The following is a 72,089-nucleotide window of genomic DNA, read 5'->3' as shown; positions in this document are numbered from 1 at the left end:
TATTTTTCTGCTAAAATTGGAAAAAAAGAAATGTTCTTGCAGGTAGCTGCTTTTAAGCTTTTGCAGCAGCTGCAGATGTGCTGGGAGGAACACCCAGCCTCAGCTCCTCATTTCTCAATCCTTGGCTGAAAGCTTTCCCTGCCTTTCCCTATTCTACACAATTTTTCTTCTTTCTATCCTTTCCCTTCACTGTCCCTGACACTAGAATAGAAGCTTGATAATGACTGTACACTGTCCCTATGATCGTTTTCTGCAGGACACTCGATAGACCCTGTGGCAAACATCGCCACTTATCCAATGTCTTTCTTGTCTGTACCTCTTCCCCTCCCCCCTCAACCTCCCATCAGCCCTTGCTATTGTCTGAACCCACTTTTCCTTGTACCATAGTAATCTATGTATTGTATGTAAATGAGGCTGTTGGAGGTTTGAAACCAGGTGCGCATGCCTAGTAAAGTCAGTTGACTCCCAAACTGTGTGTCGTCCAGTCACTGGGGAAATTGTCTCTTGAATATTGACCTGTTTCTTCAGCTACAAGCGGATTTAAGTGAAGATATTGAGGGTATACCTTGAAGCTCCGCAACAATTGGTGGCAGCGGCGGGATTCAAACCGCACAGCAAAGCAGCAGTTCGTTGAAACAGCCATTCGGATATACCGGAGTTCAAGAATATGTGCAGTCATTCGAACGAACGGTGAATGGAGACGTATTATGCAACATTGAAACGAACTACGTTAAAGGAATTATTGGAAGCAAGGGGAAGAAAAGCCAGCAACAAAACCAAAGCTACTCTTGTGGCCGAACTCATGGAGGGGGACAGAGCGACCACTGCGGCAACTCCACAGGAGACAGAGCCAACAGAATTTACAAGAGAGCTGAATAGCAGGTTAGCTTTTTACCCAAACACCCCCTCCGTGGAGACACTAGAAAGACTGATAGCAGATGTACACGAGTACATTGTAGCTAAGCAAAACGCTATTCAGCGAGTTGGGGAAGGAGCCCCAGCACCCACCAGCACTACCCAGGGAAAAGCTAAGATTCCCTACCAAGCTTTTAAAAATTACACAGAAGGAGAAAGTGATATTGACGAATACCTACAGGATTTCGAAAGGTTGTGCCAGATACACGACATCAGCCCAGCCGACCAAGTACCCCTGCTGGCAGGTAGATTGTCAGGCCGCGCCGCAGAGGCATACCGAGCCGTCCCAGATGAAGATATCAAGAATTATCACAAAGTCAAACAAGCCATCCTAGCACGGTATGCCATTACCTCTGAGGCATACCGACTCAAATTCCGGGATATCAAGAAACAAACAAAAGACTCACACACTGAATGGGCACACCAACTACAACGAGCCGCCAAGGGGTGGATGGAAGCGACACGGGTCACAACTATGGAAGAGATGTTCCAGTTAATAGTAATGGAGCAGTTTTTTAATGGACTAACTACAGAACTGCAAAATTGGGTACGAGATCGCAAACCCTGTACCCTACCAGAGGCAGCCAAGCTAGCTGACGAGTTCCAGGACACCAGACGAGACCAACGCACACCACACCGGACCACGTATGGATCTACCACCCCTCTGCCAGCAGTGACTACCTTGGCTCACCCACGACCAGCCTGCGAGCCACAACCAGTACCCTCCTAGGTACAATACCCGACCACAGGTCCATACCTGTGCCCACTAAGCAGTTAGTGGTACCCTGAAAGTATAGACAAGAGTTGCTGCTCATCGCGCACGATATACCATTATCAGGACATTTAGGAATCAGCCGAACGAAACATTGGCTGACGCAGAACTTCTTCTGGCCAGGTATCTTAAAGGATATTAGACAATACTGTCAAACGGTAGGAAAGAGAGGGGATCGCTATAAAGCCAAACTCAGATCCCTGCCCATAATTAAAGAACCCTTCAGTCGAGTAGCTGTAGACATAATAGGACCCCTAGCGAAACCCAGTCCCTCCGGCAAGAAATACATCTTGACCGTAGTGGACTACGCCACTAGATACCCAGAGGCAGTGGCGTTGACCAGTGTACATGCAGAGACTATAGCCGATGCCCTTATGCAAATATTCTCCCGTATGGGATTTCCCCGGGAGATTATATCGGATAGGGGCACCCAGTTCACTGCAGAGGTCACCCACCAACTCTGGAAAGTGTGTGGGGTGAAACCGATCTTAAACTCCGCCTACCACCCCCAGTCCAACGGGTTCTGTGAACGGTTTAACGGAACACTTAAACAGATGATCCGCACGTTCATAGACACTCAAAAAGACTGGGCACGGTTTTTGCCCCACTTGCTCTTTGCCTATAGGGAATTACCCCAAGAATCCACGGGATTCTCCCCTTTTGAATTATTGTTCGGGAGGAGAGTGAGGGGTCCCTTAGACCTTATCAGAGAACACTGGGAGGGAGGGGTAACTACGAATGGTACCCCTATTGTCCCATACGTGCTGGAGTTTAGGGAACGCTTGGAGGCTCTGACCCAGGTGGTACGTACTAACCTCCAAGCGGCCCAACAACGACAGCGCAGATGGTATGATAAGGGAACCAGGGACCGCAGCTTTCAGGTCGGGCAGAAGGTGTTAATCCTACGGCCAGTCCCTAATGACAAGCTGCAGGCCTCCTGGCAGGGCCCATACAAGGTGGTGGAGCAAATCTGCGATACCACCTATGTGATCGGCCCGTGCGCTGGAGCAGGGGGCAGACGCATGCTCCATGTGAACATGCTGAAGCCCTACTATGAGCGCATAGAAGAGGTGACTGCTATTTGTGCCTCTGCCGCAGAGGACTTTGACAATTTACCTCTTCCAGACCTCCTAGAGAAAGAGGGCCAGAAAGAGGACCTGGAAGAGGTTCAGTTAGGTGAACGGCTGAGTCCCCAGGAAAGGGCGCAGGCTCATAGTCTAATAAGGGGAAAGGGAACAACTTTTTCTAATCTCCCCGGGTACACCCCGTTAGCCACCCACAGAGTAGAAACACCAGGGCAGACCCCTCTCCGCCAACCTCCTTACCGCATACCTGAATCCGTAAAGGATAATATGCGCAAGGAAATTGAAGAAATGCTACAACTAGGAGTCATAGAGCACTCTGAAAGCCCTTGGGCCTCCCCAGTAGTTCTGGTGCCGAAGCGGGATGGGACTACCAGCTTCTGCGTAGACTACCGGAGGCTTAATGATAAGACCGTATCTGATGCCTACCCTATGCCCCGGATAGACGAGCTCCTGGACAAAATGGCCAGGGGCCAATACCTCACCACAATAGATCTTTGTAAGGGGTATTGGCAGATTCCCCTAGCCAAAGACGCCATCCCTAAGTCGGCGTTTGTCACCCCGTTTGGCCTGTACCAGTTTAAGGTCATGCCATTCGGGATGAAAAACGCTCCGGCTACTTTTCAGAGGATGGTGGATCGGCTATTGGATGGGTTCCAGGAGTTCGCTTGCGCCTATCTAGATGATATAGCGATCTTCAGCTACTCCTGGACTGAACACCTGACCCACATAGGAGCCGTACTAGACAGTATTAGGGAGGCAGGATTAACTCTGAAACCCAGTAAGTGCCATATAGGGATGGCAGAAGTCCAATACCTAGGACACCGGGTAGGGAGTGGCCAACAAAAACCTGAACCGGCTAAGGTAGAGGCTGTAGCCAAATGGCCAACCCCTCGGACCAAAACTCAAGTACTGGCATTCCTAGGTACCGCAGGATACTACCGTAAATTTGTACCCAACTACAGTACCCTGGCCAAACCCCTCACCGATTTAACCCGCAAGAATCTTCCTAAGATAGTAGTCTGGACCCCAGAGTGTGAGCAGTTATTCCAGCAACTAAAAACGGCTCTTGTGAATGCACCTGTACTCGCCGCCCCTGATCCAACTAAACGCTTTCTTGTCCACACAAACGCTTCTATGTTTGGATTGGGGGCAGTACTGAGCCAAGTCGGAAAAGATGGCGGCGAGCATCCAGTGGCTTACTTAAGCAGAAAACTTTTACCCCGGGAAGTAAGCTACACCGCCATAGAAAAAGAATGCCTGGCCGTGGTGTGGGCCCTTAAAAAGCTGCAGCCCTATTTTTATGGACAACCCTTTTCCTTATTCACAGATCACAACCCGCTGGTGTGGCTGAACAGGGTGTCAGGAGACAATGCCAGGCTGCTGCGCTGGAGTTTGGCGCTGCAGCCTTTTGACTTTACCATCCACTACCGCCCTGGGAAGCAAAATGGCAACGCCGATGGGTTATCCAGACAAACTGAACTTGAAAAGTGATCTGTGAAAGCTCCTCCGGACATCCCCAAGCCGATCCGTTGGGATCAGACTGTGTATGCCGGCTTGGTTCTGGGGGAGCATTGTGGCAAACATCGCCACTTATCCAATGTCTTTCTTGTCTGTACCTCTTCCCCTCCCCCCTCAACCTCCCATCAGCCCTTGCTATTGTCTGAACCCACTTTTCCTTGTACCATAGTAATCTATGTATTGTATGTAAATGAGGCTGTTGGAGGTTTGAAACCAGGTGCGCATGCCTAGTAAAGTCAGTTGACTCCCAAACTGTGTGTCGTCCAGTCACTGGGGAAATTGTCTCTTGAATATTGACCTGTTTCAAGCGGATTTAAGTGAAGATATTGAGGGTATACCTTGAAGCTCCGCAACAGACCCATCCACCCTCATTCGCAACCCAACACAGAATGATGTACTTGTTGTTCTGCAAAGTCACCTCTCTGCCTGCTGCAGCGCTGATTGACTCATCTAGGTTGTCTGACGGCAAGCCCCCCCCCCCCCCACTTCCTCTCAGTGGGCATCTTTCTTATTTCTCCCTTGTGCTTTTTCCCAGCAACATGTGCAATAAAACGGTGCTGTGCAACATTTTACTGGATTCGTCTAAAGAGAACCTTGAAATTTTGGGAAATGATTTGCTCATCTCTTCTTTGAAACAATGTTACCCTGTTTTGGAGTTGTTTTCTTATGTAATTTATAGATATAATCATGTGCTAAATTACATGTTATAATTTACACATTTTGTAAGTACCGAAATCTTTGCATAAAACAGATGTACAGGGTGCATATACTTGCTTCCTTGTAATAAAACACATTTATCATAAGTCTAAGTAGAATCACTAGACCAAAATTCTGAGCACATACCAAATTCTATGACAATAATAAAACTGCAAAATCTCTAATTAAACTGTAATAAGTTTGATCCATGTCTTATCTTTAAATGTTAATGAGTTAATATTTCTTGAGGCACCATTCTTTTCATGAGTGATATACAGAATTAGGCCTCATGCACACGGCAGTTGCCAGGCCATGGCAGTATTGTGGCCCGCAATCCGGAGCTGCTGTGCAAACGGAGGCACGGAACCCCACGGAAGTACTACAGAGTGCTTCCATGGTGTTTCTGTCCATGCCTCCGCATCGTAAAAAAATGTTCTATTTTTTTTTGCGGCGCAGACGGATCACGGATCCATTCAAGTTCGATCCGTCCTGGCAGCCGCATGGACGTTGCCGGTGCATTGGGGACCGCAGCTTGCGGTCCCCAATGCACGGAACGGCCGCACAACGGCCGTGTGCATGAGGCCTTATCAGTCATGTGTTTTTCAAGTTTGCCTTCTGATGTGAGTAATCAGGATGGCCATTACATGGTTCAAGGATGAGTTCTTGATTTTAAATAGCTCTTCATATAATACATTGTACATACTGTAGATAGATACCGAAAGGTGCATGGATTGCTATAAAGGGGCAGAGGCAAAGTATTTAAATTATGAAACAATAAATTTACATTTCTTGTTTTTTTTTATTTTATTTTGGTAGATACCCGACTTTTGATTATATTAAAATAAATTAAATAATCACACTGGAATACCAAATGTACATTCCACACATAATATTTTATGCATTTTGTTTCCAAGTGAGGTTGAAATGCAATTTAACAGTTTTTTTAAACACTTTCTTCTTAGTCACATATTAGCAATGATCTATCTACCTATCCATTCTCTAAATTCGGACAAATCTCAAGTTCCCAAAACTTTTCTTGTGCTGCACCTCTCTGGAATACACTGCTCTTTATATGGACCACCATATATATATTTTTTTTGTGAAAGATAATTTTGACCATTGTACAAAGCAATCACCTTTTAGCTTTTGTATCATCCCTATTTGTCTTGGTTCTAGTGCCTCTTATTTGAGTTGCTAGTTTATTATTCTGTCCGATTTTTGCCTTTACATGTGCCCTCTGAATTATCAAATGCTGCAGAATATGTTGGTGCTATACAAAGATTATTATCACCAAACCTAAGTTTAATCAAAACTACAATATCTACAGCAGAAGTGCTATCTATCCATCTAGTTCTCTATTATTTTATACATACATATGTAAAGTCTTAAACTGAAAAACTTTTGTCTTGGTAGATTAAGGCTACTTTCACACTAGCGTTCGGGCGGATCCGTTCTGAACGGATCCGCTCATAATAATGCAGACGGAGGCTCCGTTCAGAACTGTGGCATCTTCAAACGGATCCGTCCCCATTGACTTACATTGTAAGTCTGGACGGATCCGCACGCCTCCGCACGGCCAGGCGGACACCCGAACGCTGCAAGCAGCGTTCAGCTGTCCGCCTGTCCGTGCGGAGGCGAGCGGAGCGGAGGCTGAACGCCGCCAGACTGATGCAGTCTGAGCGGATCCGCTCCATTCAGACTGCATCAGGGCTGGACGGCTGCGTTCGGGTCCGCTCGTGAGCCCCTTCAAACGGAGCTCACGAGCGGACACCCGAACGCTAGTGTGAAAGCAGCCTAAGAATAAAGACCTTCACTGACATGCCTAACATGTATACATTATTTCTCTACAATTAGTAAATATAAAGGCCATGTATAAATAATAAAAGCACACAAATCACAAATGTTATAGTGTGTATATAGACTCACCTAAAGAATTATTAGGAACACCATACTAATACGGTGTTGGACCCCCTTTTGCCTTCAGAACTGCCTTAATTCTACGTGGCATTGATTCAACAAGGTGCTGATAGCATTCTTTAGAAATGTTGGCCCATAATAATATGATAGCATCTTGCAGTTGATGGAGATTTGAGGGATGCACATCCAGGGCACGAAGCTCCCGTTCCACCACATCCCAAAGATTGGGTTGAGATCTGGTGACTGTGGGGGCCATTTTAGTACAGTGAACTCATTGTCATGTTCAAGAAACCAATTTGAAATGATTCGAGCTTTGTGACATGGTGCATTATCCTGCTGGAAGTAGCCATCAGAGGATGGGTACATGGTGGTCATGAAGGGATAGACATGGTCAGAAACAATGCTCAGGTAGCCCGTGGCATTTGAACGATGGCCAATTGGCACTAAGGGGCCTAAAGTGTACCCAGAAAACACCCCCCACACCATTACACCACCACCACCACCAGCCTGCACAGTGGTAACAAGGCATGATGGATACATGTTCTCATTCTGTTTACGCCAAATTCGGACTCTACCATTTGAATGTCTCAACAGAAATCAAGACTCATCAGACCAGGCAACATTTTTCCAGTCTTCAACAGTCCAATTTTGGTGAGCTCGTGCAATTTGTAGCCTCTTTTTCCTATTTGTAGTGGAGATGAGTGGTACCCGGTGGGGTCTTCTGCTGTTGTAGCCCATCCGCCTCAAGGTTGTGCGTGTTGTGGCTTCAAAAATGCTTTGCTGCATACCTCGGTTGTAACGAGTGGCTATTTCAGTCAACGTTGCTCTTCTATCAGCTTGAATCAGTCGGCCCATTCTCCTCTGACCTCTAGCATCAACAAGGCATTTTCGCCCACAGGACTGCCGCATACTAGATGTTTTTCCCTTTTCACACCATTCTTTGTAAACCCTAGAAATGGTTGTGCGTGAAAATCCCAGTAACTGAGCAGATTGTGAAATACTCAGACCGGCCCGTCTGGCACCAACAACCATGCCACGCTCAAAATTGCTTAAATCACTTTCTTTCCCATTCTGAGATTCAGTTTGGAGTTCAGGAGATTGTCTTGACCAGGACCACAACCCTAAATGCATTGAAGCAACTGCCATGTGATTGATTGACTAGATAATCGCATTAATGAGAAATAGAACAGGTGTTCCTAATAATTATTTAGGTGAGTGTATGTCGATCTATATTTGTGTCTGTGGCCACGGTCCGTAGCATGAAGGGAAGGGACCCTAACAATGGCTGATGTGTGCCTGGAGCCACGTTACGTGGGCAGGCCTAAAAGAGGACCAAAAAGACTCTGAGTAGGGAAAACACATGTCATTTAATATACATTACAAAGCCAAAGAACGGAACACTTCACGGGTTTCTGATTGCGGATCCGGAATGTACCGGGAAAAACAGGCAGATCTCCACCTACCCATATGACGTATGACGTGCGGAGGTGTCCCGTGCTTGGAGGCTGCAGATGCCGCTCCGATGCGGAAAGAATGACCGGTAATCGTTTTGGGGTCCACCCCCAACCCTGCGACCAGGGATCTGATGTGGGATACGAACTGCAGCGTGGATAGGGGTTTCCCTTGGAACGGAAGTAAAGGTGATTCGGGGTCCGGAGATAGTATGGTGTTCAAGAGATGTCGGAGTACAAGAACCGGACACCAGGCGTTCTTGGATTCAAAGAAGCGAATCTGTGTTGGGGGTCCGGTCTGATACGTCTTCGTGGAAGGAAGGCTTAAAACAAGGTGATTCTGGTTCCAGGATAGTTGTTTCCTCTTCAGGAAGGTCGCCCTTGGGGAAGTAACGGAGAACTCTCCAGGGCGCAGGAAGCCGTAGAAACTCAAATACATTGCGGCCTTGATAACCAGACTGAAGGAAGGGCCAAAAGGGTTTCCATCTAGGATTGCTGATAGCGGCCTAAAAAGTTTGCCGGAGACTGGCCGTCGGGAAGGGGTCGTGTCCCTACCGCTCTTCTCAATGCCCCTGAGTGTGGCTTTGACGGCTTGAGACGTGAACGCAGAGCGATGTTCCGGATTCTGTAGTACCAAGAAATGCTGCGCCCCGGCAAGGTACAAGCGGATGGTGTTGGGTGCCAGTTTAAGATTGACATGACAATAGGCCATGAAAGCCATGATATAGGGTGTGAATGCTGTATCCCGTTGGGGATGATCTATGGTGAATTTTGAAAAAAGATTCCATCCGGTGCGATAATTGCGGGCCGTGTTGATGGAGAGGGATCGGTGCATGAGGTCCTTGACCGTTGCCAGCAGTGACCTTAATCCAACATTAGGTCGCTGAATCTGGGAATCCGTGCCCCGGTCTGGTCGGCTTCTGGACATGCCTGAAAAAACTTGTGAAAATTGAAGTGAGATAATGCATCGGCCGCAGTGTTGCTAACACCTGAAATGTGGGAACATGAAAAATGAAAGTTGTTAATCAAGGACAGCCAGACCAGTTTGCGCAGAAGGGACATGATTTTTGAAGACTTGGCTCGACCCTTGGTAATGATGTCCACCAAGTCTTGACTGTCTGATATGAACATGACACTGGAATTGGCCCATAGGTGACCCCAGGTCGTGGCTGCTGCCACGATGGGATAAAATTCCAGAAGCAGAGACGAACTGAGGGCCTGAGGGTCAGTACTGATCTGAGGCGGCCATGGTCCAGCTAACCAGTGGGACCCTAAGATTGCTGCGAACCCCCGGGAAGCCGCGGCATCGGAAAACACCCTAGCTGAAGATTGGGTCCAGGATGGGACGAACAGGCTAACCCCGTTCCATGCTGAAAGGAAGTTGTTCCACATGCGTAAGTCTGCCATGGCTGCCCTGTCTAAATGAACAATGCTATTAGGTTCTGGGGCTGCTGGGAGGAGCGAGAGCAGACGTGAAATGAAGGCCCTACCCTGGGGCATCACTCTTAACGCGAAATTTAATCTACCCAGAAGGGACTGTAACTCTACTTTAGTCAACTGGGAAGATGCTAGAGCCCCGGAAACGACTTCGCGGATTTGGGCCAACTTGACTTCCGGTAGCCTGGCTTCCATCCTGCCGGAATCCAGGATAATGCCCAGGAAGGTGATGGAGGTGGCAGGACCAGAGGTCTTGCCCTGCGATATAGGAATGCGTAAGGAGGAAAAAAGCTCCAGGAGGGAGTGAAGCCATGACGGGTGGCATTGTGGTTGTTCTATGAGGAGAAAGTCGTCCAGGTAGTGGATGACCGATGGAGTACTGCCGTGTTGGATCAGAATCCAGTGTAATGCCTGAGCCAGTTGGTCGAACAACCATGGGCTGCTTTTTGCGCCGAAGGTCAAACGATTAGCAAAATAAAACCTGCTCTCCCGTTGTATGCGATAGAATTGCCATAAATGTGGTGCGATTGGTAGTAGCTTGAATGCGTCTGCGATGTCGATTTTAGACAACCAGGTGCCTTTCCCAGCCCTGAGGATGAGAGCAATGGCCTCATCAATGGATGCATACCTCATGGCAAACTCTTCAGATGGAATTAATGAATTGATACTAGGGATGACGGAATCATGAGGGGCTGAGAGGTCGTAGATCAAGCGTTTTTTATTGGATTCTTTTTTTGATACAATTCCTATGGGGCTGATCCACCAACGAGAAAATGGAATCAGGTTGAATGGGCCCAGAAGGAACCCTTTCTCAACTTCCGAATTCAGGAGCTCCTGAACAGCGACGGGATCCGACCTGGCCAACTGAAGATTGTCGCACACCCAGTTAGAGTGGGGGAGCGCCACCATCCCAGTGTCAAAGCCAAAGCAGAGGTCGGAAATCAAGGAGTCCACAAATCCCGGAACCGGATGTTCCGGCAAAAAAAAAAGCCAGGAGATCAATATTACAGTCGGCTAGTCATGGCTGTTTGGAAAACCTCTTCGGACACGTAGACCTGGGATGAGCCCTGAAGCAAATGGTGCAGATGTGCAGGGCCCTGCAGCCACTGAAGAGACAAGTGCCAAAGTTGAAATTATTACAGACTTGGCTGTTGCCAAGATAGACAATGGGTCTACTTAACTTGTCTGTGGAGGAGGGGCTGCGGGAGACCCCGGAGGGGCCGGGGGTGACCCTATCTGGTTGAGCCATGGCTGCTTGGGGACACCACTCCGTGGAATGGAAGATCGACTGGCAAGTCGAACAGGAGGGAGCCCGGAGGCCGGCGAAATGCCGGCAGAACAACTGCATATCAAGAGTAGCCCAGTTAACAGAAAACTGAAATTGTGTCAGCGCAGCGGCGGCCTTAGCTGAGAAGGAGCGGTGGTAATCATAGAAGGCCGTACCGCCGTACTTGTGCCCAAGATCAGTGACTCTGTATAGATACGTATCCAGCTCCTCCCTCCGTGATGGGTAGGCAGAGCAGATCACGTCTCTATATAGGCTAAAGGCCAAAACGAACTCCGGGACGGAGAGCTTGCGGTTAAGACGGGCATCCTTGGCCCTAAGAACAACCGAGATTTCCCCGCAATCAAAGGTCTTGTTGTCAGCAGCATCCTGGGATGCTATAAGAATGGAAGCCAGGTTTACATCCTTTCCTGCCAAGATGTCTTTTTTGATATTGTCCGGCACGAAGTGTGCTGGTGCGACCACTGGAACTGCTGGAGCCGTACCTGGTGACGGTAGCTGATACGAAGAGGGGTCGGTGAGTGAGACCACCGCCTGGGATGTCGAGAGGGTTCTGGATTCCAAGTCCACCACCCTGGCCCTGATGTCAGCCACGGAAGAGGCGAGAGAATACATGGTGGCCTGCAACTGCACCAGAGATTGCTGAATGAATGGGGACGAATCTTCCCCTTCTGAAGGACCGGGTTCCGACATTAACAGCCTGTATAGTTCGGCTTTTCTTGCTGACGCTGGATGCCTGATGCCCCTTCTGTTCAATTCCGCGACGAGCCTTGGTACGGTCCATCTCCTGAGGGATTCTGGGCCGCCTTGACCAGAGACCGAAGTACCCAGGAGGGACAATGCGTCGTCCACGTCCGACACCTGAGACATGGCTCGGAAGACCTTGAAGTGACCTTACGTAGGACCTGAAATTAAAGACAAAACATGGCAGCTGGAGAGGCCACGAGGACCGTGTTCCGTAATTCCTAAGCCCATGAGCAATCGCAATTGAGAACGTACCTGTGTCTATGGACCCGATACCCTTGCCTTACAGCTTGAGGCTTGACGGATGAGACCCGAGTCGCCCTGGGGACTGGAAAAGTTAGGAACCGACGTGAGTGAGTTATGCGGGGCAGGATATAACAACCAGTTGTGGCGTTGACGGACGAGAGGATGGACGCACCGACGTGCTGGTTTGACATGAGAAGCAGAGTGACGTTGGATGAGTAAGGCAGGAAACCCAGAAGAGGCTGCCGTGAGCCGAGCGGACACACAGCTAGGGAGGAAAGTAAGGTGCAGAAGGGTGTCTAGGGTGCCAGGAAGAGGAGTCATGGTTACAGCGGTGAGAATGAGACCTGGACATTTCAGGCCGAGTAGAGAGGTTTGACCTGAACGCTTCAGGTTGAGGAGATGAGTCATGTTACCTGAACGCTTCAGGCTAAAAGATAGAAATGTCGCCTGAACGCTTCAGGCTAAGAAGGACAGGGAAGACACCTGAACGCTTCAGGCTAAAAGATAGCAACATCGTCTGAACGCTTCAGGCTAAGAAGGACAGGGAAGACACCTGAATGCTTCAGGCTAAGATGGACAGGGAAGACACCTGAACGCTTCAGGCTAAGATGGACAGGGAAGACACCTGAACGCTTCAGGCTAAGATGGACAGGGAAGACACCTGAACGCTTCAGGCTAAGATGGACAGGGAAGACACCTGAACGCTTCAGGCTAAGATGGACAGGGAAGACACCTGAACGCTTCAGGTTAAGACGGACAGAAACATCACCTGAACGCCTCAGGTAAGGGAGACCACAGTGCGACCTGAATGCTTCAGGCCAAGAACCACAGGAACCTGACTGCCCTGAGCATTGAGGAAAGGTGTATTTATTTATTTTTGTAATAGAGGCCAGGCCCGTGGGCAACAGAGCAGTAGCGAAAGAAAGACGTGCAAAGGACCAATAGGCTTCGATGGTGGTGGATAGCCCGCACCCAGGACCCTGGTGTAGCGGGTGGAACTGCAGAAATGCGGAGTGCAGCACTAGAATACCTACCTGAGAAGACACTCAGGCCTAAGAAATCCACTAGGTTGACCCGCAGGAACCCTTAGAAGTGCCTGTTGGAAAAATATGTGTTTCTTTTTTATTTTTATTAGCAATAGGCGTACGAAACCAATCCCAATACCTAAACCTGAGATGTCGGGAGGTCAAGAACATGACACGACAGAAGCCACGAACGCTAAAGGAACCTGAGAAAAAGACACAATTGTGAGGTATTAACTTAACTGGGACCGGGGGCTCGCCGGACGAGGCCAAATATGGAGCCTGGTGGCGAAGTATGATCGCTGGGAACAAGCAGGAAGGGTGTGCGTTGCAGAATGCAGCATGGCCCGGTACCAGCTGCACTAAACCAGGACCGACAGGCCACAGGATTGCGCCAGAATGAGTGACTGGCAGGAACAGAGATGGCCTCCAGGACCCACTGGACAGTGTCTGAGTGGAAACAGAAAACCGTGGATACCTGTACATTCCCTTTTTTTTTTTTTTTTTGCGAAAATAACAGACATAACAACATACTGAAAATGACATTCATATAATGTATGCAGGTAGACTACAAATACACACTTAACTGTCTGCACGGTTTATGTTTTAGCCGTTATTTATGTTTTCTCTCAGTTCAATCCATAGCACTGTAACTAAATCAATTTAATTTCATGGCTGATCAATTGGGTTCTTCACTAGTCTCTGTTAGCATTTTGTGTTTCACTGAATAAAAGACCCTATTTTAACACACATAGTAAAATACATTAAAAGTATTGGAGCATGTCTGGCCCTTCACCCCGTGACAGTATGAGGCGTGTAGATATCATGCTCCATGCACGGGGGGGGGGGGGGGACTGAGTCAGCAGGGCACGCTCGTAGTGTGGGGCAACCCCCCCTCTCCCAAGTAAAGGAGGGCGCCAAGCTCAGGAGCGAGGGCGGTGAACATGTGAACGTCCTCTCACGAGAGGACGGACGCGCAGTAGTGGCTGCAGATGACCGACCGGAGATGGAGGGAGCGCGAGTCCTCGGGGAACCATGAGAGGGAGGGTGAGCCGGACGAGGGAGAGAACGAGGGGAGGAATGCTCGGGCGCTTAGGATGCCGTGCGCCACAACTTACTTGGACCGCGCGCTTACCGGAAGTGACGTAGGCCGCTGGGGAAGAGGTAGAAACGGCGTACGTGGCGAGGAGAGCCCAGGAGCGGGGTTTAAAAGGGGTGACCTGGCCCCGCCCACAAATACAGGCTGCACGCAGCCTTAACTACATATATACTTTTCTTCATATGTCTTAATTTAGAGATAGAAGCATTTAAACTAAAGTATTTTTAATGATACTAAGGCCTCTTGCACACGACCGTATGTATTTTACTGTGTTTTGCGGTCCGTTTTTCACAGATCCGTTGTTCCATTTTTGTGTTTCTGTTGTGATTCCGTTTCATAGTTCCGCAAAAAATCTCTTTATGGTTTATGGGATCGCAAATGGAAACATAAAATTTGTAACCATTACTGTAATGTAAAGTAATGTTTTTAAACAGTAAACAAATGGGCAAAGTGGGCATGGATCCGCAAAAACAGATTACATACAGATGTGTTTCGTATGCATTCCGTATTTTTTACGGACCAGTTGACTTGAATGGAGCCACGGAACGCTATTTGCGGACAATAATAGGACAAGTTATATCTTTTAGCGGAATGGATATACGGAAATACGGAAACGGAATGCATACGGAGTACATTCCATTTTTTTTGTGGAACCATTGAAATTAATTGTTCCGCATATGGACCACGAACGGAACCCGCTAAAATGGAAAGGAAACGGAAAAAAAAAAGGCAAGAGGCCTAATTCTGATGTTCTATAGGAATGTTTCTTCCAAATAGCCTTGACATTGAAAGGCAATGAAAAGGTACAGGGATGCCCATAATTATTCATAACCCTGGCAAATTTTTACTTAACGTTACTTTTATTCAACCAGCAAGTCATTTTTTGACGGGAAGTGACATAGGTGTCTCCCAAAAGATAATAAGAAAACGTACAAGAGGCATTATTGTGGAAAAAAAAATTCTCAGCTTTTATTTACATTTGAGCAAAAAGTGTCCAGTCCAAAATTATTCATGCCCTTCACAAACTGTCACTGTCTGTGGGAAAATCTAAAGTTCTATACCATTCCAAATAGTACAAGCTGTTCTAAAGCATCCTAATTACCCTGATCAATTGGGAACAGCTGTTTTAATCAACTCAACAGGTGAAAAACAGCAGCTCTTTGCAGTTGGTTTGTGGACAGTCATGGCTAAGACAAAGGAGCTCAGTGAGGACCTGGAGCTGCGCATTGTTGCTGCTCACAAGTCAGGAAAGGGCTACAAGGCCATTTCTAAATGTTTTCAAGTTCCAGTGGCTACAGTGCAAAGTATTATAAAAAAAATACAAGATGGAAAATCTCAGAGGACGTGGTCGGAAGCCAAAAGTGACACCTGTGCTGGCCAGGAGGATAGTTAGAGAGGTGAAAAAGAATCCAAGGATCACCACCAAGGCCATCCTGGTGAATCTAGGCTCTGCTGGTGGCAATGTCTCAAGGCAGACAATCCAATGGACACTGCACACTGCTGGGTTCCACAGATACAGATCAAGGAGGACGCCACTTCTCCAGATAAGGCGCACAAAAGCTTGCTTGGCCTTTGCAAAAGCTCATCTGGACAAAGAAGAAGACTTCTGGTCTTCTGTGTTATGGTCAGATGAAATAAAAATTGAATTGTTTGGTCACAATGATGTTTCCTTCATTTGGCGTAAAAAAGGAGAAGCCTTCAACCCAAAGAACACCATCCCCACTGTCAAACATGGTGGTGGGAACCTAATGCTTTGTTTTGTTTTTTCAGCCAATGGACCAGGGAACCTAATCACAGTAAATGGCACCATGAAAAAAGAGCAATACATGAGGATTCTCAACGACAACATAAGGCAGTCTGCAGAGAAACTTGGCCTTGGGCACCAGTGGACATTTCAGCATGACAATGACCCAAATCACACAGCAAAAGTGGTAATAAAATGGTTAGCAGACAACAAAATTAAAGTTTTGGAGTGGCCCACCCAGAGTCCAGACTTGAATCCAATTGAGAATCTGTGGAGGGAGCTAAAGATCAGGATAATGGCAAGAAGACCCTCCAACCTGAAAGATTTGGAGCTCATTGCTAAAGATGAATGGGCAAAAATACCTGTGGAGACATGCAAAAAGCTGGTCTGCAATTATGGGATGCGTTTGCTGTAATAGCCAATAAAGGCTTTTCTATTGATTATTGAGAAGGGTATGAATAATTTTGGACTGGACACTTTTTGTTCAAATGTAAATAAAAGCTGAGAAATGTATTTTTTCCACAATAATGCCTCTTGTACATCGTCTTATTGTCTTTTGGGAGACACCTATGTCACTGGCCATCAAAAAATTACTTGCTGGTTGAATAAAAGTAACGTTAAGTAAAAATTTGCCAGGGTTATGAATAATTATGGGCATCCCTGTACCTTTTCATTACCTTTCAATGTCAAGGCTATTTGGAAGAAACATTCCTAGAGAACATCAGAATTAGGCCTCTTGCCTCTTTTTTTTTTTCGTTTCCTTTCCATTTTTGCGGGTTCCATTCATGGTCAGTATGCGGAACCATTCATTTCAATGGTTCCACAAAAAAAATGGAATGTACTCCGTATGCATTCCGTTTCCATATTTCCGTATAAAAGTAACTTTAAGTCGAAATTTGCCAAGGGTATGAATAATTATGGGCAGCACTGTAGCTATGACTGACAAATTTCCTGGTGTTAGTAAAAAAAAAATCATGAAGAGGGCATCTATTAGCTTATTTGCTGTTACAATGCAAAAACCATACTGCAAAAATGTATACAAAGGGCTGTAAGCCTACTTTTACACTTCAGCCTGCTGAATGCAGATGGAATGTCCGCCAGACCCATTAACCCTGTCACTGCCGAGCCACTTTTCACCTTAAATCCCTGGCCAATTTTTGCAAATCTGACACTGCGTCACTTTATGTGCTAATAACTTTGGAACGCTTTTTACTTATCCAACCCATTCTGACATTGTTTTCTTGTGACATATTGTACTTCATGACACATGATAAAATTGAGTCGATATATTTCACCTTTATTTATAAACTAATCCAATAATGGAAACCACCCTTAAATGACCCCATTTTAGAAACTACACCCCTCAAATTATTCCAAACGGATGTTACTTTGTAAACCCTTGAGGTGTTCCACAAGAATTAAAGCAAAATGGAGGTGAAATTTCAAAATTAAATTTTTTTGTAAATTTTTCATGTTAATCAATTTTTTTCTTGCAACACAGCTAGGGTTAACAGCAAAATAAACCTCAATATACAGAAATACCCCATATGTGGTGGTAAACTCATACCTGTGCAAGTGCCGGGGCCCACAGCTCCTGAGGGGGCCCACTGCACAGCTGCCAGAAGCAATGAGCGCTTCCATCAATACAGATGGAAGCGCTCATTGCTGGAGCACTGCGAGCTGTGGTCCTGTCACTCACTGCTCAGCTCCCTGCGCTCCTCCCCTCCTTCAGACCGGTGGCGCTCTGAATGGTGAAGAAGGAAGACTTCCCCCTGCTCCACCATTGAGCCTCAGGCACGGATCGCTCTGCCGGCCTGTGTGGGTATAGCCTGCAGCCCGATAATCTGCATAAGCTCTGCCCACACAGTGCTGCAGAGCGATCTGTGCCTGCATCGAAAAGAGGACTGTGAGCTTTAGGAACGGGATAAGGTGAGTAGTTACTATGTTTTTCGTTTTTTTTATTATGGAGCGGGAACAGAGGACTTTATTACTATGGGGGGGGGGGGCAAAGAGGACTTTATTACTATGGAGGGGGCACAGAGGACTTTATTATTATGGAGCGGGCACAGAGGTCTTTATTACTATGGAGGGGGAACAGAGGTATTTATTACTATAGAGGGGGCACAGAGGACTGTATTACTATGGAGGACACACAGAGGGCATTACTACTCTGGAGGGGGACAGAGGACATTAATAATGTAAAGGAGGCACAATGGGCATTTCTACTATGGAGAGGGCACAGAGCCAGAGGGCATTACTAAAATGAAGGGGGACACAGTGGACATTATTACTGTGAAGGGGGCATAATGGGGATTTCTACTATGAAGGGGGCACAATGGGGATTATTACTATGAAGGGGGGAAAATGGTGATTATTGCTATGAAGGGGGCACAATGGGGATTATTACTGTGAAAGGGGCACAGATATAGCATTACAACTGTGAAAGGGGCACAGAGAGGGCATAACTACTGTGAGGGGGCACACATCTGTACAAAACTACTGTGAAGGTTGTACAATGAGGGCAATACTACTCAGAGGGGGTACAATTTTTTTTTAAGTATTGAGATGGGGGTCCGGGAAAGGACCCACCCCGGGTGCCAAACACCAGAGGCACGCCACTGAAGCATGGAACTCCACAGCAGCAGCAGCACACTGTCCTCACACATCGTACTGATGATCTGTGTAGGAGGATCGGGGCAGGCTGGGAATCAGGCTCTGCTCCTCCTACACAGCAGCGTGATGTGTCACAGTATCTTGCTGCTGCTGATAGGGAGCGCAGATCATGGGAGGAGCCGGGTGATTGAGGCAAGGAGTATTTATTTATTTTTTATTTTCACTTCCTGTGTAGGGACACTGGGCACATATCTTGGCATATCCACCGTAATAGGGCACATACCTTGGCATATCTACTGTGAAGGGGGCACACATCGTGGCATAACTACTGTGAAGGGGCACTGGGCACATATCTTGGCATATCCACCATAAAAGGGCACATATCTTGGCATATCTACTGTGAAGGGGGCACACATATTGGCATATCAACTGTGAGGGGCACATATTTTGGGATATCTACTGTGAAGGAGGCACATATTTTGGCATATGTACTGTGAGGGGGCACATTCTTGGCATATCTACTGAGAGGGGGCACATTTCTTGGCATATCTACTGTGAGGGGGCACATATCTTAGCATATCAACTGTGAGGGGGCACATATTTTTAGATATCTACTGTGAAGGGGCACATATCTTGGCATATCTACTGTGAGGGGGCACATATCTTGGCATATCTACTATGAAAGGGGCATATCTTGGCATGTCTACTGTGAAGGGACACATATCTGTGAGTAGACCTGAGTGACTGAAACACTGAATAAAAAATAAAAGTAGGCACATAAGTACTGATTCACATATATCCACTCTGCAGCATGCTCTGCGTAAGGTATTTAATCTATAATACATGCAGTTTCATTGCTGTAAGCGCTGTGCAAAATGCCACAAGGGGCCCACTGAGACTTTATCGCCCAAGGGCCCACATGAACCTAGAGCCGGCCGTGGGTAAACTGCTCTATGGGAATGTGGCAGTGGTCAGAAGGAAACGAGTGCCATATGATTTTTGGAGGCAGATTTTGCTAGAATGGTTTTTGGGCACCATTTTGTATTTGAAGAGACCCTGACGTACCTACAGTGGAAGTGACCCCATTTTGGAGACTACACCCCTCAAAGAATATATTAAGGGATGTACTGAGCACTTTGACCCCCTAAGCGCTTTACAGAATTTGGAAACACTTGTCTGTGAAAATGAAAAGTTTCATTTCTTCTACATGAAAATGAAAAGTTTCATTTCTTCTACATTCTAACCATGGCCTGCAGGGGGCAATGTTTTTACTGTACATACATTTTTACCATGAACATCCTGCATGGCAGTGTTATATTTCAGGTTCATATTGACAACTGACACCTGTAAGGAATGTTTCCCAAATATCTCTGGCACATTACTAGGCAGTTCACCAGTCAACTAGATCACATCCATCATTGCACAAACCTTACAAATTTTATCGTCCAGGCTAGGCTTGAGTGAATCGAGCTTCGGATCACATATTCAAAGTTAATTTGTTCAAATACCTCAGCTTTAATGCTGTCTGAGACCTGTCTCCTTACAGCATTAAAATGTATTGCCTACGTGTAGGCAAAATTATTTTCACCCAGTATTTATTTCTGCATCTTTAAAAAGATTTAAAATGAGAAATCCGAAGTGGGGTTTGGGGCCGGTTGGTACCTTGGTACCAAACCCAACTTTGGATTCCTAACTTTTAAAGATACAGAAATGAATACCTAATTTATTCACTAAAGTCTTGTGCAACTTCAGGTGAAACAAAGTTTGACTCCACGGAGCCAATGCATTTTAATGCTGTATGGAGACAGCATTAAAATCATTGTTTGGCCGAATCGACTTCGGATCGACAATCTGAAGCTGGATCCACTCAAAACTAGTCCAGACACTCATGTGTTATCTTGGGTTACAGTCACACCAGTATGGTCATCCATACACCCCAATATATCAATGCTTGACACAACTGGCTCACAGACTTGATGTTCATCTCCTCAGGTACCATGTTGTTACCTCTAGGTACAGCCGATTCCTGGTTGCCACTTGCAACCACTTAAGGTTTCGCAGGAAACTGACATGGCAGTATCACTCTCTGAGTTGCTATCAGTCACAGCACATACATCGCATGTACCACTCTTGTCATTATCAGCCCTGACCTGTAGGGGCACACATGAGCTAATCTCCTCAGGGACATTTTCTCTGTAAACACATCTGCTTCAGATTTTGGGTTCTATGGGTTTGCATAGGAACGCTGAGTTTAGCTTTCCCAAAGTTACTTCTGGTGACTCACAATTCAGGGGGAGCAGTGAATTTCTTAACATCTCCTGCCGAAACTGGTGAGGGAGATATCTGAGCTGCTTTACCTGCCAATTCACATACTGCTTTTACCTGATTAAGTTTTGTGTCTATTTCATGAAAAAAAAGGCAAGCTAGGCATAGTACACAACATTACACTAATGTCATCACATCAGAAACCTTTGCATTTAACCCTTTCTTGTCCTTTAGTCCATTAGATATTTTAGGTCCACGATGCACAGTCTCAACAGAAACTAGCATGGTTTCACCACACCCAGGTCTCTTTTACAGCAGCTTCTCCTGTTGCACTTTTGTCTGGTCACAATTCAGACGATCAGACAGTGAGCCTTCACCCACCATCACCCCAAGGACATTTGGCTGAAAGTCCTCTGGCTGTTCCCTTTTAGGCAGCTAAACAGCACCCTCTGCATGAGATTTTTTTTTCAGGAATTGCCATTAGAACGATTTGGTATATTTTCTCTGCTCCAGAACTGCCAGAAATATGGGAGGCCTCTGCCAAGCACAAACTCCACATCAAGGTTTTTACTAGGCTTGTTCAAATCAAGCTTTGAATCATAGATCCAAAGTAAATTTATTCAAACACTTTGTTTTAATGCTGTCTGGAGTACTGTCTCTGTACAGCATTAAAATGTATTGCCTCTGTGGAGGCAAAATTAGTTTCACGTGAAGTTGTTTGAGACTTGAATGAATTGAGTAATGAATTGAAATTATTGAGCATTCATTTCTACATCTTTAAAAACATAAAAAATTTGGAATCTGAAGTTGGGTTTGGTACCGGCTGGTATCTCGGTAACAAACCCAACTTCGGATTGCTAAAGAAAAGTTTTGGAAAGTTGCTTAATTTTGTATATAAGGAACAAATGAACAGAAAAGTATCAATGCAATGATGTCCATAGCCTTTAAATCTAAATAAGTCCAAAGTTTGTGTGAATGTATTTTACAGGTCTTCAAGTCACCGTTTTCACACAGCCAACTCTAAAGAGGTCTATTTTATCAAGAAAGTACACTGTCCATATGCCCTAATAACGAATATGGAAGTTAAAGGGGGGATAATCTCTGGGCTATTTTCACTGAGCAATGGCAGTAGGGGCATACATAAAAATCATTGGGCCCATAGCAAGAATCTGAATGGGGCCCACATGCTCTGTTCTTATCCCCTCACACTAACTGCCCTTGGCCCCTCCTACTACTTTCCAAGGCTCCTCCCCTTTGCCACCATCTATATATAGTAGTATGCAATAATTTGGGCACCCATGGTCAAAATTACTGTTACTGTGAACAGTTAAAGGGCTTTTACAACCAGAAATACAACCAGAAATCCTGTGCCTGCACCGTTCACTTCTGTCTTCGGCACAGGCGAAGTGAGTGAAGGCTTCTCTCCTGATGCCGGCTTCCTCACGTCGGCGCAGGAGCAGTGAGGAATCTGGCTCCAGGAGCGCATCGTTCGCTCACTGCGCCTGCGCCAAATACAGAAGTGGACGGCGCAGGCACGGGATTTCGTCAACGATGCGGTGGACCGTGGCATCAATCAAGAGGAACTGGGCGGGCAGAACAGGGGACCTGGGCCGGATAAAGCCTCTAGGTGCTGATTTTTTGACCACATAGCACCTAGAGGCTCATTAGCATATTTTAAAAGTGCTTATTTTACAAAAACAGCTGCAGGGACAAATGTTAGAAACATACTGTTATGTAGTGCTGAAATTAGCGCATCGCTAATGTCAATGAGCTACATAACAGTATTTCTGGTGGTAGAAACCCTTTAAGCATGTTGAAGATAAAATGATCTTTAAAAGGCATAGTTAAAGATGAAACATACTTTCCAACATTTAAAAAAATATCAGTTAATTTTTTGGGTTTTGTACAAGTTTTGAGTGAAAAAGAATGGGAACCCAAGGAGATTTGAATGCTCAGATAACTTTGATCGAGGTCTTAGACCTTAAATAGCCTATTAGAGTTAAGGCTTGTTCACAATAATCGTTAGGAAAGGCCATATTATGCGAATTTCAACACTTTATAATTACCCAGACTCATCTAAGGATGGGTTCACACTAGTGTTATGGAGTCCGTTATGGATTCCTGTTATAACAGGGTTATAATGGAAAATAACGGAATCCATAAGACGGAAGGATGGATCCGTTTTGCTGCCCATAGACTTGCATTATGACGGAATGCAAAACGGATGCCTTTAAAAGGCATTCCGTTTGCTCTCAGTCCTAATAGAAGTCTATGGGAATCAAATGGATCCGTCTGGTTCACGTTATGCAAGATGGAAAACAAAGTCCTGTCGACAGGACTTTGTTTCCCGTCTTGTATAACGGGACCCAGATGGATCCGTTATATTTTCCCATAGACTTCTATTAGGACGTAGCAAAACAGAATGCCTCTTAAAGGCTTCCGTTTTGCATTCCATCCTATGGATTCCATTATGTTCCATTATAACCCTATTATAACGGAAAGCCATAACGGACTCCATAACGCTAATGTGAACCCACCCTAACCGTGTCCCAAAAAACAACAGCTATGGGTTCTTCTAAGCAGCTACCTAACACTCTGAAAATGAAAATGGTTAAGGCCCACAAAGCAGGAGAAGGCTATAAGAAGATAGCAAAGCATTTTCAGGTGGTTATTTCCTCAGTTCGAAATGTAATTAAGAAATGGCAGCTAACAGGAACAGTGAAGGTCAAGAGAAGGTCTGGAAGACCGAGAAAAATTTCAGAGACAGCTGCTCGTAGGATTTCTAGAAAGACAAATCAGAACCCTTGCTTGACTGCAAAAGACTTTTAGGAAGATTTAGCAGACTCTACAGTTGTGTTACATTGTTCTACTGTTCAGAGACATCTGCACAAATATGACCTTCATGGAAGAGTCATTAGACAAAAACCACTCATCAGCATCAGAAGTTGTATTTTGGAAACAAGTTATGTGGACCAGTGAGGTTAAAATAGAACTCTTTGGCCACAATGAGCAAAGATACAGTGCCTTGCAAAAGTATTCACCCTGTTGACTTTTTTTGTGTTTTGGTGACATACAACCTGGAATTAACATGGATTGTTTGAGGATTTGCATCATTTCATTTACAGAACATGCCCACAACTTTTAATATGTTTTTTTTTTTATTGTGAAGCAAACAACAAATAGGACAAATTAACAGAAAAGTCAATGTGCATAACATTCACCCCTCTAAAGTCAATACTTTGTAGAGCCACCTTTTGCGGCAATCACAGCTCCAAGTCGCTTTGGATAAGTCTCTATGAGCTTGCCACATCTTACCCCTGGGATTTTTGCCCATTCCTCCTTGCAAAACTGCTCCAGCTCCTTCAAGTTGGATGGTGTGTGCTTGTGAACAGCAATCTTTAAGTCTGAACAGTATTTTCTGGCCACTCTGCCATAAAGTTCAACTCTATGGAACGTACAGCTTATTGTCGTCCAATGTACAAATACTCCAGTCTCTGCTGTAGAACACTACAGCTCCTCTAGGGTTACCTTAGGTCTCTGTGCTGCCTCTCTGATTAATGCCCTTCTTGCCCGGTCCGTGAATTTTGGTGGGCAGCCGTCTCTTGGCAGGTTTCCATTTGGTTATGATAGATTTGATAGTTCTCCTGGGGATCATCAAAGATTTGGATATTTTTTTATAACCTAACCCTGACTTGTACTTCTCAACAACATTGTCCCTTACTTGTTTGGAGAGTTCCTTGGTCTTCATGGCAGTGTTTAGTTAGTGATGCCTCTTGCTTAGGTGTTGCAGCCTCTGGGGCCTTTCAAAAAATGTGTGTATATGTAATGACAGATCATGTGACACTTAGATTGCACATAGATGGACATGATTTCGACAATTATGTGACTTCTGAAGGTAATTGGTTGCACCAGAGCTTTTTATGGGCTTCCTAACAAAGGGGGTGATTTGTGAATACATACGCACATGCTAATTTTCTGTTTTCTATTTCTAAACAATAGTTTTATTTTTTCTCATTTCACTTCACCAATTTAGACTATTGTGTTCTGATCCATCACATATAATTCAGATTAACAAAACATTGGACTTATAGGCTGTAATGTAACAAAACATGAAAAAAGTCAATGGGGTGAATACTTTTGCAAGGCATTGTATGTTTTTATAGAAAAAGAGCACAGAATTACATGAAAAGAACACCTCTCCAACCATTAACCATGGGGGTGGATCAATCATGCTTTGGGGTTGTGTTACAGTCAGTGGCACAGGAAACATTTCACAGTTAGAAGAAAGAATTGATTCAAATTCCAGCAAATTCTGGAAGCAAAGATAACACTAACTATAAAAAAGTTGAAGTTGAAAAGTGGATGGCTTCTACAAATGGATAATGATCCGAAACACACCTTACGTCAAAAGGCATAAGCTGAATGTATTACCATGGCCCTTTCAGTCCCATGATCTGAACATCATTAAAAATCTATGGATAGACCTCAAAATAGCAGTGCATGCAAGACAGCCCAGGAATCTCACAGAACTGGAAGACTTTTTTAAGTAAAAATGTATGAAAATCCCTCAAACAAGAATGGAAAGACTCTTGGCTGGCTACAAAAATAATTTACAAGCTGTGATATTTTGAAAAAAGGTGGTGATACTAGGTTCTAACCATGCAGGGTGCCCAAAAGTTTTGCTTAGGTCCCTTTTCCTTTTTTGTTATTTTAAAAATGTAAAAGATGAAGACATTTTTTATTTTTTTTTGTATAAAATACAAAGGAAATCTTTACCTTAATGCCTTTTGGAGATCATTTAATCTTCAACTTGCTTAACTGTTCATAGAAACATTAATTTTAACCAGGGGTGCCCAAACTTTTGAATGCCACTGCCATCTTTATGGCCAGTGGTGACCTCAATGCTGTATAACTGTATAACAGTTGTAATTGGTTGATACATCTCAAGATTATGTGTACAATATATATGGTTACCTTAAAACTAAGCTGGATGTATGTTGCCTGTCATAGGATTATGTATTATAGGATATGTTTCTCCAGGATCTTTCTACCATAGTGGTGATCTTGTCCAATTGTCAGCAGGCTTTGGTCATCCATTTGTTCCCTATCATCTTGTATTATTGGAATACTGCTTTAAAAATGCGACTCCACTTGACCACTGGGCAATAGCAGGCTTTGGTCATCCATTTGTTCCCTATCATCTTGTATTATTGGAATACTGCTTTAAAAATGCAACTCCACTTGACCACTGAGCAATAGGCCACTAGATCTTCCACTTTCCCTGAGTGCACTACATACAGATAGGCAGTGTACGGCATCTCAACCAGCCTATGTTTGTGCAAACAATAATTGGGTATATTGTTTTACAAACTTCTCAGTTTATAATTATAGATGCAATGGTATGCTCACATGTCTTCTAGGTACAGAGGCAGGGCAGTCAGTATTCTTGTTCACCAGGGACCTCCTGTATTGAAGTGACTTCATGGACCCTGTGGGGTTTCGCTTTGGAAGACAGGATTAGCGGACGCAGTATAAAGGCAACAACAAGTTCTTTGGATCAAACAGTTCAGTGTTTTATTCACACTTTAGGCAAATGACAAAACAAGCAGTCATAATCAAACAAAAAGTCACCTTACGGTGTTGGTGGTAATTCACACCATGCGGCAATTCTGCCTCAAAGAGTCCTTGACCATAGCAGCACCAACATGTTTTCACTCTAATCAGGTAGCAAGTATTCATCCAGACACAAGGCTCCCAGATCCCAACACAGAGACATCGCTTCTGAGCCCAGCTGCCTAGTTAAGGACAACAAGGTGCTGCCAAAACCCAGATTGGCACTTAAAATCCGGTCCGGTATTTGACCTCACCTGGCTGTAAATCAGCCCAGCAGCACATGCTGGGAGGAAAATACCTGTTTTCCCAGACAAAACATCTCACTGTGTCACATACCCCCTCCCTTTTGTTAAACCCTGAGGGGGTGAACACACGCAAGACAGTGTATCCGGGACAGGGCATCCGCGTTTCCCTGTAACCAGCCTACCAATTTTGTAGGGAGAGAAACCATAGTGTTGACCAGGGCATTTCTGTCCTTGGCCTGGCTCATCCACTTGAGAGGGGAGTAGTCAGTCACCAGGAGGAATTTTCTCCCTAATAAATAATAGCGGAGAGATTCTAGTGCCCACTTGATAGCCAGGCACTCTCTCTCCACTATACTATATCGGGTCTCGGCTGGGGTGAGCTTACGGCTGAGGAAAACAGCGGGATGCTCCTCCTTGTTAACTTCCTTAGACAGTACAGCACCGAGGCCTACTTCGGAGGCATTGGTCTATACTATAAACTCCCTTTTGAAGTCGGGCGTCACCAAAACTGGGGACCCGCACAGGGCCGACTTCAAAGCGGAGAAAGCCTCTTCCGCCCGATCATCCCAGCGAACCATCATTTACTTGTTTCCCTTCAAGAGTCCTGGCTAGAGTAGCAAAGTGGGGAACAAACCTCATGTACTAGCCCACCATTCCCAGGAATGACTTTATTTGCTAGGTGGTGACAGGTCGGGGCCAATTCTGTATCGCCTCTATTTTGTTCACTTGGGGTTTGAAGACTCCGCGCCCAATGACATACCCCAGGGTACTTAGTCTCTTCTAACCCTATTACACATTTTTTGGGGTTAGCGGTTAGGCCAGCTTTCCGAAGGGAGTCCACTACAGCCTGCAATTTGGGTAGGTCACTTTCCCAGTCGGTACTGTGGATGCCTAAAAAAAGACATTTGTCCATCCAGTTCGGCCTGTTATCCTGTAAGTTGATCCAGAGGAAGGCAAAAAAAAAAAAACTGTGAGGTAGAAGCCAATTTTCCCCACTTAAGGGGGGAAAAAATTCCTTCCCGACTCCAATAGTCTGTAATATTATTACACTCCAGAAATTCATCCTAGCCTCTCTTGAATTCTTTTATTGTACTCACCATCACCACCTCCTCAGGCAGAGAGTTCCATAGTCTCACTGCTCTTACCGTAAAGAATCCTTTTCTATGTTTGTGTATAAACCTTCTTTCCTCCAGACGCAGAGGGTGTCCCCTCGTCACAGTCACAGTCCTGGGGATAAATAGATGATGGGAGAGATCTCTGTACTGTTCCCTGATATATTTATACATAGTAATTAGAGCTCCCCTCAGTCGTCTTTTTTTCTAAAGTGAAAAACCCTAATTTTGATAATCTTTCAGGGTACTGTAATTCCCCAGTCCAGTTATAACTTTTGTTGCCCTCCTCTGAACCCTCTCCAGCCCTGCTATGTCTGCCTTGTTCACAGGAGCCCAGAACTGTACACAGTACTCCATTGTGTGGTCTGACTAGTGATTTGTAAAGTGGTAGGACTATGTTCTCATCAAGGGCATCTATGCCCCTTTTGATGCAACCCATTATCTTACTGGCTTTGGCAGCAGCTGCCTGACACTGGTTTTTACTGCTTAGTTTGCTGTTTATAAAAATTCCTAGGTCCTTTTCCATGTCAGTGTTACCGAGTGTTTTACCATTTAGTATGTACGGGTGATTTGCATTATTCCTTCCCATATGCATAACCTTACATTTGTCAGTGTTAAACCTCATCTGCCACTTCTCTGCCCAAGCTTCTAATCTATCCAGATTGATCTGTAGCAGTATATTGTCCTCTTCAGTGTTAATTACTTTACACAATTTAGTGTCATCTGCAAAAATGTATATTTTACTGTGCAAGCCTTCTACAAGATCATTAATAAATATATTGAAGAGAATAGGGCCCAATACTGACCCCTGAGGTACTCCACTAGTGACAGTGACCCAATCTGAGTGTGCACCATTAATAACTACCCTCTGTTTTCTAACACTGAGCCAGTTACTTACCCACATACAGACATTTTCTCCCAGTCCGAGCATTCTCATTTTATATACTAACCACTATACTATGCGATACGTATATACTAAATGCTTTGGAGAATTCCAGATATACGACATCCATTGATTCACCACTGTCAAGTCTAGAACTCACCTTCTCATAGAAACTGATTAAATTAGTTTGACATGACCGATCCCTCATGAAGCCATGCTGATATGGTGTTATTTGCTTATTTTCATTGAGATCCTCCAAGATAGAATCTCTTAGAAACCCCTAAAACAGTTTACCCACAACAGATGTTAAACTTACCAGCCTATAGTTTTCGTGCTCTGTTTTTGCACCCTTTTTGAATATTGGCACCACAGTTGCTATGCGCCAATCCTATGGAACACTTCCTGTCAGTATAGAGTCTGTAAATATCAAAAATAAGGGTCTGGCTATGACATTACTTAATTCTCTTAGGATACGGGGGTGTATGCCATCTGGTCCTGGCGATTTGTCTATTTTAATCCTTTTAAGTCGCTGTTGTACTTCTTCTTGGGTCAGACAGGACACTTTTAATGGGGAATTTACTTTTACATTCTGCATTTCATCTGACTCAGTGAATACAGTGGAGGAAAAATATTTAATAGCTTTGCTTTCTCCTCGTCGCTCTCTGCAACTTTCCCCTCATTGCTCTGTAGAGGGCCGACACCTTCAGATTTATACTTTTTACCATTTATATAATTGAAGAACATTTTAGGGTTAGTTTTGCTCTCTTTGGCAATTAATCTCTCGGTCTCTAGTTTGGCGGCTTTTATTTGTTTTTTTACATATTCTATTTTTTCCTTATAGTTTTTCAGTGCTTTCTGGCTTCCCTCCTGTTTTAGGGATTTAAATGCTTTATTTTTGTCATTTAATACTTTCTTTACAGTTCAATTTATCCACATTGGTTTCTTCTTGTTCCTTAACCCTTTATTACTAAAAGATATGTACCTGAAGGTACAGATGTAGTAGGGTTAGCACTCCAGCTCTTAACTCAAATTTCTTAACTCATCGCGTTATCTTGAGACAAAAGCCATTGAAAAGCAATTGAAGGTGTTTGCTTAGATTAGATAACACAACTCTCAGAAAACAGGAGTGTTAACTCTACTCCATCCGTATGTACCTCCAATTTTCTCGAGTACCTCGTAGAGCCCCTGCCACCTAGCCAGGAACTTACTGTTGACGGTAAGCCGAAGAGTACCAACATGTGGACGAAGCACGATGTCCATTAGTCGCTGAAAAGTTTCGGGGGCCCCATGCAGACCAAAGGGTAAGACCTTATATTAGTACAGCACCTCAGGGTGATGAAGGCAGTTTTCTCTTTTGCAGCCTCAGTTAAGGGCACCTGCCAGTACCTTTCATGAGGTCCAAAACAGAAAAATACCAGGCTTGTCCTAGCCTCTCGATGAGCTCATCCACCCGGGGCATGGGATACTCATCGAATTTGGAAACCTCATTAAGTTTTCGAAAGTTGTTACAAAACCACAAAGTCCCATCCGGCTTGGGTATCAATACTATAGGACTGGCCCACTCACTTTTCGACTCCTCAATGATGTCTAGCTGCAACATTAGCTGCACCTCCTCCGATATGACTTGTTGCCGAGCCTCGGGTACCCGGTATGGTTTTAATCAGACTTTTGCCTGAGGCTCAGTGACAATGTCATGCTGGATTATGGAAGTGCATCCAGGGAGGTCCGAGAACACATCCGTGTCCCGACTAACGAACTCCCTGGTCTCCTGAGTCTGTTTAGAGGAGAAGCTGTCAGCAATTTTTACCGTGGCAGCCACCTCTCTTGCATCAGACAGAGGGGTTGGTACCTCTTCTTCTAGAAAACCTGGCCGAGGGCTGTCTTCTGTACAGGTGTCCCTATCTTTCCACAGTTTGAGTAAATTCACATGGTAAGCCTGCTCTGACTTTTGCTGCCCTGGATGGTGTACCTTGTTTACATCTCCAATTTTCTTGAGTAGCTCGTAGGGCCCCTGCCACCTAGTCAGGAACTTACTGTCTATGGTTGGCACCAGAACCAAAACCTGTTCACCCGGGTTAAAGATCCGGACCCGAGCCTGACGATTATAGACCCGACTCTGGGGTCGCTGAGCTTCCTCCATATGCTCCCTAACAAGAGGCAACACTGTCTCTATCCGATCTTGCATCTGGGTAACGCACTCAATGACACTTTTATGTGGAGTGGGTTGTTGTTTCCACGCCTCTTTGGCCACATCCAAGAGACCGCAAAGGTGTCTGCCATATAGCAGTTCGAAGGGCGAGAACCCAGTAGAGGCCTGGGGTACCTCTCGCTCTGCGAACATGAGATAGGGCAGAACGAGGTCCCAGTCCTTCCCATCTTTAGCCACCACCCTTTTCATTATATTTTTTAATATTTGGTTAAACCTTTCTACCAGACCATCCGTTTGCGGTTGGTAAACGGACATCCATAGCTGTTTTGTGCTCAGCAACTTACAGAGTTCCCTCATCACCTTGGACATAAAAGGGGTCCCTTGGTCGGTCAGAACCTCTTTAGGTAGTCCTACTTGACAAAATATCTCCATTCATTCCTTAGCTATGAGTCTGGCCGAGGTATGTCGCAGTGGCACTGCCTCCGGGTAAGGAGTGGCGTAGTCTAGAATGACTAAGATGTATTGATGCCCTCTGGAGGACTTCAATACGGGCCTATGAGGTCCATAGCTATTCGGTCAAACGGTACTTCAATAATCGGGAGAGGTACTAGGGAAATGTGGCTGGTAGCTAGTTATCTGCCAGGTTGGGCAAAACTTACAAAACTCTTCGACTTCTTTGAATATGCTGGGCCAGTATAACCACTGTAGAATATGATCCTGAGTTTTCTGCAGCCCCAGGAGACCCCCGAGAACGTGTTGGTGGGCTAGATCTAACACAAGCTTGCGATAAGCTTTGGGGACCACCAACTGTTCAATAGGCTTACCCCGTAGTTGGTTTACCTGATACAACATATCCTGATGAACTACAAAATGGGGAAACACTGACAGCCAATTCAAGACTTAGTGGGGTTGTCTCCCCCTCTTCCACCAAAGTGGTGGTCACCCCTACCACTGGCCCTTCGGTCTCAGGTTCTTAGGGTTCTGGTCTCCCCCCTGAGCCGGGCCACTCTGCTAGGCTTACCCCTGTCTCATGGGTATTAGTCACTCTCATAGCAGGCCACAGTGCCAGGAAGCCCAGGAAGTCTCTCCCTATTATGAGTTCATAATGTAGATTTGTGGCGACAGCCACTTCGTAGGTCCATCTACTGGCCACCATAGTTAGAGACACTAGCGCGGTGGGGTAGTTTATTATTAGGGTCCCCAGACTCCCTGAGTCCAGCAGAGCCTCTGCCGGAGTGTCTTCCACTTCCACCTGGCACAAATGATCTAGAGACTCTGGGGTACCTGTTGCACCCAGCCTCCTGACATATAGCGACTGACAGTAGCCATAATTAGTGTCCATGGGATCAACCGATGGGGACATTCACCCCTTACATGGCCAGTCTTCTGACACCGCCAGCAGACTATCAGAGCCAGGTCTGCAGTGGGTACATCCCGGGCGGGTTTTATCGGCTCAAATCTCCCAGCCTGCGGTGGAGATTTCGGGGTTTGCAGACCCCCCTTCCGACAGAACCCTTCTTTGGATTCCCGATCGCTTCATAGCGTTCCACCAGGTTAACCATCTTAATGGCATTGCTAGGGGACACCAGACCGATCCAGTGCTGGAGAGGGTATGGCAAAGCCCTCCAGAACATATTGGCTAACATACGATCCACCATAGCAGTGGAACTCAGCACATCAGGCTGTAGCTATTTTTGCAAGAGGTGAAGTATGTTACAATACTGGGGTCTTGCAGGCTCAGCTGGGTTGAACCCCCACTGATGCACCCGCTGGGCCCGGACCAACACATTCACCCCCAGTCTTGTCAGAATCGCACCCTTGCCGCTTCATCGTCTGGCAAGTCGAAATACACCCGCTTGGAATCGGATGCCAGGAACGGAGCAATAACCTCAGCCCACTGGTCACGGGGTAGCTTTTTCCTGATGGCCGCTTTCTCGTACATCAATGTCGTCTGCGGCGTCACTTTTGGATGAAAAATACGGTATATGGAGCCATATATTTCTCTCTTTTGCTTTATTGTAACTTAATGCATGTACCGGTATCTTATTTTCCTTTTTTGTGATTCTTTATTTCATATAATTTCACTTTTTATCATGTCTCTGTGTGAGGCTCATGTGCCTTATTTTTTGGTTCAATATTTGTTAAAATTCTGTCTTCCTGAACCTTCCAATCGGGTAGATGTTGAAGCTAAGCTTACTAAATACAGATTTGAGTTCAGTGATAGTTAAAAATATAATAATAAACTAACCAGCACAGAATTTTTGCCTCATTTATTTCACAAAGTGAATGATAAGTAAATTTTTAAACAAAACGATATATTTATTATTTTATAAAATACAGAGTTTCACCTTTTGTATAGTTAGAATACAGAAAATTCACCATACCTTCACAAACATTGAGTGGTGTTGCCTACAAAAGCCTCTGATGTTTGCAAAAAACGAACAGTATGAATAATTTATTCTAAGCATGTTTGCTATGCTGTATTGGACAGACCGAGACAGGAGAATAGGCCGAGCTGAAAGAAAATAGAGAAGATTTAATTTTGGATAAATGTAGGCTTCCCTTTGAAGTGAACAGTTAAACATGCATTTTCAATTTCCTGCCAGTAAGTCTTTCTGCTATTCATAGTTATTAAATCATATTAAGGGAAAAGATTGATTCTTGCTGTAAAAGTAATGTCATTTAATAAAAACATTCCTTTTATTTTCACTTCTTTAAGCCTTTCTTTTTCACTTTATAGAGAATGGTTTATCAAAAGGTCTCTATTTGCTGCATTTTCCAATATGTTAATTAATAGTAATTTGTGTTACCATCAGCTTTCACATGAATTTAATGCTGTGTGTTAAATATATATACAACATTTGCCAGGGTCCGCTTAGTACTAAATTTTATTGCATTATTAAAAGTTGCTTGTGGTCGTGGCCACCAGGTACGTACCTGACCCTACCTGGGAAACCTAACCCTAGGCGGTCAGAGTTGTGCCGCAACCGCGTCGTGGAGGGACGCCTGAAAGAGGGCATCCCCTTTGAGAGTAACAGGAAAAGGGGGTTGGGTGGGAGGGAGAACTTCGTACGTCGTACGCATGTGGGAGGGCGCCGGCCGCTGATGTAGGCAGCCAAGCCCCTCCCACAAATACAGGCCAATGAATCGGCCTTACACTTGTGGTCGTGGCCACCAGGTATGTACCTGACCCTACCTGGGAAACCTAACCCTAGGCGGTCAGAGTTGTGCCGCAACCGCGTTGTGGAGGGACGCCTGAAAGAGGGCAAAAGACATACTGATAGGCAAAAGTACTTTATTACGACGGAATCACAAAGCCAGGTTCTGAAAAGCTGTTGACATTTCAGTATCGGGGCGAGGTATGTAACGGGTGAAACATGCCGAGTGCCAACGCCCTAATTTCTGAATAACGTGTGCTGGTACTTGATTCTTGGATGCTGCAGACGCAGCGCCTATGCGGAACGAATGTCCTGAAATAGTGGAGGGGTCACCACCCAGGCTGGCCACCAGTGACCTGACGTGGGATACGAACTGATGGGTGGTGAGTGGAACCACCCCGAAGGGTAACAGTGGACTGTTAGGCCCAGACCCCGACAAGGCGGACCGTAGCTGACGGAGCACCGTGACGGGGCACCATTGGTGTGACGTGGGATAGAAGGACACCGGGACAGGGGGGCCCACCTGGGAGGTCTTGGACGTCCTGAGCAGTAACGTGAACCCCTCGGTGTTCTGGACCAGCTGGCTGACCGTGAGGAACTTGCTACTGCCGGAAGAACAAGTGAACTCCCCAGGCCTCAGAAAGCCGTAAAAGGCTAAATAGATGGCAGATTTGAGTACCAAGCTGGGCAAAACCCCGAAAGGATTACTGTCCAGGACGTCGGATAGATTGCGGAAAAAGGGCCCGGTGACCGCTTGCCTACGCCCTTGGCCTTGAGGTCCGCATTTGCTTAGGCCCTTGAGTGCTGCTTTAACAGCATGCATGGCGAACACTGATGGTCGTTCGGTATGACTAACGGAGAGGAAATGTTGTACACCCGCTAGGTATGACCTCACCGTACTGTGGGAGAGCTTGTGCACTGAGTGGCAGTAGCCAATGAACGCCAGGATGTGATCTGGAAAACTGGACTCCCCCTGAGGACATTCCCCTTGGAACCTGCAGAACATCTTCCACCCGGTGTGGTATGCTCGGGTCGTGTTGGGCGAGAGAGAATTGCGAATCAGAGCGTGGGCCGTCTCAAGGTGGTCGGTTACGCTAACATTAGTGACTCGTGAGGAGGAACGGTGGCGCCTGTCGCATCTGCCTCTGGCATGATCTGAAAGAAACTGGGTAAAAGTTAGCCCTGGATAAGGCGTCGGCAGCCAAGTTTCGCTCACCTGGCACGTGCGCGCTATGAACGTGGAAATGGTGGTGTAGGGAGAGCTGTACTAACCGCCTAAGGAAACACATGACGTGGCTTGACTTTGATGACCCACTGTCTATGATGTCTACCACGGCTGCGTTGTCCGTCACAAACAGGACGGACTGGTTCTCCCAAAGACTGCCCCATATGTGAGCAGCTACCACAATGGGGTACAGCTCGAACAGTGCCGAGGTTTGGAGGAACCCTGGGATTAGTACCGCCTCGGCAGGCCATCTGTCTGCCACCCAGTGAGTGCCAAATATAGCGGCAAACCCTGTGCCGGCCGCCGAGTCTGAAAAGACTAAGGGGGACTGGCACGACAGCTCGGGAACGAATAGGGACACCCCGTTCCACTGGTCCAGAAAATGGTCCCACATACGGAGATCCGCTAAGGCCTGACTGTCCAGACGCACTGGGCTGTCCTGTTCTGGGGCGGTGCATAAGAGCGCCAGCAGGCGGGATATGAACGTTCTGCCCTGCGGAATGATACGCATGGCAAAATTTAACATACCCAGTAGCGACTGAAGATCAGTCTTAGTGACCACCGAATGTGACTGAAAACCTGTGGATCACTTCTCTGACTCTCGTTAGCTTGTCCGCAGGTAACCTGGCTAACATGCGTTGGGAGTCCTAACTCGATGCCCAGAAAGGTGATCACGGTGGACGGGCCCTCTACTTTCTTGGAAGAAACTGGTACCCCCAACTGGGAGAAAACACCTTAGCAGCTTCCCCAGCCCCAGAGGAGCAGCCCCTGGCCTCTCAATCAGTAGGAAGTCGTCTAGGTAATGGATGACGAATTCACAGCGAACCTTGTGTACCAGAACCCAGTGGAGGGCTTGGGCCAGCTGATCGAAGAGCCAGGGGCTGCTCTTGGAACCGAAGGTGAGTTTTGTGGCAAAGTAATACAGGCCTCTCCACCTGATACCGTGCCATTGCCAGAGTGCTGGCATAATGGGGAGCAATTTAAAGGCGTCCGATATATCTGCTTTGGACAATACGGACCCGGGACCTGTCTGCATGATGATGGCGATGGCCTGGTCTATAGAAGAATACCTCATACCAACTTCTTCCGAAGGAATGAGGGAGTTGAGGCTGGGAACCTGGGAGCCATGTGGGGCAGACAAGTCAATGATGAGTCTCTCCTTCTTACTGAACTTGCCTGTGACGACCCCTACGGGACTGACTCTCCACCGTTGAAATGGGGGTACTTCGAAAGGACCAATTAAGAACCCTTTGACTAACTCGGACTCTATGAGTGTGTCTACTGAGCCAGGATTCCTTTCGGCTGACTGAAGGTTCCTACACTCATGTGTGACCTCTGGGGTCGTAATTAATCCCATGTGGAAACCCTCATGGAACCCTGACACCAGGAACTGCACAAACCCTGGATTGTGATGACCTTGCAATAGTACTTGTAGACGACTAGTATTGACCACGCTCATGTAATTCTTCACCGATTTTAATGAGCAAGCTACTCGGGGGTGGGCCCTGAAGCAGTTGGTACAGATATGCAACAAACGGCATTGCCCGAAATTACAAGACGCGTAATTAAAATTGTTGCATATCTGGACCCTACCTAACTGGACAATGGGTCGTCCTAGTTTGTCTACCGAATTGGGGGGTCTGAAGATGTCGAGTGGTCCCGCTGAAGAGCCGGAGGGGTATAATGTCGTGCTGACAGCCGACTTATGGCACCACTCTACTGAGTGGAAGATAGACTGACAGGCAGAACAGGAGGGAGCTTTCAGGCCTGCAAAGTGTCTGCAGAACAACTCTGTGTCCAGGACGGACCAGTCTGTGACATGTTGAAACTGGGACAGGGCTGCAGCTGCTTTGGCTGAGAACGAACAGTGGTAATCATAGAACGCGTTCCCACCATACCTATGACCCAACTCTGTGACCCGAAAGAGGTACAGGTCTAGCTCCTCCCTCCTGTCCGGCCTGGCAGTACAAATGACGTCCCTGAAAAGGCTGAAAGCCATAACGAACTCTGGAATGTTCAATTTGCAATTGAGCCGGTGGTCGCGGCTTCTCAGCACCACCGAGACTTCCCCGCAAGCTATGACCTTGTTGTCGGAAAGGTCCCTGGAGGCTATTAGTAGCGAAGCGAGATTGACATCCCTACCCTCTAGGATGTCCTTTCTGATGCTGATGGGGACAAAATGAGACGGAGTCACGTTGGGGACTGGCTGGGCAGTGCGAATGTCTGCTGCAGCAGAGGTGGAGGCGACCGGAGGCTCGGGGGAAGAAACCGACACTGCCGAGTTGTGAGCCTCGACTGACTCTAGTCTAGCCTGTATGGACGTGACGGCCGAAGTCAAATTGTTCAGCATGAGGTGTAATTGGGCCAGCGATGTTTGTATCGTGGCTGCGGGGGGATCACCGCTGCTGGGCACCAGGGAGTCTTTCCATAGCCGGTATAGCTCCGCTTTTCTGGCAGATGCCGGGAAAGGAACGCCCCGCCTCGTCAGCTCCGCCATCAGCTTGGGGATAGTCCAAGCACGCAGGGATAACGTACTGCCCCCTTCGGACGTCCCTGCAGCGTTTTCATCCACTGATGCTTCCATGATATCAGACGCGTGCGACATCACAGCTGTGGAGACAATAACGCAAGGTGACCGGCTACCCTGGGCGACCACCAGTGTCCGTGAAGCTGTTTGACAATGTAGTAGAAAAGGTGCACTGTCCCTGTGAAGCACACACACTAACCCCAGACAGCCGTGAAAGAGTGGCCAGGAACCGCCACCCGAAAGTATACGCCAGGACCTGACTTACTTACCAACTGAGGAACTCTGCGTTCTGAACCCCACGGATGTTTTTAAATGGAAAAGGAAACCTGGACGTAAAACAGTGCATAAGACCACTCCCTTGCTAGCGATCAATACCTCCCGTCCACTGACGTGAACCCCCACTACCTTGTTCGTGAGAAACTCGGGTGAAATCCTAGACTGACTTCTCTTGTGTGTATTTATTTTTTATTTTTCACAGACCTGGGAAACAAACAGCACAAAGAAACCAGTCAATGCACGAGGTACAACTGATGGAGCACGAGCTGTGAGCTGTGGATTTGATCAACGGATGGGGGTGGCATTTGATTGACGTTTTCCACCCCCCGACTCTGTCTGTCGTTTGTGGTGAACCCCTACCTACCTAAGCAGCACGGCGGCCTGTGCCAGACTTTAAGTGTGTGCGAGGCGCGGGCCATTGCTTCCCCCACCGTGGTCCACTGCGCCGCGTGGGGAGCGCGGAGCTCCCTGGCACCGAGGACCAAGCGGGGGGATACCTTTGAGCAACGGCTCGCGCCTCACGCAACACGATTTTTGTGCCACGTGGAGAGCTAACGCGTGTCCCTGGCAGGGTGCGCAGTGCGGGGGCCCCCTCCGTTCGAGGGCTGGCCCACCCGCCGGCTGAGCACACCTGCCGCGTGGGGAGCTGCGCAGCCCTCAGGCATGAACCGGCGCAGGGAGGACCCCCGGTGGTGAGGGCCTATCCCTGCCGATGATGGAATGCCGCGTGGGGGGCCTCACCGGTCCCTGGTGGAGTGCCCAGTGCGAGGGTGCCCTCCTGCCGTCTGAGGGCCAACCCTCCGCCGGCTGAGCGCCTCCACCGCGTGGGGATCCGGCGTAGCCCCCTGGCATGATTTGGAGCAGGGGGGAAGCTTAACATGACACCGCCTACCCCCCTATTCCAATTAACCTCGAGCCACGTGGGAGGCCCACCGCTCCCTGGTGGAGTGCCCAGTGCGGTGGTGCCCCCCGATTTTGGAGGGGCCGACCCACCGTCGGCTGGGCAACTCCACCGCGTGGGGACACGGTGGTGCCCCCTGGCTTTGGACAGAGACGGGGGGGGCGTGTGTGGCCTTGCCTCACCCCAATTGTGGCAAGGAGGGTCGCATGGAGCCGCCCCGCTCCCCGGCATAGCGCTAATGGCAGGGGCGCCTCCCCTCAACTGGGGGGCCGGCCCGCCTCTGAGGGGCACGCCCACCACGTGGGGGAGCGGGGCAGCACCGGCAAGACATGGAGCGTGGGAAGCGCCTGAAGAGGTGGGCGAGGGGCGGCCTCCTGGCCGTGTGCCCCCGCCCCCCGCCGGTGAGCAACCGCCATGCCCGAGCTGAAACGGCGGAGGAGGGGAGCGCAGTCTCCTGTCGGCTCCACCACCTCCGTCGGACGAACGTGAGCGGGAACGGGGGCATGTGAAGTGGTCCGGAGCGCGGGACCCACTTACCAACAGGGCCGACCGCACCACCGGACATCGACTTACCTGGCCTGTTCAGCAGGACTGTCAGGTACAACGCACGCTCCGGAACACAAGAACTTCGTACGTCGTACGCATGTGGGAGGGCGCCGGCCGCTGATGTAGGCAGCCAAGCCCCTCCCACAAATACAGGCCAATGAATCGGCCTTACACTTATCAAAATAGGGGCTTGAAATTTGGAATCAATTTATAAAATAGGAAGCAGGTAGTGACATTTTCCTGATTTATTAATAATGAAATGGAACAGTTCATTATCATGTGCCTGCAATCATCACGTTCATATATCAGTGACTTTGCTTTCGTTATGAAGATGCATACAGACAATGTTTGTGGAACCACTTTGCCAAATAAGTGGTTTGACATTAGGCCAAACCCTAAGGGATCTTTTGCACGAGTGGATGCCGTGCGGGTAATCCGCTGCATGAAAGAGTGCCAAGCCCAGCTCTGGACAGCAGTGACACAGAGCATTAACATGATTGATAATGCTCTTTGCCTCTCTGTGATCCTTTTACTACAAAATTACTGTGACAACTTTATCTCACTCTGATTGTGTAGTAAAAAGATCAGAGAGAGGCATGGAGCATTATCAATCATGTTACTGCTCCGTGTCTCTGCTGTCCAGAGCGGGACTTGGCACTGTTTCATGCAGTGGATTACCCGCACGGCATCCATTCATGTGAAAGAGCATTAAGAGTGTTATTCTAGCACCTGGCAGGTAGACTATATTATGAGTTAGTGACCAGACCACTACCTCCTGGGAAGGTCACTGGTTTACTGGCAGCTGACCTACTGGGGTTAGGAACACTAGTACAAAGTACTAAGAACACAGGCATGAACAAAAATTCAGAACCAGACAGAGCACAGGCAAATCCAAGGCAGACACAAATGCAGGCATAAGACAAGACACAGAGCATTGGCAGACAGACAGATCAGAAACCCATACATACATACTTATTGCACAGGGACATACAGACTTCAGGAATGAACTTCAGGAACTTGGACACTGTTCAGAAATAGCAGAACTTGGCAAGATGGACTTTAGGAACTTATCACAGGAACCTAGATATATGCACTTCAGAAACTTGGACATTGTTCAGACACAGCAGATACATACAGAAACTAGGCAAGACTTATCCAACAAGAATTAGAATGGAATCTACACACAGAACAAACTTTAGCAAAAAACTAGAACAGGAATCAGTCTGTGACTCTGATTAGACCATGGCGAATTATTTAAGACAGAAATCCGACTGGGACATAAGCAGAAGAATCCAGACACAACTGTGAACTACAGTAAAACTATGACTAAGACACAGGCAGACTCCAAACGGATCAGGTCAAGACATTGCAAGACAGACATGAGAGACAAGTAAGTTTCTCAACCAGGGCAGGTTATAGCACTCAAGAGCCATCTACCAAACTGACACAGAAGTCAGAACTAAATAGCAGACTTTGTAAACTCATTAGTTCAACAGATGCAGATGCACAGACAGCAAGAAAAAGCTTATTCCCTGCAATACAGAATTAAGTACTAGTACATAGGCACAATTGACACCACAATAAGCCAGGATACACAGTGTAATGGCACTAGCGAATAGCCATACCAGGAGATGGCCCTAAATTGCTTCCACAAGCAGCCGATGGTGGCATGGATGGAACTATGGCAATGGCATAGGTGAACTGCCATTGTAACAGCTTGATATACAGGGCCAGTTTTAGACAAAATGTGGCCCTGGGTGAAATTAAGATTCTGAAGTACTATATCAACAGTCACATTTATTCACTGACGCAAGGGGAGAAGTTCTCCCTGGCCCACGACTGGCCCATGACTGGTTGCAGGTAGTGATGAGCGGCAGGGGCAATATTCGTATTTTGCAAATATTTAGTAGAATATTCGTTATATATTTGTGAATTTGCAAATTCGAAATGATGTTCTTGATTGCGAAAATCGGCAATGTATTTATTTGTTTAAAAAAAAAGAAGAATATTCGTCATTCCGAATATATAGCACTATATTCTAAATATTTTTAAATTCTCTAAGTGCCGATGTTCGCGAAAAAAATTTGCTTTTAGAATATTCGCGCTCAATGCTAGTTGCAGGCAGCGTAAAAATGGATGATGACATCCAGGGACTTGAGTAGAGGTCGGAGAGCACTGGAGCTGAGGGCCAGTGTCAGGAAGCAGGTAAGGCCCAGTTCACACTTTAGTTATTTGGTCAGTTATTTCCATCAGTTTTTGTGAGCCCAAACCAGTGAAGTGAAGCCTCCATAGGAATAATGCATAATGGAAGGATTTCCTCCTGTCCTGCGTTTTTGACCTGCACCTGGTTTTGGCTCACAATAATTGATGGAAATAACCGAAGTGTGAACCCAGCCTAAGGGCTCGTGCAGACGGTCTTTGCTCGTCTGCAATTTATGGGCACTGGCCGTGTGCTCACCATATCATGGATGCGGACCCATTCACTTGAATGGGTCCACAATCCAGAAGGAGCAGTGTGGAACGGAGGCACGGAACCTGATGGAAGCACTACAGAGAGAGCTTCCGTGGGGTTTCTCTCCATGCCTCCACACCGCAAAAAAATAGAACATGTTCTATTTTGTTGTGGTGCAGATGGATCATGGACCCATTCAAGTTAAATGGGTCTGGATCCGTCTGTGGCAACTGCATGAATGGTGCCCGTGCATTGGGGACCGCAAATTGTGGCCCCAAATGCACGGAATGGCTGACACGTTTGAGTGCATAAGCCCTAAATGTGCTTCCTTTAGCAAGTTTGCCCAGGAGACTTGCTTAAAGGGGTTCTGCAGTTTGTTTAAACTTATGATCTATCCTCTGGATAGATCATCAGCATCTGATCGGCGAGGGTCTGACACCCAGGACCCCCGCTGATCAGCTGTTTGAGAAGGCAGCAGCACTCCAGTAGCACCGCGGCCTTCTCACTGTTTACCGCAGGCCCAGTGATGTCATGACTAGTATGAACTGGCCTGGGTGCGGCTAAGCTCCGTTCACTTGAATGGAGCTTAGCTGCGCCCAGGCCAGTTGATACTAGTTGTGACGTCACTGGGCCTGCAATAAACAGTGATAAGGCCGCTGCGCTACTGGAGCGCCGCTGCCTTCTCAAACAGCTGATCGGCGGGGGTCCCGGGTGTCGGATCCTCGCCAATCAGATGCTGATGATCTATCCAGAGGATAGATCATCAGTTTAAACAAACTGCAGAACCCCTTTAACTCTCTTAAATAATCAGAAAACACCTGAAACTAGTCACTGTTACCAGTGCTCTGTATATAGAGACAGCAGGGACATGTAGATAATTTGTTCTCTGCATTCAAAGTAAAAAAGTAATTAATGAATAGAAAGAAATATCAAAAAAAATAAATAAAAATGCTAGTAAAAATGAAAAATGGCAACGAGTGTTGAATGAATAAAGGAATCCACTTGTTTTACTAAAGTCAGAATGCTGCTTTTCTTCCATAATTTTAGATAGACAGATAGATATGAGATAGATAGCTAAATAGATAAAAAATAAAACACAAGCGGCACAGCAGGAGCAATGTGAATGAAGCTGTGCCCGCAGCTGTGAAAGTGATCCAGCATCCACCAGTAAATAGAACAGAAAATTCCACGCTGATCCCAAAAGTTGTTCAATGCAACTTTTCAGTCCTCTTACTAGGACTTTTCTCACGCAGTATTTTTATAATGCGTAAGAAAAGTACTGGTATGAGGACTGAAACATTGCATTGAACATCTTTTGAGAGCAGCGTGGAATTTTCTATTCTAAATAGACAGATAGATATGAGATAATGTAGATAGATAGATAGATAGATAGGAGAAATACAGATGATAAAGATAGATGGGCAGATAGAGGATACAGAAAAAAAGATATTTGTGAGATACACAAGAATTAGATACAGGTACTTTATAAATATTACATTATATTTAGACAACTATGTTCCAGACTAGAGATGGCCTTGCGGTTCGCCCGGTGGTCGTTTCGTGGCGAACTTTGCTTGTTCGCGATTCGCCGACCATGCGAACATATGGCGATGTCCGCCGTCGCAATATTCTTTTACATTGCTCTGAACTTTGACCCATGACACATCCATCAGCCAATTGAGACGTTTCAGCACATGGACACACCCCCTACCCTATAAATAAACCCGATCTGGCCGCCATGGTGTACAGAGAGGTTGCTGTGTGGAGCAGGGACAGACTGTTAGGGACACCAAACTCTAGCTAATAGGGCCACAAAAGTCCCTTTAAGGACTGGTATAGGTGTGCTATCGATAGGTGTGACATACTGAGGGGTGTGATATACTTATACTTTCTATCATAGAAAGTATATTATAGTGCATTTGTATTGTGTGCGTTTCTGCTGCGATACTGCAGCTATACAGAGGGACAAACGCTATTGTAATAACTAATTGCAACTGGTGTGATATACCAGTTGCCCCCAAAAATACTGATTGAGGCAGGGGTGTGATATACCTATAATACAGTTGCAAGAAAAAGTATGTGAACCCTTTGGAATAATATGGATTTCTGCACAAATTGTTCATAAAATGGGATCTGATCTTCATCTAAGTCACAACAATAGACAATCACAGTCTGCTTAAACTAATAACACACAAAGAATTGCATGTTACCATGTTTTTATTGAACACACCATGTAAGCATTCACAGTGCAGGTGGTGTGAACCCTTGTATTTAATAACTGGTTGAACCTTCTTTGGCAGCAATAACTTCAACCAAACGTTTCCTGTAGTTGCAGATCAGACGGGCACAACGGTCAGGAGTAATTCTTGACCATTCCTCTTTACAGAACTGTTTCAGTTCAGCAATATTCTTGGGATGTCTGGTGTGAATCGCTTTCTTGAGGTCATGCCACAGCATCTCAATCGGGTTGAGGTCAGGACTCTGACTGGGCCACTCCAGAAGGCGTATTTTCTTATGTTTAAGCCATTCTGTTGTTCATGTACTTCTATGCTTTGGGTCGTTGTCCTGTTGCAAAATCCATCTTCTGTTGAGGTTCAGCTGGTGGACAGATCATAGCAATCCATTCAGACCCGTCCAGCAAAGCAGCCCAAAACCATGATGCCCCCACCACCATACTTCCCAGTTGGGATGAGGTTTTGAAGTTGAATTGCTGTCCCTCTTTTTCTCCACACATCGTGTTGTGTGTTTCTTCCAAACAACTCAACTTTGGTTTCATCTGTCCACAGAATATTTTGCCAATACTGCTGTGGAACATCCAGGTGCTCTTGTGGAAACTGTAAACGTGCAGCAATGTTTTTTCTGAACAGCAGTGGCTTCCTCTGTGGTATCCTCCCATGAAATCCATTCTTGTTTAGTGTTTTACGTATCATAGATTCGCTAACAGGGATGTTAGCATATGCTAGAGACTTTTGTAAGTCTTTAGCTGAGACTCTAGGATTCTTCTTCACCTCATTGAGCAGTCTGCGCTGTGCTCTTGCAGTTATCTTTACAGGACGGCCACTCCTAGGGAGAGTAGCGGCAGTGCTGAACTTTCTCCATTTATAGACAATTTGTCTTACTGTGGACTGATGAACAGCAAGGCTTTTGGAGATACTTTTATAACCCTTTCCAGCTTTATGCGAGTCACCAATTCTTAATCGTAGGTCTTCTGAGAGCTCTTTTGTGCGAGGCATCATTCACATCAGGCAATGCTTCTTGTGAAAAGCACACCCAGAACTGGTGTGTGTTTTTTTAGAGGGCAGGGCAGCTGTAACCAACACCTTCAATCTCATCTCATTGATTGAACTACAGTTGGCTGACACCTCACTCCAATTAGCTCTTCGAGATGCCATTAGTCTAGGGGTTCACATACTTATTCCACCTGCACTATGACAGTTTACATGGTGTGTTCAATAAAAACATGGTAACATTTAATTATTTGTGTGTTATTAGTTTAAGCAGACTATAATTGTCTATTGTTGTGACTTAGATGAAGATCAGATCACATTTTATGACCAATTTGTGCAGAAATCCATATCATTCCAAAGGGTTCACATACTTTTTCTTGCAACTGTATATTTTCTATATAGTGCATTTGTATTGTGCAGAAGTTGTGTGCGGTTCTGCATCGATATCGCAGCTATACAGAGGGACAAACGCTATTGAAACAGCTAATTGCAACTGGTGGATATACCAACTGCCCCCCAAAAAAATCTGATTGAGGTAGGGGTGTGATAGACCTATAATATACTTTCTATATAGTGCATTTGTAGTGTGTAGCAGTTGTGTGCGGTTCTGCAGCTATACAGAGGGACAAACGCTATTAGAAAAACTAATTGCAACTGGTGTGATATACCAGTTGCCCTCCCAAAAATCTGATTGAGGCAGGGGTGTCATATACCTATAATATAATTTCTATATAGTGCATTTGTATTGTGCAGTAGTTGTGTGCGGTTCTGCTGAGATACCGTAGCTATACAGAGGGACAAACGACATTGGAACAAATTATTGCAACTGGTGTTATATACCAGTTGCCCCCAAAAAAAACAGATTGAGGCAACGGTGGGATATACCTATAATATAATTTTTATATAGTGCATTTTTATTGTGCAGCAGTGTTGTGTGCGGTTCTGCTGAGATACCGCATCTATACAGAAGGACAAAAGCTATTGGAACAACTAATTGCAACTGGTGTGCTATACCTGTTGCCCCCCAAAATATCTGATTGAGGCAGGGGTGTTATATACCTATAATATAATTTCTATATAGTGCATTTGTATTGTGCAGCAGTTGTGTGCGGTTCTGCTGCGATATATCTGTGACGATCCCTACTCTCAGGTCACGTCACGGGGTGAATTATACTAGTGAGCTCATCAATTTACCACATAAATTCCCACCCCCCAATTCTAGATGACGGAATTATGCTAACTTACTCTCCTAGATTCTAACACCCCAATATTTTCTATCACAATTGCTGCCACCACCTATACAATAAGGCAATAGGGGCTTATACTCATATATTCTATCAACCCAAAATTAACACCGTAACACAAGTTATCTATATGGAAATACTACCAATAACGTTATTCCCTTCAAAAGAGCAAGTTCTGTAAGACCACAAGGAAGGGACCTATTAATGTTTACATTTAATACTCGATAGTGCAGTGCAATACAAAAGAAATTGTGAGATAAAAGATAAAAACAAAATATACATACAATAACAATGCAGTGAACAGACAAAATAAAAATGATAAAATACAGAATATTGCCTTACTTAGATGCAGAAGTTATATTCCGGCTGTGGGGGCAGCTGAGGATACGGGCAGTCACCTCAAACGATGTGGATCCCCAAAATGGCTGACACCTAACTGTTCCCTACCACCCATTTTTATACCCCCTCTGCTGAGGGGTGGGCTGTGATGGAACCTCCCTCCTTTCGGTCCTGCCTTTTGGGATGAGATTATTCAGGTTTTTGCCTCCACCTTCCCAAACGGCTGACCGATGTGGCAATTTGAATCCCAGCGATTCCTCGCCGTATGACAGGGACTGCGAGTACAGATAAGATTCCATAATCTGAGTCGCCCGTCCCTGTCATGCAGACACCAAATATGATCGGTTTATGATTTCCAGAAGGCCAGATCCTGAATACCCAGAAATGCCTCATGTCCAGTAAGTGGTGTCTGGATTCTCCCCGAAGGCCATGTCAGGCTGAACACAATTACCAGGGTTCTGAGGATGTGGGTGTTATGTGGTCGGAGTTATGGCTTTTAATATTATTTCATCCACCTACTGAATGGCTTTGACCACCTGCGGGGTTAGCAGTCACTATGTCTGGAGTTTGTTCTGCATTTTTAGTGGCCCCTTCCAGGTGGGAAGTTGGAGAAGGTGCTTGCAATTATGTCAAAGGACGCACCACAGTTGGTTGAGTGGCTCACTCAGCCTTCTGCTTCTGCACCCTCCTCATTCTCTGTATCTGCACCCTCCTCACTCTCTGCTGTGTGCAACCCCAAAGACACCACCACCATAGCCCCTCCACTCGAGTCAGAGGAATTATTTTCCTAACCATTCCCATATCTTACTGATGCGCAGCCATTCTTGGCATCGGATGAGGAAGAGGAGGTAGCAACGGCCGCCACCCAGCGGTCTGACGACAGTACCCAGCTCAGCCCAAGGAGGCTGGTCCCCACTTTTGCTGCCTACTCCGAGATCTCTAATGTCAGTGGTGGTGAAGGTAACGATGATGACGTGTCGATGGACGTCACGTGGGTGCCCACAAGAGAGAACGAGGAGGGTAGTTCAGAGGGAGAGACGGAGCAGCAGATAGGGAGAAGGAGGAGCAGCAGGCAGAACTCACAGTGCACAGGAGGCAAAAATCAGACTGCAAATGTATCTGGAGCAAGCCATCCACCGTTCACGGTCACATCTGTTGCTCCCAGGATGCTGGTACATGGCTCCCCAGTGTGGGCTTTTTTTAACGTGTCAGCTGCTGACAATAGTGTTGCCATCTGTACTGTCAATGTATAAGTCATGGTAAGCCCAACACTCACCTAGTGATGACTGCCTTAAGAAGGCCCCTGGCCTCCCATCACCGAGCTTAGTGGGAGCAACACCGTCAGAACCCACAAAGACACACTTGTACTTCTCCTTCTCTTCTCTCTTCCCATTTGTCCTCCACTCCACCTTCCACCGTGCCGTCGTCGCGTTCATTTGGCAAAAGGCAGGCTTCCATGGCCGAAATGTTCGAACGTAAAAAGTTGATGACGCCCGATAACCCTTTTGCCCAATGTCTGACCGCCAGCTTGTCGGAACTGCTAGCCCGCCAACTACTGCCATATAAACTGGTGTACTCGGAGGCCTTTAGAAAATTTGTGGCCATTGGCGCACCGCAAAGGAAGGTCCCCGGAAGGAAATATTTCTCCCAGAAGGGAATCCCAGAGCTATATGGCCATGTTCAGCAGCAAGTGAATGTATCTCTGGCACACAGTGTTGGTGCCAAGATACATCTGACCACAGACACGTGGTCTAGGAAGCATGGGCAGGGAAGGTTCATAAGTTTTACGGCCCACTGATGAAGCTTCTGATGGCCGTCAAGCATGCAACCCATGGCACCCGTGTGGGTTTGGTGTTACCGCCACAGATTGCATGCAGGCCTGCCTCTTCTTCTCCACCTCCTACTCCATCCTTCATTTCCTCCTCAGCTCACTCTTTTTTTCCACTGCACCTCCCCAGCTCCCCAGCACCTAGTCGATGTGCCAGGTGAGACGACAATCCTAATGTTCGACCGCCTGCTCCAACAAGAAAAAGCCGTCAACGAGTATTTATATGACTGGGGTGCTAGGACAGCCTCTGCGGAACTGGGTATTTTTTGCCCACGTTACTGGACGCTCATGCGCAATGCCTGGTGGCTCATGCGTCCTTTTGAGAAGGTGACAAACCTAGTCAGTCGCACCGAAGGCACCATCAGCGACATCATCCCATTTGTTTTCTTCCTGGAGCGTAAGAGTGCTGCGAAGAGTGCTGGATCAGGCCGTAGATGAGCGTGAAGAGGAAGAGTTGTGGTCACCATCACCACCAGAAACAGCCTTATCACCTTGCTGGACCTGCAGCAACGCTCGAAGAGGAGTCTGAGGAAGAGGAGTCAGAGGAAGAATGTGGCTTTGAGGAGGAGGAAGACCAACCACAGCAGGCATCCCAGGGTGCTCGTTGTCACATATCTGGTACCCGTGGTGTTGTACGTGGCTGGGGGGAAGAACAGACCTTCAGTGAGATCAGTGAGAACGAGGAACGGGACATGAGTATCTAGGCATCCAACCTTGTGCAAATGGGGTCTTTCATGCTGTCGTGCCTGTTGAAGGACCCTCGTATAAAAAGGCTGAAGGAGAACAACCTGTACTGGGTTGCCACGCTACTAGACCCCCGGTATAAGCAGAAAGCGGCTAACAGGGGAAGAGGTGAAAGTAATCCTCCTCCTACCACGACCACGCCGGCAAGGACAGGACGCTTTACAGACGTGTTGTTGATGGAGGACATGCAGAGCTTTCTAAGTCCTACGCATCGCCACAGCCCTTCGGGGTCCACCCTCAGAGAACTACTCGACCGACAGGTAGCAGACTACCTCGCCTTAACTGCAGATATCGACACTCTGAGGAGCGATTAACCCCTTGACTAATGGGTGTGCAGGTTTGACCTGTGGCCTGAGCTATCCCAATTTGCGATAGAACTTCTGGCCTGCCCGCCTCAAGTATCCTGTCAGAAAGGACCTTCAGTGCAGCAGGAGGTATTGTCACTGAGAAGAGAAGTCTCCTAGGTCAAAAAAGTCTAGATTACCTCACCTTTATTAAGATGAATGAGGCATGGATCCCGAAGGGACTGACAGTGGGCGATACATTTGACAAAAATAGGCCTGATGAGATGCCTTGGGCTAAAACTGGTCCACACGCTACTGTATTTTATCTCTGCATGCCGGATGACTTGCGTGACTTCTCCGCCACCAACTAGGGTTTGTTTTAGGGCACTTTCTGCCTGGAAAACATACATTTTTCCGGCCGCTGCTACAGCGGCTGCAACAATACCTAATTTTTCAGGCATGTGTACATGCCTAATTTTTCTGGCCTCTGGTGCTTCACTGTGGCTGCAAAAACAACACAAAAAAAAGGCACATACATGTGTCAATTCCACTTCGTGATCGTTACCTTGTTGTGGTGAAGGGGCTTGCGTATCAGAATGAAGCGATCACCTCTATGAGTGTGTTGGCAATAGCAATGTTGGCACACCCCAGATGATAAGGTCGTTGCTTCATTGTGAACAGACCTAAAGTGATCAGCTGGGTAATTTTGCATAGAAAAAACATTAATTTTCTTTGTGATCATCTAAGGTGATCATTAAAGCCTACTAGGCCAACAATGGTCCCACACTGCAGAATCATTGTTTTCTGGGTCACTTAACTGTCACTGAACTACCTCAGCACGACCATAGGCTTTGAAAAACCGCGATCGCCTGCAATCTCCCAAATGTGCGCACGAGCACAGTCATCACTACACCAAGATTGACGCATAGAGGAATAAAATTTATGTCATGAGTGTGTCAACTATTGACAACTCTTTGCGGTTGTCTACAATCTATTCGATACACGTCCCCTGATAGGGGACGTAACAGGGATTAAACTGATAGGAATAGTACTACTTAACACACCACTCATATCCGGTGGTGCAGTGCCTCAAATTGGAAGTAGCAGGACCAACCAAGCATCTTTTTCCATCTCCAGGTTCCGAAAATCTATTCCATACACCGGCCCCTGATAGGGGACAAAACAGAGATTAAACTGGTAAGAACAGACAGCCTCTGCGGAGCTGGGTATTTTTTTGCCGCTTTACTGAACGCTCATGCACAATGGCTGTAGGCTCATGCGTCCTTTTGCAGAGGTGACAAACCTGGTCAGTCAAACCCAAGGCAACATCATCGACCTCATCCCATATGCGTTTTTTCTGATCGTGCCCTGGCTACGACTGACCATTTTGGTGATCTGATCAAATGGCTGCAGAAGTCTGCATGCGTCGCGCATTAGCAGCCACTGGAATGGTGGGGAAAAAAACAAGCTCCCCAGAACCTCTCCTGCCGCAGAGTTCATACAGGTAGTCGTTAACAGCACTTTTCTGCTGGAGCAGCCTATCAAGCATATACAAGGCAGCAGTTTCCTGCTCGTCGGGCAGTCACAAATCAGACGTCTGGCGGCGAGTGTTCGCTGAACGTCAGTAAGGCGAGCCATGGCCGTGTAAGATCTTCTAAAATGGCCAGAGATTTTCCTGGCCTGCTGCAAGGCATCTTGGACCCCGGGGTATTTGACAATGAATTTCTGCACGACTAAGTTCAGGACGTGTGCCATGCACGGCATGTGTGTCATTTTGCCCTGTTTCAGATTGGCAAACTGTCAAATTGAGCGGGGCTTGCCACTGATCGGCCTGTGACCGCAGAGCTGAAAGCAGTGCAGGATCGGTGTGGCTCTTGGCTTCCAGGCACAACAGCCGCAGCACAGCATGGCAACGTCTCACCTGGCACGTCGAATAGGTTCTGGTGAGCTTGGGGGGTCCAGCGGAAGAAGCGGTAGCAGTGGAAAAGGAGGATTCAGCCTGAGGAGGAGACGGAGGATGGAGTAGGAGGAGGAGAAGAAGAGGCAGGCCTGCATGCAATCTGTGGCGGTAACACCAAATCCACACGGGTGCCACGGGTTACATGCTTGATGGCCATCAGAAGCTTCACCAGTGGGCAGTCAAAGTTATGCACCTTCCCTGCCCGTGTTTGCTAGACCACGTGTCTGTGGTCAGATGTATCTTGACACCAACACTGTGTGCCAGAGATACATTCACTTGCTGCTGAACATGGCCATATAACTCTGGGATGCCCTTCTGGGAGAAATATTTCCGTCCGGGTACCTTTCATTGTGGTGTGCCAATGGCCACAAATTTTCTAAAGGCCTCTGAGTCACCAGTTTATATGGCAGTAGTTGGCAGGCTAGCAGTTCCGACAAGCCAGTGGTCAGCCGTTGGGCAAGAAGATTATCCGGCGTCATCATTTTTTTACTCTCGAACATTTGGGCCATGGAAGCCTGCCTTGTGCCAGATTAACGCGATGATGGCACGGTGGAAGGTGGAGTGGAGGATAAATGGGAAGCGAGAGGAGAAGGAGAAGTAGAAGAGGCAGGACGTAGAGCACCAGGAGTGTGTCTTTGTGGGTTCTTACGGTGTTGATTCCACTCGGCTCGGTGATGTGAGGCTAGGTGCCTTCTTAAGGCGGTCGTCCCTAGTTGAGTGTTGGGCTTACGTCAATTGACACATCATCATCGTCACATTCACCACCATTGACATTAGAAATCTCGCAGTAGATTTTTTGGGGGGCAACTGGTATATCACACCAGTTGCAATTAGTTGTTCCAATGTCGTTTGTCCCTCTGTATAGCTGCGGTATCTCAGCAGAACTGCAAACAAATGCTGCACAATACAAATGCACTATATATAAATTATATTATAGGTATATCACACCTCTGCCTCAATCAGATAATTTTAGGGGCGACTGGTATATCACACCAATTGCAATTAGTTGTTCAAATGACGTTTGTCCCTCTGTATAGCTGCGGTATCTCAGCAGAACCGCACACAAATGCTGCACAATACATATGCACTATATATATATATATATATATATATATATGTATACTACACCTCTCAGTATGTCACACCTATCGATAACACACCTATACCAGTCCTTATAAGGACTTTTGTGGCTCTATTAGCTAGCGTTTTGTGTCGCTATACTCTCTAACAGTCTGTCCCTGCTCCACACAGAAACCTCTCCCTACACTGTAAAAAAAACTGAATGTAAAATGGTGGCCAGATCGGATTTATTTATATTTATATTATGTATTTCCATGTGCTGTAACGTCTCAATTGGCTGTCCTTTCCCACTTGATGGATGTGTCATGGGTCAAAGTTCGACGCTATGCAAAAAAATATGGCACCTGCGAATATCGGCATATGTTCGCATGTTTGGATAATCGCAAACGAACAAAGTTCGCCGCGAAACAACCACCGGGCGAACCGCGAGGCCATCTATATTCACCGCCTTTTTTTAGGAAGCTCATAAAAAGCTCTGGTGCAACCAATTACCTTCAGAAGTCACATAATTAGTGAAATAATAATATGTGCAATCTAAGTGTCACATGATCTGTCATTACATATACACACTTTTTTTTGAAAGGCCCCAGAGGCTGCAACACCTGAGCAAGTGGCATCACTAACCAAACACTGCCATGAAGTCCAAGTACCTCTCCAAACAAGTAAGGGACAATGTTGTTGAGAAGTACAAGTCCGGGTTAGGTTATAAAAAAATATCCAAATCTTTGAGGATCCCCAGGAGCACCATCAAATCTATCATAACCAAAATGGAAAGAACATGACACATGCACAACAGCAAACCTGCCAAGAGACGGCCACCCACCAAAACTCACGGACCGGGCAAGGAGGGCATTAATCAGAGAGGCAGCACAGAGACCTAAGGTAACCCTGGAGGAGCTGCAGAGTTCCACAGCAGAGACTGGAGTATCTGTACATAGGACGACAATAAGCCGTACGCTCCATAGAGTTAGGCTTTATGGCAGAGTGGCCAGAAGAAAGCCATTACTTTCTGTTAAAAACAAAAAGGCACGTTGTAAGTTTGCGAAAAGGCCTGTGGGAGACTCCCAAAATGTATGGAGGAAGGTGCTCTGGTCTGATGAGTCTAAAATTTAACTTTTCGGCCATCAAAGAAAACGCTATGTCTGGCGCAAACCCATCACATCACCCAAAGAACACCATCCCCACAGTGAAACATGGTGGTGGCAGCATAATGCTGTGGGGGGCGTTTTCAGCAGCCGGGACTGGGAAACTGGTTAGAGTTCAGGGAAAGGTGGATGGTGCTAAATACAGGGATATTCTTGAGCAAACCCTGTACCATTCTGTACATGATTTGAGGCTAGGACAGAGGTTCACCTTCCAGTAGGACAATGACCCCAAAAACACTGCTAAAGCAACACTTGAGCGGTTTAAAGGGAAACATGGCCTAGTCAAATCCCAGTTCTCAATCCAATAGAAAATCTGTGGTCAGACTTAAAGATTGCTATTCACAAGAGCAAACCATCCAACTTGAAGGAGCTGGAGCAGTTTTGCAAGGAGGAATGGGCAAAAATCCCAGTGGTAAGATGTGGAAAGCTCGTAGAGACTTATCCAAAGCGACTTGGAGCTGTGATTGCCGCAAAAGGTGGCTCTACAAGGTATTGCCTTTAGGGGGGTGAATAGTTATGCACATTGACTTTTTCTGTTATTTTGTCCTACTTGTTGTTTACTTCACAATAAATAAAAAATAAAAACATCTTCAAAGGTTTGGGCATGTTCTGTAAATTAAATTATGCAAATCCTCAAACAATCTATTTTGTTTCAAGGTTGTGAGGCACCAAAACATGAAAAAAATGTGGTTTGAATACTTTTGCAAGGCACTGTATATAAAGGTTTATTTAGGTCATTGTTTGTGTTAAAATCATTAACTCCATATTGTTTTCTAATAATATGCCTTCTACTGGATAGGTCATCAATGTCAGGTTGGTGGGGGTCCATCACCCTGCACCCCGACGATGAGCTGTTTTAGGCACTAATACAGTGTATGGAGTTGCAATCAGAAGGTTCCATTGACTGTGTAGTGACTGTGCTGCGGTACTAAAGATCTCATTCAAGTGAGCAGGTGCCAGAAACGACATAGTGGATGGCGCCTTCCATCCACTGTATAGTTTCTGGTGTTGGCAGCTGCTAAAACAGCTGATTGATGGGGGTGTTGGGTGTCAGACTCCCACCAATCTGATATTGATGATCTATCCTACAGATAGGTAGTCAGTATCTAAGTCCTGAAAGACCTCTTTAAGAAATAAGGAAAACAGACTATATAACCAGAAGAACTATAATCCATCCTGTAAGAGGCAATACTCGCATGTGCAAAACAGTGATTGTATTTAGTGTTGAGCTAATCGAAGCCAAATATAATTTGATCTGAATTACAGGAAAAATGTGATTCGCTGCAGAGAAAAATTTCCAAATCTAATTTTCCTGAAATGCCAGCAAAAAAATAAAAATAAAAAATACACACCTAGGGTTGGGCAATGTCAAAAATATTCAGACGATAATGATATTAAGAAATGTATCGCAATAACGATATATATTGTGATAAATACCCGTTTAAAATAAAAAAAAGGAGACATTATACTGTATGGGGGCAGCCACAAGGAGACGTTATACTGTATGGGGGTCCACAAGGAGACGTTACACTGTATGGGGGCCACAAGGAGACGTTACACTGTATGGGGGGCCACAAGGAGACGTTACACTGTATGGGGGCAGCCACAAGAAGACGTTATACTGTATGGGGGCAGCCTCAAGGAGACGTTATACTGTATGGGGCAGCCACAAGGAGACGTTATACTGTATGGGGGGGGCCACAAGGAGACATTATACTGTATGGGGGCCACAATAAGACGTTATACTGTATGGGGCCACAAGGAGACGTTATACTGTATGGGGGGGCCACAAGGAGACGTTATACTGTATGGGGGGCCACAAGGAGATGTTATACTGTATGGGGGCCTCAAGGAGACGTTATACTGTATGGGGGCAGCCACAAGAAGACGTTATACTGTATGGGGGCCTCAAGGAGATGTTATACTGTATGGAGGCAGCCACAAGGAGACATTATACTGTATGGGGGCAGCCACAAGGAGACATTATACTGTATGGGGGCAGCCACAAGGAGACGTTATTCTGTATGGGGTCACAAGGAGATATTATACTGTATGGGGGGCCACAAGGAGATGTAACACTGTATGGGGGCCACAAGGAGATGTTACACTGTATGGGGGCCAAAAGGAGATGTTATACTGTATGGGGGGCCACAAGGAGACGTTATACTGTATGGGAGGCCACAAAGGCGTTATACTGTATGGGGGCCACAAAGACCTTACACTGTATGGGGGCCATAAGGAGACGTTACACTGTAGGTGGCGGGGGCCACAAGGAGATGTTATAATAAAGTCTTGTGGCCACAGGCCACCATATATACTTTACGATATACTTTTACCGCAGCTGCCTCGCTTGTCGGTGGGTGGAGATTTGAATATGGGAGCAAGGAGGAGGGAGAGCCGGGGGCGGCCCGCTGTGGGAAGTAATAAGTTTGTAATTTTGTCATTAGCGCACACTAGCGAGCCAGCCGCAGGAAAAGTCTCTCCAGAGACACCCAGTACTCACACAGAGTTCGCCACATAGAACCGGCATGGGTGGGTGACGGACGTTGATTTCAGATGGTGGGTGGCGTCTGGAGACTTGAATAAGAGAGGCGGAGCAAGAAGGAGCCAGGAGCAAGAGAAAGTAATGTGTTGTAATTCTCAGCGCTATGCAAGGTGCAGGGGCGGGCAGACGCAGATTTAGAAGCGGTCAGCACACATCACACTTCGATGACTTCACAAAATACTGCGGTAATTAGGAAACAGCGATATTGCCATTTCACCATTTTTTTTTATATATCGTGAACACCGGTATACCGCTCAACCCTACACTCGCCTCATCCGTTTGCTTGCAGAGAGGCTGTTATGGCCATCTTGGTTGAAGATACCATGCAATAATTTGTCACAAATCGAATTTCCTTGTAAAATTCGCCCTAAGCAGTCAAATCACATTTTTTAGAAATTTGCTCATCACTAATTATATCACACGTTAAAACTCCATACCTAATCAAATGTATTTATGTAGAGCCAAGAACATGATCAAATTGTTTCTGGTTAGGCAGTTCACTTCTGGTTAGGAGTTCACATCAGAAGAACAAGAAAATAAACAAAAAAAAAAAAAAAGGATCCTTTATTTTGAGCATCAGTTAGGCTTGTTTCACAATACCGTTTAAAAGGTACGACAGGCTGTTCCGGCTGCTGCACCCATTATAGTGAATGGGGCCAGACGGAATGTCTGAGCTTATGGCTGCGCCCGGCAAGCATGGATCTGACATGCTGTTTTTGGCCAAAACAGTCTGCCAGATCTTTTTAGACAGTAGTGTGATTCAAGTCTTAGGGTACTTTCACATTAGCGTTTTTGTTTTCCGGTATTGAGTTCCGTCACAGGAGCTCAATACCGGAAAAAAAACTGATCAGTTTTATCCTAATGTATTCTGAATGGAGAGCATTCCGTTCAGGATGCATCAGGATGCATCAGTTCAGTTCCTTTTACGTTTTTTGGACGGAGAAAATACCGCAGCATGCTGCAGTTTTATCTCCGGCCAAAAATACTGAACACTTGCCGGAATGCCGGATCCCGCATTAATTTACATTGCATGCGCAGACCTTTAAAAATGCAAAAAAAATATTAATTCCGGATCTGTTTTTCCGGATGACACTGGAGAGACGGGTCTGGTATTGCAATGCATTTGTCAGACGGATCCACATGCGGATCCGTCTGACAAGTGCCATCAGTTTACGTCCGGATTGCCAGATCGCCAGAACTGCCTGCTGGAATTCTCTGCCGCAAGTGTGAAAGTACCCTTATGCTCAGTTAGCATCACTTTGCACTTAGCATCAGTTTGTGTCGGTTCCATCAGAGATCAGTTATTTTGGAACTGAGCAAAAGTTCTGCATACAAGGATTTGTTCCCGACAATGGAACTCTATGGGGACGAATGATTGTGATAATGATCATTCATCCTGATACAGCAGTGATCATTACTGCTTGTCAGTACACCAGAATTCCTCCAGTCTGTCCCTAACATGATAGAAGCCAAGCAAACAAGCTTGTTGTTTCAAATTAGAATTGTCAAAACAGTGAATAACCCTCTGAATTACATTACAGGCTAAAACTCATAATCACTAATCATAAAGTAATACAATGTCTTAAGTTGCAAAGCCACACACATTTATACAGTATCGCACATCGGTTTATGAAGGTTGAACACAGATGCCAGTGTATTGTTTGGAGGGTAAATCTAACAATAGTTGGACTTTTAACCTGTTGGAGCCTGTGGATCTATCATTGTTGACCCTACCCCCAGATCGTGACAACTGTCTGTGCTTGCCTAGGGCTCCCCTCCATCACAACTACTAGAATGTTGCTAGAAGAGTGAGAATTTTTTATTTTTTTTTGCCAACCAAGGGAAGGACAGGGGGCATGTTATTTATATTTTTTGTATTCTCTGTACCTGTTTCTTTCAGTCCAGCATTCCCAGCCTATATCACTACAGCTGGAAAATATGTATTTGCTGACATGGCAATGCAATCTGAACTTTTTCTAACAAGACTACATATTGATTAAATAGAAACCCAGAAAACCATTGCTGGAATTCACAAAATGTATTTTGGGAAGAAAAGTCACAAAGAAGATAATCTTCCTGGGTATCTAATCACTGTAGTGTGAATATCATTCAAAGATGGAAGTAATCTTCAACACACCAACTACATTTTTTTCAGCAGCTTTCCATTTTCTAAAATAAGTCCATAGATGATTGTTCTTCTGTTTAGAATTAGTTAAAAACTTGTAGTGTGAGTAGAATAATGTGGCAATGTATTACAGCGCACTTCAATATTTTACAGGATGGACTCTTCTTTTATATTCTGCTTCATAAAGATCAATGAATATCTGCTATTGTACAAGAAGATAATGAGCTCTGTGTTAAGATTGTGACACAGCAAAAGTGAAATGTCCCAGCACAAATTATTATATTTAAACTCATTATTCATTTTTAGCATGATCATCAATAAATCAATTTATGTGAATGTTTCTAAAAAGTATGTATTGTTCAGAGTTCATTCTTTTATCCTCTGTCCAGAAGAGTGCCAATACAGTGTCACTACCTCACTGGTCTGCCACCTATAATAAGAGTGATCCCCTAATGCCCATTCTGCAAAGTGATGAACTGTAGCTAGTGACGAATAAATTCACACTGACACAGAATGGAGAGGGAAGAATAGATGTCTCTCTCCATTTAAAAGGGTTCTCCACAGTTTAATCTTTGATGATCTATCCTTAGGAAATGTAATAAATATCAAATTGGTGGAAGTTGAACAACCTACTCCCCTGCTGATCAGCTGTCTTAGGGCTGTTTCACGCGAGCGGATGCCGTGCGTGACATCCGCTGCGTGAATGACAGCCAAGACCCGATGCGGACAGCAGAAGCACGGAGCAGTAACATTAGACTAGCTACTGCTCCAAAACTACACAGCTCCATCCATTGTGTAGAGGACAGAGCTGGTTACTGCAGTTGCTCCCTTTCACTTCATTGGGAGCAGTGCAACTGTAATCAGCATCGTCCACTTCAATGAACTGAGCTGTGTAGTTCTGGCACCAGAGCTACTCAGCAAGATAACGGGGTGCTGTACTCCCACTGATCTGATATTGATGACTAGAGATAAACAAATTTATGAAAAGTTCGATTTGCCGAATTTTTCAAAACAATTTGCTTTGTGATGAATAACTTTGTCACAAAGCGTATTTTTTTAAAAGTAGAAGGTACAATGACAGGGAGCAGCAATAGCGCCCCCTCCCCTCTCATTGTACCCCTCAGATGCCGCGTTCATACACGATCACGGCATCTCAGTGTAAAAACAGTGTGAAATTAACATTTAAAAAAATTAAATCAAACTTACCGCTTCCATTTGCTCGCGATGGGCCGCCAAGATTTGGAGCGAGATCTCGGGCAGCACGAGATTACATCATCACACCGGCCCATTGCGAGCATGAGGTAAGTATGATTTTTTTTGTTTTTTACACTATTTCAAGTTAAATCGATTCACTGGCTTCAAGACAAATTAAATTTATCCTGAAATTCGGATTGAATTCTACTTCATGGGATTCGAATCGCTCATCTCTATTGATGACTTTTTTATAGGGATAGGTCAGCAATTGTCATACTCTGTGGTACTGACTAGTCTGGCTAGATGAAACTTTTTTCTCTCTTAACTCTCATGTCTAGAAAAGCGTATATAAGAGATGTGAAAGAATTAGTTGTCACCTTTTCAGCCCTTGTCCCTGCCGTTGTTCTTTGAAAATATCAGCAGACTACAAGCACCATTTAGAAAACAGCCTGTTTTACATGCTTTTTATAAAGTGCTTTTTATAATAGTAAGTAGAATGAATGAGTTTAATGTTCATTTTAATTTTAAATATTTGTATAAATGATTATATTATTCTGTGTATACTTCTTACTAAATTGTTACAATATTTATGGTATAATTATCTTTTTTTTTTTTTTAAAGGCGTTCCCTCTCATATCTGGACTTATAAACCATATCCTACTAAATGACACATTTAAGGAATGTAGAATTAATTCCTTTAAATGTTCTAAATTGTCAGAAATATATGGTGCATTTCAACATGAATGAAAGCAAGGAATGATTGTAAATAGGCACCGACAAGTTTCCAGCAATTCTAATTTTCCGTTATCAGCATCAGCTATAAATCAGTTTTGAATTATTATTTGTTGCTAATCTAAATACCAGCAAATTCAAGAATGAGCAGAATCAGGAGTCATGTCACGGTTCTGAGTAATATGTAATTTATTGCAAAAGCATTTTACAATGTCTGTATATGTATTCATTTTTTAGGAAGGAAGCACACAACACATTTTATTACACAAAATGCAATTACTTGTGACAAGTTAATTAATGTAAAGTCTCCAATAAAACAATTACTCTGGAGTTTGCAAGCTGAAAAGAGAAAGTTTTAACAAAGAACTTGAACATTATATTGCTGTTACAAGTTATAGATAAGTTATGGCATGAAAAGCTGAGGTGAAGACAAACTGTCTATGACCTCAAAGCCACATAGAAGATTTGTATTATGGATAATTACTAATTAGTCCATGTCAACTCATGCAGGGGCAAATGCAGGTTTTGATGTAGGGGTTCCCAAGTACACACTCTTTAATTCCGTCATGCTTGGTGATGTACATTTATGTTGTGCTGGCATAAGGTATGTGTTGCATATTTAGAATGCTTTTGTTACAGACAATGGGCATGAACCAACTTTGTCAACTGGTTTCACTTTAGACGAGTTCTGAGGATATTATCCTGTAGTCCCATGGTTTTCACTCTTTAACCACAGTACAGGGATCCGGTCTTCACTGCAGGGGAGTGACCGGACAACTACCTCTTGGAATTGTCCTGGTGTGTTGACCCATGAGGATCAGAAACACAGATGCATGGCTTTGAAAGATCAGGCAATACTTGTAGTCAGAAAACAGGCTAAGTTCAGTGCGGGCAAAGTTTGTGTGATACCATGAAAACAGGCCCAGGTCAGGAGGCAGAGGGTCAGTATCCAGAAAAACGCAGAAATCGATACACTGGCAGACAAAGGGATTATAGATCTTTATAGGCTCTAGCAAGCTAAAGAGACCTAACAAGATCTATACAGACCAATTTCTTGGGAAATGAATGAAAGAAACAGCACAGCTTATATAGCCCAGGCTGATAAGCGATTGTAAACAACCATGCAGCGGCTTACAGAGCAAGATAAGGTTAACTTTATTAGGCCTACAGCCTATACAGATTAAAATGGCTTTTTGTCATATATTTTTTTATCTGATAATATTAGGAATTTTTTTATGAACTTGTAGACCAGCCCATCCAATTCAGGAGAGAAAAATTTACCTGCAATCCAGAAAAAAGCATTAGGTCCGTCAGGGAAACAGAAAATGCAGAGTTTGTGGAAATAAAAAAATTAATGAAGGCGGGGAGGTGTCTGTACAGCAGCATCACTAGGAAGTTGGTGAGGGGCAGGTGGATGGTAAGTCAGGGGGTGGTGAAATCCTCCCACCCCTCTCCAAGTTTTTGAAGATTGCTATACAAGTGTAGGATGGAGAAACAGCCACTGATTCTTGAATGCTGTTTCTGAAAACTGTCATTTGACATTTTGGGCACTAGAGGCCACTGTTTTGCAGCTACAGCCAGCACACTCTGAGATCTGAATATGCAAAACAGCTGATGACTCATGCTGCTGTGTGTGCCAAAGAGAGAGAAAATGGTGACATGAGGAGACATGCTTGTGCAGAGGCTGAATACAGTATCCAGTGCCAACCTCAGGTCTGTGGGACTTGGAGCGGTCAAAGTCACTGTCAGAAGTGACTCATGCCTGTCAGCAATGCAGATGATATCAAGGAAGGTCAGTTGGACCGTGGAACGTGGTTGCAGACCCTGTGAGGCCTCATGGTGGATGGAAGGACCTGCGACTTGTTGTAAGTCCCCATCGGATAAGATCCAGGCCAGGGTCAGCAATCCAGAGGACTTCCCAAAGAGAGGGAGAGAGAGAGGACTGGGTCCCAGAAGGCTGGAAGAGCCGTGGAACGGTTGGAGCTACCAGGAGAGGTAGAGTTGCTCAGCATGGAGAAGAACTAGTCCGCCAATTTGTGAGCTGCATGAGAGAACCGTGTGGATCCGGATTCTGTTCGCAGGAATAAGTATCGGTGTCAGGAAGCTGATCGGAACAGAGGGTCAGAGTTACAGGTTATGCAGGGTCACATGTTGTGGCAGGGACTTGCTGTCTGTTTGGAACAACCAGTGAATACAGGACATACCCAGGTCAGTGACTTAGCGGCACGGTTATTGACTTGTAGGCTCTGCCGTGTGGACCATCGGTCAGGTCCGTTACCCTGCGACACAGTATCGACTTGCGGGGCTCTGCTGTATACTATGCCGCCTTGGGTGCGATTGTTCTGTTGGGCTGGTACCGTGACTCTGAGCCTGGAGTATCAGGTATTCTGGACATTACAATGCTACTTGAGCATCTAGGCTGAGAGTATTGAGGGCACATGAACAGTGTCATTTGGGGCAAGAGAAGGGAATGTGACCTGTTGTTCATTGTATTTGATACTGTATGTGATATATACTCTCTTTAACTACTGTTGTAATTACTGTTAATACCACTGTTATAGTTCAGTAAAGTTACTGTTTTTGCATCAAGAGTTGGTGTCCGTGTCACTTTCCTTATTCCATGACTTCGCTGTATCCTGGGGGTCCCTCCCCGGTTCACGGTCTTACACAAGCACTACCCTGATCTTCTCCTTGGCCATGTCACTAAGTTGGAAAGGAAGGAGAAAGTGCCTATACAAAAAAAAAAGAGTTTTTTTTAGTCCTGATTAGGGGGGTTTCTAAAAAAACAGAACCCCCCATGTCCTTCTCTGCCATGAATTACTTTACTTGTGTCAATGGCCTTTCACCTATGGTCATTCTGAAGTGCATGAAGATCTTACTGCCTCATGACTCATGTTCTTAGACCAAGATCTCCTATCTAGTGTCAGACTGGGGTACCTATAGTAGAGCCAGCCAGTTGAACTGATGCTGGGTGCCCACCGTATAGCTACATGGAAATATTGGGGTATATCCACATGGGACTTAAACACTGTGGATCTGCTGCAATCAAATATGTGGCAGCAAATCCAATGTGTTTTTAGTTACCAGCAAAGTGGATACAATTTTAAAAAATCTCATCCACATGCTTTAAATAAAATGTACAACATAAATTACACTGCAGTGTGGATTTTAAATCAGCAGTGTGATTTGGAGTGGATTTTGCTGCTGGCGATCTACATGTTATACCTTAATCTGTTCTTTTTTTAAGAACTTAACACACATGAACATTGCACCAAATAGAACTGTATTGTGCACTACCATACTGTATATGAATGATGTAGACCATCAATACTGATCATGGAGGTTTGAACTCCAGGTCCCCAACCAATTATCACAGTGAAGGAGCTCCTGCAAGTCATGCACCTCGTGGGTCATTCATCTGACAGATGTGCCAAAAACTTCATCTTGTCCTGTTTAAATGAAAAGGCAGAGTTACAGCCATATGTACATCATGGATGAAGGGGAAGCAGAACTCACAGGAGCGCCATGGTCCCTCCAGTGTAATGATCAGCACTGGACCACCACAAATAAGACATTTATGGCCTGAATTCCAATGGGACTTGATATCTTATAGAGGCAGCATGATGATATGTTGAGAGATACAGCAATGTACAAGAAGCAGTCCTGTGTAACACCACATATAACGAAGGGATAACTCTCTGAGTACAGATAATGTAGTAGATGTCACCTGCAGTTCTATGTAACTCCACAGATAACACAGTGATAACACTCTGAGCGCAGATAAGCAGATAAGTTAGTATGTTACCTGCATGGGGGAGGGGGGAAGTAGGTGCTATTTGTAGTGAACTAAAGGACCTCTAATGACATCATGCCCATGTTAGCAGCTTGGTACAGATGAGAAACAATAAGCCTAAGGCCTCATGCACACGACAGTTGTTTTTATCGGTCCGCAAAATGTGGTTCCATTGTTCTGTGATCCGTGTCCGTTTTTGTTTTCGTGTGTCTTCCTTTATTTTTGTAGGATCACCAGACATGAAGGAAAGTAAAAAAAAGTCAAAGTCAAGTTTGCCATGCAAATGATAGGGGAAAAAACGGACGTGTACGCATGGACGCGGATGAGAATCTTGTGTGCCTCCGTGTTTTTTCACGGACCCATTTACATGAAAAAAAATAGGACAGGTTATATTTTTTTGACGGACTAAAACCATGGATCACGGACGCGGATGAGAAACGGTGCATTAGCCGAGTTTTCAACTGACCCATTGAAAGTCAATGGGTCCACAGAAAATCACGAAAAACGGAACAACGGACACGGAATGAAACAACGGTCGTGTGCATGAGGCCTAAGGATGATTGGATGAGGCTAAGCGAACAAGCATTAGGTTTATACGGTGTGCAGACTCTCTCTGCGGATCTTGCGGGCCAGCCCCAGGTAGTAGGTTGGCGGGTGCTGCCTGTGTGTGTGTGACTGCCACTGTCACACACACACGCAGAAGCAAGTCCAGATGGCTAGTCAAACGCTCTCTCTCTCTACTCACTCTTAGGCTACATGCACTTGACCCTAGCCGCAAAAAAAAACGGATGACGCTCCATATGGAGGGCATTTACAAACAGAAGGTTCTCAGGACAGATGAAACTAAAACTGATCTTTTTGGCCCCAATTAAATGTAATGGAAACACAACATTTTCCATAACACAATGAACACCATTCCCACAGTGAAGCATGGTGGTGGCAGCCTCATGCTGTATTGATGCTTTTCATTGGTAGTGACTGCCTCACATTAGTGTCTTATAATCTGTGCCCCAATAGTGTCTCATGCTGTGTGCCCCCCATAGTGCCTGAAGCTGTGTGTTCCCATAGGGTCTCATGCTGTCTGCCCCTGTAGTGCCTCATGCTGTGTTCTCTCGTAGTGTCTCATGATCTCTGCCCCATAGTGTCATGCTCTGTACCTAGTGTTTTTAGTGCTCTGTACCTAGTAATTTCCTTGTGCTTCGTGGTAACAAATTAATTTTCCATGAAATGGCTGTAAAAATAAATAAATCATACTTATCTCATCCATTTGAGTGTGAAGAGGCCGTTGCAACCATCTTGCTTAATGATCCCTTGCAAGATCTCGTGCATGGTGACATATGCCGTCACCATGCTGACCGGCATGATGATGTTGTCACGCGCCGCATAAAATGTTCTTCATGCTTAAATGAATGAGGTACTGTAAGTATGATTTAAATTTTATTTTTTCTGATCAACCCCTGAAAGGCCTTACTATTCATCTCAGATGCCGCGATCAGCAATGAATGTGGCATCTGAGTGGTTCAATGACAGGGAGGGGGGCAGCGCATCTGCTGTTCCCTGTCATTGCACCCGCTATTTACAAAGAAATGCAATGTGATGAAGTAATTGATCATGAAGCAATTTTTTGGGCAAAATACAGCTAAGCAGCCGAATCTCTATCTGTACCCTATAGTTTCTGATACTCTGTGGTCCCTTAATGTCTTATGCTCTGTGTCCCCATAGTGTCTCATTCTCTGTGCCCCCATAGTGTGCCTCTTCTGTACCTCATATTGTGTCTTTTTGTGCCTCTATTGTCACGAGGGTGTCAAGAGCCACGTCTGACTCCGTTATACCCGGGGTCAGGAAGTCGCAGCGGGTGGCTGCGCGCTCTATGTCTAAAGATCACGCTGTTTCTTAATGATAGTTTTCTGTGTTTGCCTTACTTTCCTTTTTGTCTCACTCAGGGATCCGTAGCTTCTCCTCCTCAGCTGTTTCTTGTCTGTCACTCCCAATCTCCTTATATTCTCCTCTCTCACTTCTCTGGTTGCCAGATATAGAGCTTCCTGCCTGGACTTCTATACTGACCCACTGGAGCTGTGAATCCTGGTTGTTGTTCCAGAGTGTTACCCTCCGGATCCCTGTTGGGCTTTTGTTGTCCACTGTTGTCGCCCACCTGGGATTATATGTTTTGTCTGTATTGTCTGTCCTCCCCTTGGTGTTTTACTTTAGTGTTAGTGGTGTGGACTAGTGTTCCCACCGCCCTATTCACTATCTAGGGCTCATCTTAGGGAAAGCCAGGGTTTTAGGCACGCGATCGGCATACGGGTGAGGAACCCGTCTAGGGACGTCAGGGCAGTCAGGTGCCAGCCTCAAGGTGAGATAGGGGTCACCACCTTCCCTCTCCCTTGGGCAGGGCTTTCCCTTTTCCCTCCCTTTGTGTCACGTATGTGATAGGCACACCGGTCGTGATATCTATATTGTGCCCCATAGTGCATTTTTGTTTTGTGCCCCTTTTCTGTGCCCCCATAATGTGCCTCTTCTGGGCCCCAATACTGTGTCTATTCTGTGTCTCCACATTGTGTCTCTTTTCTGCATAGTACTTACCTTCCTCCAGTGATGCAGCCCTACACCTTCTGGCCTGCATGTGTGGAAGGTAGCAGGTGGCACGATGATGTCATTGCATTGCCTGTGTCAGAACAAAATGCCAAATGGTGGTTTAGGGAACCAACGGGAACTCTGTGGATGCAGATATAATTAAGTGTAGGGGTGCCCAGACCTCGGGTGAATTGACCTGTTAACTGGATGCCTGGGAGAGGGGACCGTCTGTCATCCACTTCAGAAGGGCAGAGATGGAGTACGCAGAATGGAATACAATGAAGCTCTGGTGATTTTGTGCCAAAAATTATAGCTCCATAGTTATCAACATTGACTGTATACTATAATGTAGCTACTTCCTGGGCTCAAGAAGGGATCAGGGTAATTAGTGCCTGACACACGATAAAACACAGCACAAAGGAATACAATCTTTGCCCTCAGATGTCTAGATACTGACATATATTTTGAAACGTCACAACAGGAAAATGAAGTTAGGCTATTGATCAAAAAGTACAAAAAACTGAATAGAAACAAAACAAGACCAACTGTAATGTATTTCTTAGTCATGATATGTTATTAAAGCTTAGGCAAATGAGTTCCTGATGTATGTGATTGCTTTCTGATGCCAAATTGCCTAAGAATTTGTGCATATAAATTGTGCATTTGCGTTTTTGAACTTGCAATATACAAAGTTAGAGTTTGGCTTGTTCAAGAAGGAAAATACAACAGATTTCTAATTCTTTCACCTTTTAGGCAAAGTAAAATAAAAGAAGGATTATGCAAGCTCAATTGAATAATGCAAAAGTAGGGATTCATCTACATTTCATACTAGAACGAATTCTGTTCCTAAAACAAAAACAAAAAAATGTGTTTTGTCAGAGAATTGCTTAGAGGCTTTGTATGATAAATCAACTCCAATTTGGTGAATTATTTATAGTCTGTCTGAATTTCCTTTTCTCCTTTAACTTTCTAGCTATCATCAATGCCTAAGGCTCCTGCCTAGGGGCATAGGTGTCTGAACCAGCAGGATAGTAAATTGTTTACAAGCATAATAGAACTTCTGCTTTATACTGCAATTTCTCAGAGGTTAGGCTACATTCTAACTACAGTGAAAAAAATTGGCTAAGAAAAATGGACACACTGTCAGTTTTTCATGGCTTTTTTTCAACCATTTTTGCATCCATTTTCTGGGTGTCTGACTGTTTTAGATCCATTTTTAATTAGCGATTAAAATTAGGGTATGGTCATTTTTCATTTGATGCAGAAGAATCTGTGTGAACAGCATGATGACTTTACCATGGTGATGCCATCATGCCGGGAGCGCAAGTCCCTTCTGAGAGGAGCACATGTAAGTGTATGAGGTAATTTTTTTATTTTTTATTTTAACCAATAAAAGGTCATTTTTAACTAGGGTACATGTTTTTAATGGCTGTTAGACAGGTGCACTCCTGTCTAAACAGCTGTTGAAAATAGTCCCATTGATTTCAATGGGGCCATCTTTCCGGAAAAAAAATGGCCAAAAATCGGATATCCTATTTTTTTTTTTACAACCTCTATTGACTGGCCATTAAAAAAAATGTCCATGTGATTAGCCTCATTAATTTCAACTAATTCTAAAATTGCCCCTGTGAATGTAGCCCAAAAGTTGCATTCCACTACTTTATTTAATGCATTAACGCCTGTTGTGACCAGCCTTTTTTTGGGTCTTACTGACCAGGCGTTCTGTCTTATTTCATTGTCTCCTTCCAAGAGCTATAACTATAACTTTTATTAACTCTTTTTGGGAGGGATATGAGAAAAACAGCAATACTGCCATTGAGTTTTTACGTTATTAATTTTGTGACATTAATTTTTCGGCATAAATAACATATCTTTATTCTCTAGGCCTGTAAGATTACAGCGATACCAAATACATATACCGCATTTTTCGCCCCATAAGATGCATTTTTTCCCACCAAAAGTGGGGGGGAAATGCCCCTGCATCTTATGGGGTGAATACTAATCAAGCGCTTCCATTATGGAAGCGCTGATTAGTACCGGTGGACCGGGAAGCGGTGAAAGCGCTATAATCACTTCTTCCTGGTCCTCTGCGCTCTGCTGTGTAGGCTGCGCACAGGCGAGGGTGCATTGTGAGCTCACACTGTGCGCGCCTCACACAGCATACTGAAGAGGATGATTACCGAGTGCGGGGGCGGTGGGGAGCGGCGGCGTCCGGAGCAGGAAAGGTAAGTGTTTTTTTTATTTTATTTCGGGGCTGATGGAGGCACTGGGGGCTGAATAGAGAAATATGGGGGCTGAACAGAGGCATATGGGGGATGAAGAGAGGCATATGGGGGCTAAAAAGAGGCATATGGGGCTAAAGAGAGGCATATAGGGGCTAAAGAGAGGCATATGGGGCTAAAGAGAGGCATATGGGGGCTGATGAGAGGCATATGGGGCTGAAGAGAGGTATATGGGGGCTGATCAGAGGCATATGGCTCTTATCCGAGGTCTTATTGGGGGTCATTCACCTTGGGGTCTAAGCTGAGGTCTGACTGGGGGTCTGATCTGAGGTCTTATTGGGGTCTTATTAACATTGGGGTCTGATTGGTGGACTGACGTGAGGTGTAATGAAAAATATTTTTTTCTTATTGTCCCCCTCTAAAACCTAGGTGCGTCTTATGGGCCGGAGCATCTTATAGGGTGAAAAATCAGGTAGTTTATTTTATGTTTTACTGCTTTTGTGCAATAAAACCCCTTTTTTTAAAAAGAAGAAAATCTTTTAGCATGGCCGCATCCCAAGACCCATAACTTTTTTTATTTTTCTTTCCCTGGAGTTGTGTGGGGGCTTGATTATTGAAGGACAACTTGTGGTTTTCATTGATATCGTTTTGGGGTAAATAACACTTTTTGATTGCTTGGCGAGTGGCGACTAAGAATAAATGAGCAATTTTGCATTGTTTTAGTCATTTTATTTTATGGTGTTCACCTTAGGGGATAATTTGCATGATCTTTGTGTAATGCAGGTGGTTTCATATACGGCAATACAAAACGTGTGTGGGGGGGTATTTTTGCAGTTTTTTTTAATTCAAAAGCATATTTTTAAAGGGAAAAAAGTGGTTTCATTGGAATTTTTAAAATTTAATAAATGCTTTTTTCAACTTTTTTTTAACCACTTAATAGTCCCACAAGGGGACAATAACAGTCAATCTTTTGATTGCTTCTAAAATACAATGCATTATTCATCTATATATCCCTGCATTTTGTCAGTACTATGCCAACATTGACCAGCAGGCTAAGCCAGAGAGGCACTTGGAGCCCACCCCTGGTCTTAACTAGTCTTTACACACATCGGCACCCCACGATCTCACTTGCCATCTCATAGGAGACAGATGGAGTCCGCTCCCTCTGTCACTGCTTACATGCGGAAAGTGCCATTGTCCTCGCCATTGGGGTTAAAAAGCCTGGATCGGCACTCCTGCTGGTTGGGCTGTTAGAGCATTAGCGCTTCTGCTCTCTGCTGCATGGGTGACCCATGAAGTGCTTATACTGGGCTGTAGTGAAAAGGTGGCAGCCCAGCCTCAGGCCCCTTAGTGACCACCGTAAAAATTCGTATGGGTGGTTCCTAAGGGGTTAAGCAATGAAGTTATAGAGTATTGTACAGTATTGTGGCAATTTTAAATGGATGCTCAGTGAACTCATTTTAAAGACATTAACCTGGAACGTGACTTAATCCCCAGCACTGTACATGTATGGCGCTCTGATCAGACGAATTCGGAAACTGTACCCGCTCAACAGCCAAGCCCCTGTTGTATATGCTGGCATCATTGAATACACCAATGCCGGTATATTGACCCCTTCTATGCCACTGTCAGCATGTATGGGGTTTGTGGAGGGAGGGGGGCTCCCTTCCCGTTCTCATCATCTCCACGCTGCGGTGACTGGAACTAGATGGCTGGAAAATCAACTTTCTACGGAAGCATGTGAGACCAAAAAAAAAAGTGTTTTACATAATAAAGAAATAAAAGTACCAAGTAAAAAAAAAAAAAAACGCCCTTCTCCCATTATTAAGTCATAAAATTGTAAAAAATATATAAAAAAATAGACATGTTAGGTATTGCTGCTTCCATATCGACCGGCTCTATAAAAATATCACATGAGCCATCCCGTCAGATGAACACCTAAAAATATCACATGAGCCACCCCCTCATATGAAAACTAAATAATTTTTGGTCAGTTTGAATCACAAAACTTGTAATGCCAAGCGATCAATAAAGTCCCATGTACCCCAAAATAGTACCAATCAAACTGTCATCTCATCCAACAAAAAAAGAGCCCCCACATAAGACAATAACCTGAAATATTTAAAGAATATGACTTTCAGAAAATGGCAACATAAAAACAAGATTTTTGCTTTCCAAAAATCTTTTTACTATGTAACACTTAACAAAAATAAAAAATAAACATATTAGGTATCGGCATATCTGTAATGACCGGTTCTATAAAAATATCACATGATATACCCTGTCAGGTGAATGCTATAAAAAAATTAAATTAAAAGCAGTGCCAGAACAACCATTTTTTTGTCACCTCAGCTTACAAAATGCATAATATCGAGTGAGCAAAAAAGTCATGTGTACCCCAAAATGGTACCAATGAAAACATCATCTTATCCCACAAAAGATGAGCCCCCGTATAAGACAATCGCCCCAAAAAATTATGGCTTTTAGAAAATGGTGATGCAAAAGCATTTCTGGGGTGCTTTGTGTATAAGTGATAAAACATAAAATAAAAACTAAATAAAATTGTTATCTCTGTAAACGTACTGACCAGCAGTATAAAGATAATGTGTAATTTTTCCCGCATGTTGTATGCCACAATAACAAAACCCAAAAAGCAATGGCAGAATTGTTTTATTTCTTTTTCCTGTTTCCCAAAAAGCTAAATAAAAAGTGATCCAAAAGTTGTGTGTGTCCCAAAATAGAACCAATGATGATTGCAACTCGTCTGTGTGAGTAAATAAGTACTCACACAGAGAAAAACGCATGGTTGTCAGAAAATAGCTGGACTATATGATGCCTCTCATCAATATCCAGCATCGTGCCCATAAACCAACCTATCAAAATCTGCGTTGCAAAAGCCATATGATGCTCCTTCCCTTCTGAGTCCTGCAGTGTGCCCCTACAGCAGTTTATGGCCACATATGTTGCCGTATTCGACAGAAAATGAGTAACAAAAAGGTGCTTTTTCTAATGTTACCCCTACAATTTATTGGAAGAAATTATTATTATTTTTTCACAGTGTTTTCCTGTTTCTAAATTCTGTAAAACACCTGTGGGGTTAAAGTGCTCAGTACACCCCTTACTAAATTACTTGATGGGTGTAGTTTCCAAAATAGGA

The sequence above is a fragment of the Bufo gargarizans genome, chromosome 1 (assembly GCF_014858855.1).
Source record: "Bufo gargarizans isolate SCDJY-AF-19 chromosome 1, ASM1485885v1, whole genome shotgun sequence".
NCBI lineage: Eukaryota > Metazoa > Chordata > Amphibia > Anura > Bufonidae > Bufo > Bufo gargarizans.
Note: the sequence above shows the minus strand (reverse complement) of the source record.